Source organism: Neopsephotus bourkii, unplaced genomic scaffold (assembly GCF_033783945.1).
Source record: "Neopsephotus bourkii isolate Nb327-2 ecotype Australia unplaced genomic scaffold, CSIRO-AGI_Nbou_v1 NB_595, whole genome shotgun sequence".
Taxonomy (NCBI): domain Eukaryota; kingdom Metazoa; phylum Chordata; class Aves; order Psittaciformes; family Psittacidae; genus Neopsephotus; species Neopsephotus bourkii.
This window is the reverse complement of record NW_026901096.1, coordinates 2,279,935-2,340,882: the sequence shown is the minus strand read 5'-3', so window position 1 is coordinate 2,340,882 and position 60,948 is coordinate 2,279,935. Positions and strand designations below refer to the sequence as shown.

General features: G+C 48.5%; 2 protein-coding genes across 2 annotated transcripts; one reads left to right on the top strand and one right to left on the bottom strand.

Annotated features, from left to right (window-relative positions):
• Positions 1 to 3,222: 3,222 nt before the first annotated feature.
• Positions 3,223 to 16,808, top strand: KLF11 (KLF transcription factor 11). Its single transcript, XM_061351744.1, has 4 exons — positions 3,223 to 3,423; positions 5,784 to 6,038; positions 12,295 to 13,285; positions 15,272 to 16,808. The coding sequence occupies exons 1-4, from the start codon at positions 3,382 to 3,384 to the stop codon at positions 15,574 to 15,576; spliced, it is 1,593 nt and encodes a 530-aa protein (XP_061207728.1). The 5' UTR covers positions 3,223 to 3,381; the 3' UTR covers positions 15,577 to 16,808.
• A 6,640-nt stretch (positions 16,809 to 23,448) lies between these two features.
• On the bottom strand, positions 23,449 to 37,046 carry CYS1 (cystin 1). Its single transcript, XM_061351771.1, has 3 exons — positions 36,816 to 37,046; positions 29,578 to 29,630; positions 23,449 to 24,828 (listed from the first exon to the last, which is right to left on the bottom strand). Exons 1-3 carry the CDS (start codon positions 37,044 to 37,046, stop codon positions 24,723 to 24,725), a joined length of 390 nt encoding a protein of 129 aa, XP_061207755.1. The 3' UTR covers positions 23,449 to 24,722.
• Between the last annotated feature and the right edge of the window lie 23,902 nt (positions 37,047 to 60,948).

Below are 60,948 nucleotides of genomic sequence, written 5' to 3'. Positions count from 1 at the left end.
CATCCTACACGAGCATCAGTCTCTCATTTTTTCGGAAGTATCTTCTCATGTCTCCTGTATGGGAGCTCTGAATTCTCTATTCTGTAATTCTCTATATTTATTTAATCCCACCCTGTTTGCTAGGCTCTATGTTTGCTACAGTAGCCTGCTGCTGTATTCAGCCAGACCAGACGTCGCTGCCAAATTGCACTAACTCTAAAGCTGCACCCCAGACAACTGCTTTGGTCTATTTTTAACTGCTGGTAAACATTAGGAAGACTGTCTGAGCCCACAATATTCTTTCTCTGGTCTTTTTTGAATCATTTATTGTATAATTATGTGCAAAAAAGGAATGGGGGAGAGCTGCCTGTGTGCCCTTTTGTTGTTTTCAGTCTACAGTATTAAATATTTTCCCTCCTGCTCACACGCAATGTTTCATTCTTTTCTTCTCTTCCCAGCCAAAAGGATAAGATATCCTGAGCAGAGTCTTTCCAACCCTCTGCTGAAGCAACTTACATCTGCTCCTTCCTACATTGGAACAAAGACATTGTCTATCTTTGACAAAGAAAGCTTTTCTCTGAAGTGTTTGCCAACAGTCTGAGTCAAACAGGCCTCTATAAAACCAAGGCAGATCCGGAGGATACCAGATCCGGAGGATAGTGAAGCACCAGCAGCACTGCAGGGGCAGGGTGGTGGAGGATGACTCTGCTGAGCACTGCCATGGCAAAGCAGCACTGGGCACCAGCATCCTGTAGCTGCCGACATGGGCAGGCTCCTCCAAGCTCTTTGGAAAGGAATACTGGGGTTACTTAGGCCCTGTTCCAGGTTGGTAGCTTCAGGAGGGAACCACAGCCAGCATAGGCTGTCCTGATGAGCATGCTCATTGGGAAGCTGTGCTGCTGGTTGAAACCCACAGGGAAGTTGGTGGGTGTAGGCAGAAGTACAAAGAAGCAAGATAATATTAAATACATTAATATTCCATTTTGTGCAGCCTTGGGAAAGGGAAACGGGGGAAGCAAGAGGGGGGAGAGGAGGAGAAGCACTAGGCTGCTGGGGCTCTGGGCTCAAGCTCCAGGGGGTACAGACATGTGCTCTGCCACTGACATCTGGTGAGAGGAGTAACTCTGTCTCAGCTGGCAGCAGCAGAACAAGGCAGACCAGGTGATCTTGGTAAGAACTCTGAGGATTTATATTAAAAAGCTTAGTTGCCATTTTTAGCTCAGCAAAGGGAGCACAATCACATTTCCCCTATGGTACAAGCTGGAGTACAGACATGTACCATCACTTCTTCTACTTGGCCTTGCATCCATGCACAGCAGCAAGGACCCCCAGACCAGTAACTTCCACCTGGGGACTCAGAACACATAGGCAAAGTCTGTGGTACGTGACATGGGGAAACATCCCACTGGAGTCGGGAGGAGAAGCGATCCACTCTGCTTCCCTGTGACTGCTTCTTCACTGTCGAGGCTGCTGTGCTGCCTTCAGATGCTATTATTCAATTAAAACTGTGCGCTGTAAATGACTAAGGCTGTGTGTGTAAGCGCTTTCAGCAGAAACTGCATGTGTTCCAACAAGCAGCAAAGAGACAAATACAATAGTTTCTCAACTGCGAGAACTGGAGAAAATGCAAAATAGAACAGCGTGGTGTTTTCCTACTTTTACAATTCCCCAAAAATTTCCCTTAAAACACGACCGTGCGAGTGGCTCTGGTCTTACAGGGGACAGCCAGTGATCAATAGAAGAGGCACATAACCTCTGCCCCCCGTGCCACCCCCCCTCCCCGTCATGCTTTTTAGTCACTGTTTCATTCTCTGTCACACAACTGGTTTCCTACCCCGAACATAAGAAGAACATGGACCTGCCTGAGTGAGTCCAGGTGAAGCCATGAAGATGATCAGGGCTGAAGCACCTCTCCTGTGAAGACAGGATGAGAGAGCTGGGGTTGTTCAGCCTGGAGGAGAGAAGGCTCTAGGGAGATTTTAGAGCAGCCTTCCAGTGCCTAAAGGGGGCCTACAAGAAATCTGGAGAGGGGCTTTTTACAAGGGCCTGTAGTGACAGGACACGGGGAATGGCTTTAAACTGATACAGGGGAGATTCAGATGAGACATTAGGAATACATTCTTTATTGTGAGGGTGGTGAGGCGCTGGCACAGGGTGCCCAGAGAAACTGTGGCTGCCCCATGCCTGGCAGTGTTCAAAGGCCAGGTTGGACGGGGCTTGGAGCAACCTTGTCTAGTGGAAGGTGGCCCTGCCCATGGCAGGGTGCTTGGAACTGTGTGAGCTTTAATGTCCTTTCCAACCTAAGCCATCCTGTGATTCTACAGTTCTATGAATTTGGTGTTTGATGGGCTGCAAGTAGCACTGGGGAAGCTGGGGCACATGAATGTGTGGTAATGGAGACCAGAGGTGAGCACAGTACAGTGAAGCTTTAGAAACTACACGGACAGCAGAGAAGGACTAGGGTTCGGAGCTGTTAACGTAAAACATGAGCCCCAGTGCTAACAGCAAAAGGAGATGAAACATTGAAGCTGATCCCTCCCCTGCCCTCCGCGTGGACAGGGAGGATGTCACGTCTTGAGAAACGGAGGAAGGAACAAATAGAGATAATCCAGCGGGAAAAAGTGCTTATTACTGTCCGCGTTTTGTTCCAGCGGCAGGAAGGCCGCCAGAGAAGCCGAGCTGGGAAAGCGCTGGCGTGGCCAGGGGCCGTCTGAGGCGCTGGGGGGCAGGGGCTGCCCCTTCCCATGCTCCCGGGGCAGCGGCGCCCCGCCAATACCGGGACTCGGCGCTGTCCCGCAAACCCACCACGACAAGGGACGTCCCCGGATTCCCGCCGCTGCCCTGAGGTGGCACGAGGAACGGGGCGGGCGGAGGGGGAGGGGGGCAGCGCCTGCTGCGTGCCGCGCCGCACGCACCGCGCGGGGGGGGCAGAGAGGGGTGACCGCGCCCCCGCGCCGCGCCCCGCCACACCCCCGCGCGCACGGGCATTCCCGCCCGACCTTTCCCCTAGTTTCCAGCGCGCGCTCCCCCGCCCTCTCCCTGCCTTCCCTTCCCGCCCAGCGTGCCCACGCGCCGCCCTTCCCGCCGGCACGCTGCGATCACGTCGGCCGCAGCCCCTCATTGGCTCGGAACGGGGCAGCGGCGGGCGGTGATTGGCGGAGGAGCCGGCCTCCCCTCTTTGCCTCCCCCCTCCCCTCCTCGCCCCGCCCGCCCTGTCTGGTGCAGGGAGCGCTCTGGAGCGCTTCCCCCAGCGCGCGGGCCCTCAGTGGGCGGGTGAAGGGGGGGAGGCGGTGCCGGCTGCTGCTGCGTGCGTTGTTCCTCCTCCTCCTTCTCCTCTCGCTGCTGCTGTTCCTGCTGCTGCTGCCCGGTCACACCGCTGCCGCCGCCCGCCGGAGCCGCGCTATGCACGGCTCGCCCTGCTCGGAGATGGGAGATGCGTCCGCGGTAGGCAGCGGGCGGAGGGAGGAAGGGGTGGTGGTGGTGGTGGTGGTGGTGGTGGTGGTGGGCGAGGTGGGCGACTCTGAGCCGGAGGCAGTCGGTGCCGGTTCAGCTCGGGCACGTGGTGGCGGGCAGGGACCGTTACCGGTTGCCTCAGTGGCGGACCTTGGGGACCGTTGCTCACGCTGGGAGTGGTCGGTTGGGACCGTTGCTTACCCCTTGGGCGGGGGGATGCTGGTCGGTTGGGACTGTTACCCGCCGTGGGGGGGGTGTTGGGGTGTCGGTCGGTGCCGTTGCCACCGGTTGTGCCTGGCAGAGCTCTCGGGGCGGGTGTTGCCCAGTCACCTGGGGGGGACTGCCTGCCCTCAGCAGCCATGTGGGGGCGGCGGAGGCAGGGCGGGAGTTGCTTCCCTTCTTCCCCCTTCCCGCCATCCGCCCTCCGGCGGCGCCGCCCGCCCCGGGGCAGCCGCCCGTGATGCGGGGAGCGGGCATCGTGGGCGCGGCCCCTGCGGGTAGGAGGAGGCACTGCCTGGGGCGAGGGCCCGCGCTGCCGCTGCTGCCCGCGCATCTCCGGCCCCAACAGCCGGCGGGGTGAGGTGAGGACAGGCGGCCAGGCGCGGTTAGCCATTCCCCTGGCAGCCGCAAAGCCTGGGCTGCAGCGCTCGCCTTCAGAAAGGGCTTTTTTAGGTTTGTTGTTTTTTGAAGCGGGGTGTGTTTTTTCATGTTTCTTTAGGGAATACTGCTCTTCTGAAACGTAGGGTTGGAAAAAAGTCAGTCTGCTGCTTGGTTGTCTGCAGTCACACTTCGAGAAGGACTCGCAGGTTTCCTGGCTGTTTAGTGCAGAGCCTTGTCTGGTGTGGCTCCTGTGGGACAGGCAGTCTAGGTCCAGGCTTGCAGGCACATGGGGTTTTGAGCTCCTTCCCATACTCATTGCTTTCAGTGGAAATTCTTAGAAATCTCTCGCAGAGCAGTTAATCTCTTGAGTGCTTTTAACCCCTTCCTGCCTCACAGTCTTGACATCTCCATGTCTGGTATCTTATGTGTTAGGCAAAAGTCCTCTGAGCGAAGTACTGACATTTGGGATTCATTATGTTTTAACATGATTGCCGTTTGTATCGCTGTGTTTTCACTACAGGGCTCTGCATCTTTGTGATAGCACTGAGCCAGGATCATTCTACGTTGCTTAACTCAGTAACAAAACTCCTTGACGTAGGTGTGCAAGTGATGTCACCACAGCCTAGTTTCCTCTAGGGCTTTAGGCTGTGCTGACGGTATGGTGGTGCTTTTCTATTTAAAGCCTTTTTGCTGCAGTATATAAATATACTATATAAAAGCAATAGGCTCAAGAATCTTGGTGTATGCTGCTGAATCCCAGCCTTCACACTAAGTTGCTGAGGCTAAAGACTGGAAGAGTTTGGATGCCTAGTTGAGACTTGAGTGGGCACGTGAGCAGTAAACCATCAGCGCAGCACCACTGTGAGAGGTCTGTGAAGTTTGGGTATCTTTGCACAGGAAGTGTTTTGCATGCATGTACACACACACACACATTTTCTGTGATACTTGCAATTGGAAGCAAATCAATAGTCATTTGTCTTCATGTCACTTGTAGTGTGTTTTGAGATACCTAGCATCCATGTAGTGTCATACCGTTTAAAAGACAATGCAGCCAATTCCCACTGCGCTTTGGAAGCTGTTTGCCTGTATAGGAGCACCTAGGTTGAAAAAGACCTTTAAGATCATGAAGTCCAACTGTTACCCCAGAGCTGCCAAGTCCACCACTAAATCCTGTCACTAAGGGTGTCTGTACATGGTTTTTTAACACTCTCCTATCCTGGCTTCTCTACTGGTAATAAGAGTAAAATGCTTTTCGCAAGGTATGATACTGCAAATCTGTGACCATACCTTATAGCACCTTGCTATCAGCAGAAATTTATTGTCTAAATGTTACCAGAATGAGATCAGTCCTGAATAGCAGTTGTAGCATGGGTCCAGGGCTCAAACAGCCTTGTCTAAGCAAGGTTGGAAGCCAGTTGTGTTGTTTTTTTTCTTCCCCTATTTTTGCTTGTTTACAAACATGGGATGTGTTTATTCGGAGCAGCATAATCCAGGAAAGTAACTCTAGAAATGTGAGCTACACACGTATTTGTTCCTTTGCTGCAAATCACACTTTTAATTATTTTTTTAGAGTACCAGGCATAGGGAGATGAGCTGGCGGGGGAGGGCAGGAGTTGAGCTGGTTGGTAGAAGTCTTGCTGCAGGCATGGGATCTGTTTCAGATGACCTTCATCCTGAGCAGACAGAATGTGGGTGGTGTCAGCTTTGTATTCTGACTTGTCCTAACAGGCCACTAATCTGATTACATTTAGGCTGACATCGTGGACATCTATGAGTCTATCCGTGAAAGGCAGCGTCATGACAGTGAAAGGTCTACCTGCAGCACCTTGGAGCAGAATGACATTGAAGCTGTTGAAGCGCTTGTTTGTATGAGCTCCTGGGGTCAAAGATCACAGAAAGGTGACATATTAAAGATAAGGCCCCTTACGCCCTTCTCGGATTCTGGTGATTTCACAATGCACACCGAGGCGACATCTGAATTGCCAAAGGACTATTTATCTACACTGGTAAGAAAAACATGGATGTGCAATAACTATGCCTGACATCTGGGTGTTGCATCTCTGCAATGTCTTAGCTTGGCTGGCCCATGTGTCCTTGTGTAGAATAGCTACAGAGCAGCCAGGGCTCTGTGTGTGCCAGAATGGTGAGGTGGCCATGCTGAGGTAGGACTTTTCTGCTGTCTCTGGAATGGCAAATGTAGGGCTTGATCCCTTGTTAAAGCTGGATGTGAAAACCCTTGCTGACCACTGATTTGTCAGGCATGCTGAGGATGCTGCATGCTGGTTGTTGTAGGCTTCTTGGAGTGTTTTGAGGAAGAGTGGCAGAGTGATCCTCAGTGGCTCAGCACCAGCTTATCTGCAAGCACTGTATGAAAAAGGCTTTTGATGACGTTTGTCTTCACTCTGGTCGTTACAAAGGAAAGTACAGATTACCATTATGAAATAGACAATTTAATTAGTTTCTATGCTATGTGTTTGTACATGTAATCTGTTATTTCTCCAGAACACTGGTCTGCTCCAGCTGACTAATGTTGGTTGAATCACAATATTTTTGTTGCCATTTATGTTGCAACAAAAGTACGTATTAAAAAAGGGCTTGGTGGTGTTCAGGTTCCAGATGGTTAAGGCTCATTTCAGCCAGCAGGCTTCTAGTATGCAGTTACATCAGGAAAAAGGGGGAATAACAGTGGAAAGAGATTGAGAGAGTATAGCAGTCTGCCTGACAGACTTGTCTCATACTACTGCTGTTCAGTGTTGGCACTGTCTGTTGAGCAGCGCTTGGAGATAGGCATGAGTTTTCAGTGGTAAAAGAATGAGAGGACAGCAAGAAAGAAATGGGTGAATAAGAAGGGTAAGAGCAGTTCCATTTGTCTTTATCTCAGAAGTAGCCACCAGCTAATGGTGCAGTCATTGATAAAAGATCAAAGGCTTGCTGGAAGCTTGAAATTGTAAGGGTATGATATTGCTCCCTATTTCTAGTCTGTTTTCTGTGAACAGCAGAGTGCTCATAGCCTCTTAGAGCTGCACCCAAAGGCTGAGGAGAAAAGAATTAGGTGGGTTTTTTTTGTAGTACAGTGCATTTTCTTCCTACTGGCTGGTGTAGTGCTGTGTTTTGGAATTAGTCTGGGAATAATGTTGATAACACCAATGTTTCAGTTGTCACTCAGTAGCATTTACCCTAAGTCAAGGACTTTTCAGTCTCATTTCAGTCTGCAAATAAGGAGAGGCACAGAAAGCTGGAGGAGAGCAGAGACAGGACACCTGACCCAAACTAGCCAAAGGGGTATTCCATACCACAGCATGTCATGCCCAGTATATAAACTTGGCTGGGAGTAGCTGATTGCTGCTTAGGGGTGGGCTGAGCATCGGTCAGTGGGTGGTGAACAATTGTATTGTGCATCACTTGCCTGTCTTTGGGGCTATTCCTCTCTGTTTTTGTTTCCTCTCCTTTTTTTACAAATATTATAATTCATTTTAATTAAACTGTTGTTATCTTAACCCATGGGCTTTACCTTTTTAAGATTCTCCTGCCCATCCCATTGTGGGTTACGTAAGTTTGATGTAAGCATTCATTGTTTTGGTTTAATAGTTGCTGGCCACAATTTGCTCTCATTTTTTGGTATTTGCTCTCAGGGTTGTTGCGCTTGTTCTCAGCATTGCATCATGTAGCTCCTCACCTGCTGTATGTGTTCCCTGTGGTGATGTTCATCTCCTTTGGGGGCTGGGCTGAGTTTATCGTTCTGATGTACTTTGTAACTCTCACTTATGATATGATAGCTTTGCTGGCCATGAAACTAATCTGGTATTTATACTCAGCACTGCCACCACCTCTGTACTTTGGGAACCATCTATTGGAAGCTATTAATAATTACACCTTCTACCTCTTCTCCTTGGAGAGCCAACCTATGGAGGAGTCACCTTCCCACATCTTTCCCTTCTCTTGCAGGCTCATTAGTATCTGAGAACTTTGAAAATTTGAATATTCTTGGGATGCTGAAACCATGGTCCCATATCTGGGAAACATGAATGTGGTTCTGGTGTTGTTTAGGGTTAAGCAACTATTTGCAGCTACTTGGGCTCCAGTGACAGGCACTGCAGCTTTCTAGGCATCAATGAAGGGTGGTACAATTGAAGTAGAGGACCAGCCCATGCTGGTATCAGTTACCCTAATCCTGTACACAAGAAGAAATTGATATGAAAGTCAGCTTGTTTGGTAAAGAAGGACAAAACAGCGATATCACAATAACAGGAGGAAGAGGCAGAACCAGAGGCATCTGCTTGTTTGCCATCCCTGAGTGAGCTGTGGGATATACAAAAGATTTCAGCCATCACTCGGGTGAGCACATTGTCACCTGGCTGCTGTGAGGCTGGGATAATGGGGCCAGTAGCCTCAATTAGAGGGTAGGGAAGCCAAACAGTTGGGATCACTCTAGGGAAGGGAGCATTAACAAAGTGATTGGGAAAAGGGCACAAGCCATCAGCCTCTGGAGGTGACTCATGTCAGCACTGCAGGAAGGGTCTTCTTTCAAGGAAGATGTTATATGTCACCCAAGCAAGTGAGCCACTTGTGAAGAGAGAGATGTCCAGTACCTGAGGTAATTAGCCGTACTGGAGGTGATTTATTATGACCTGAACAATGCACAGTCACCCACAGATCCAGGCAAAGGCCAGTGCACACAATTTGTGTGGTGGAAATTTGTATGGAGTGCACCATTGTTGTATGCTAACGCATTGGCAGTAATGACCTGGAGAGGTGAAGAGGATGGTGAATGAAGTGGTTTGTCAGTACAATGCCCTATTGTGGGGGATGGAAGGCAGTTGTATGGAGTTTCCTACAAGAAGTTGAAGGAACTGCTGATGGATAAGGTGGATAGAGTCAATTTGCAGAGGTGAAAGCCATCGAGCTGGCCTTGGATGTTGCTGAAGGAGAAAAGTGGTCAATGCTTTATACTTCCTCATAGATGGTGTCAAATGCCTGTGCGGGTGGTTGCAGCAACAGAAGGAGAGCAATTGGCAACCTAGAGGTAAACCCATCTGGGGTGCTGCACTGTGGCAAGATACCACTGCCAGGGTGCAAAATCTGGTGGTGAAGGTACACCATGTAGATGCTTATGTACTCAAGAGTAGGGCCACTGAAGAACATCAGAACAACCAGCAAATGGATCAGGCTGCTACAGTTGAAGTGGCTGAGATGAATTTAGATTGGCAACATAAGGGTGAGTTATTTTTAGCTCAGTGGGCCCATGACACCTCAGGCCATCAAGGCAGAGATGCAACATACAGATAGGCTCATGATTGAGGGGTGAACATAACAATGGACACAATCGTCCAGGTTATTCGTGAATGTGAAACCTGTGCTGCAGTCAAGCATGCCAAGCGGTCAAAGCCTCTCTGGTATGGAGGACCATGGTTGAAGTACAAGCATGGGGAGGCCTGGCAGATTGACTATATCACACCCCACCAACCTGCCAAGGCAAGCACCATGTGCTTACCGTGGTGAAAGCAACCACTGGATGGCTGGAAACATACGCTGTGCCCCACGCCACTGCCCGGAGCACTATCCTGGGCCTTGAGAAACTCATTTTGTGGTGACAAGGCACCCCAGAGAGAATTGAGTCAGACAACGGGACTCATTTCCGGAACAACCTCATAGACACTTGGCCAACGAGCACAGCATTGAGTGGGTATATCACATCCCCTCCCATGCACCAGCCTCTGGGAAAATGCGACAGTACTGACCTGGGTTCAGCAGTAGCAGTCATTTTTCTCCTTAGTAGCTGGTGCAGTGCTGTGTTTTTGACATTCAGCCTGAGAACAACGCTGGTAACACCAATGTTTTTAGTTGTTGCTAAGTCATGCTTAGTCTGACCAAGGACTTTCTGAGTCTCATGCTCTGCCAGGGAGGAGGGGAAGCTGGGAGGAAGCAGAGACAGGACACCTGACCCAAACTAACCAAAGAGGTATTCCATACCACAGCACATCATGCCCAGTATATAAACTGGAAGCAGTTACCTGGAAGGGCTAGATCACTGCTCAGGTCAGTCTGGGTATCGGTCAGCAGGTGGTGAGTGGTTGTATTCTCTTCCCTTGTTATTTCCCTTATCATTGTTATTATTGGTGGTAGCAGCAGTGGTTTGTGTTACACCTTAGTTACTGGGCTGTTCTTATCTCAAACCCTGGGAGTTACATTCTTTCCATTCTCCTCCCCATCCCTCCAGGAGCAGAAAGGAGGGGGGAGTGAGCATCTTTTGGGGTGATACAGTGGAAGTTGTTTTTTGAGAAAGGGAAGAAAATAATACAAATCCTGCTGAAAGCTGGTTTTGCCATAAAATGGAGTCAGGTGAAGGGACCTGCACAGGAGGTTCAATTTTTGGGAATAAATTGGCAAGATGAACATCGCCAGATCCCTACAGATGTGATCAACAGGATAATAGCAATGTCTCCGCCAACTAATGAGAAAGGAGCACAAGCCTTCTTGGGTGCTGTGGGGCTCTGGAGACTGCACATCCCAAATTACAGTTTGATTGTAAGCCCTCTCTATTACGTGACCCGTAAGAAGAATGATTTTAAATGGGGCCCTGAGCAACAACAAGCCTTTGAGCAAATTAAATGCAGGATAGTTCATGCAGTAGCCCTTGGACCACACCAGACCAGGCCAGATGTAAAAAATGTGCTCTACACTGCAGCTGGGGAGAATGGTCCTACCTGGAGCCTCTGGCAGAAAGCTCCAGGGGAGACTTGAGGATCGACCCCTTGGCTTTTGGAGTCAGGGATACAGAGGATCTGAGGCCAGCTATACCCCAACTGAGAAAGAGATACTGGCACCCTATGAAGGGGTTTGAGCTGCTTTGGAAGTGATTGGCACTGAAGGATTGGCACAGCTCCTCCTGGCACCCTGGTTGACTGTGCTGGGAAAGTAGAATGGCCTGTTAAAAACTACACTGAGAGAAGTGGATGGTAGGACTTTCAAACATTGGGATACACATTTAGCAAAAGCCACCTGGTTGGTCAACATGAGGGGATCTGCCAACAGGGCTGGCCCAGCCCAGTCAGAACTTCTACATACTGTAGAGAGGGATAAAGTACCTGTGGTGCACATAATAAAACAGTCTGGGTTATTCCCACTTAAGGCAAAGGTGAACCCATTTACGGACCTGGGTGTACTTGGTGGGTAATGCAGAAGGATGGGGAATTCTGGCATGTATCTTGAGGGGATTTGATCTGGTGAAAATAGCCAATGAACTAAACTGTATGATGCTAATTGCTATATAATACTGTATATTATCACTTCTGTGGTGGCTGTGTGCCATATCAAGGCTATTGCAGTAAAAATCACCTAGATTAATGAATGATTTGATGAAATGGGACAAGTGCAGTGGTGGTGGAATCAGAACTGGCTTCAGCATGCAGCAGTCCAACACCACACAGCATCTGTCCTGCCCTGAAGGGCTGTTGTGACAGATGGAGCCAAAGTCATGGGCTAAATGAACTCAGCAGATATTTTAGCGGGATGGTCCATAGACTAAGTCTGTTTGTCTATATCAAAAGATAAGATGCATTGAAGTGTGGGACCTGGCGTGACTTAAATGGGATGGAATAAGGGGTGGATACTATCCTGGCTTTGGCCGGATAGAGTTAATTTTCTTCCTAGTAGCTGGTGCAGTGCTGTGTTTTGGATTTAGTCTGAGAACAAAGCTGGTAACACATGGATGGTTTTGTTGCTCAGTAGTGTTTACCCTAATTCGAGGACTTTTCAGTTTCCCATGCTCTGCCAGTGAGGAGAGGTAACCAGGAGGGAGCACAGCAAGGATACCTTACCCAAACTAGCCAAAGGGGTATTCCATACCACAGTGTGTCATGCCCATTTCCAGTGTATAAACTGGGGGAGTTACCTGGAAGAGGCTGATCACTGCTCAGGTCGGGCTGGGTATCAGTCAGTGGTGAGCAATTGTCTTGTGCATCACTTGTTGTTTGTGGGGTTTTATTACTTTATTTCTTTTTGTTATTTCCATTATATTATTTTTATTATTATTATTATTTGTGGGGTTTTTTTAATTCAATTATTAAACTGTTCTTATTTCAACCCGTGGGTTTTACCTTCTTCCAGTTTTCCCTGTCCCACCGAGGAGGTAAGGGGAAGCCACAGTGACCAAGTGGTGTGTGGTACTCAGTTGCCGGCTAGGTTAAATCATGACAGTATGCTTTAAGCAGTTTGTCCTGGAGATATATAATTTAATGTATAATGGTGTTTTCTTTCTTGCAGTGCATGACCCCTCCACACAGCCCTGACTTTGTTGAGATATCGGCTGCTACACTCCTCTCCTCACAAGTCACTTACTCCAAACCAAGGACTGTCATGGCAAATACAGCTGCCTGCTCAGTAACATCAGTGACCAGTGCCTCTCCCATAACCAAGCCATCTGTTACCAACATGTCTCCATGCAGCCAGAAGCCAGTGATAGCTGAATCCTTTTCTCCTCAGCCCTGCAGGGCCATGGCAACAAGTGTCATACGTCACACAGGAGATAGCTCTGCTTACCATCACATTCCTGCTGTGCAAGAAAAAACAAAGCTAACTTCAGGCTACAGTACTTCCAGAGACTGGTGTGGAGTGGATGACCAAAAACATTCCAGACTGCCACAGGACCCATGTGCTGCCGATGATCTAGTTAACAAAACCTCTCCAGTACATCAGCCTTATGCACAGGACTCCAGTGATATTGTGACCAATAAAGGACAACTACCAGTTCGGCCTCTTTCGCCACAGACCCACTTGCCAAAGAATTGTGAGAATGACTTGCAAAAAAGAGCTACCCCAGTGACACCTGCCCCTGTTTCAAGCCCCCAAGTTCTCTGCCAAATGATCCCTTTAAATGGACAAAGCAGTATGATCAATGCCTATGTCAAACCTTCAACTCCAACAGTCTCAACTCCCATGAAACCTATTTTACCGCAGACAGCCCCTCTCTCTCAGCCTGTACTCATGGGACCTTCTGTGCCTCAGGGGACCGTCATGTTGGTTCTCCCGCAGACTGCTGTCACACCGACACCACAGTGCCCGCAAACAGTAATGACTGTTGGGAACACCAAGTTACTGCCCCTTGCACCTGCTCCTGTATTCATTGCTTCTGGTCAAAGCTGCACTCCCCAGGTGGACTTTTCTAGGCGGAGGAATTATGTTTGCAACTTCCCTGGCTGCAAGAAAACCTATTTCAAAAGTTCCCACCTCAAAGCCCACCTTCGCACCCACACTGGTGTGTACAACAGGGCAAGGCTTTTGTCATTCTGGCACTGGCTTGCATTGGGGTGCTGAAATGCACGGGTTTTTAGGGGAGGGGGTGGGAAAGGGGTGAGGCAGGTGATGGTGAAACTTAGAGAAGGGAGGAATGTTCATTCTTCATGGGCAAGCAAAACAAGACAGACTTTGTTCTGAGACCTCAGCTGACCCCATACTTCTAGTTGAATTTCACATGCTTCAGTTGGAGCAAAGCTTTGCTGTCTGCGTGTGTGTTTAGAGTGGAATCCTGTCATCTGGACTAGATGGAAATGAATTGTGCAGTCCTTTTTTTGGGGGGGGGGCATGGAGAAGTCTGGTGTAAGAAAACCATAGTACAGATGCTTAGTCTTAATTCTTGCATGAGGAGAATAAGAGAAATTCGGAAACTACTCATTTTTCCAGAGCTTTGTTTAGGCTAAATGGGAAAACACTGAGATTTTGGGCTGCTGTGTTAGGAAGTAGAGTTGCTACAGGAATGTAGCAGTTTATTCATTACAGAAAGGGAATTTCAAAGGTTAATGAAAATTAGTTGTAATTAATATGAGCTGATTTGCTCCATAAAATCTGATCAGTGTGGAGACAGTATACATGTGGTTTACTTATCATTTTTCTGGCTTCAAGATCCTGTTAAGTTCAAACTAACTTTGAGTTCTCAGGGACTATTTCTGATGTTGAGGGATAGGCATAGTGAGAAATTGGTGCAGAATAGCTCATTCAAAAGTCTGTTTAATTTTGGTTTTCCTTGTTTTCTTTTTCCCCCTACCCTCCCTTGCCCCACAGACACTGTGGTTTATGGGATGTCAGCTTCTGTGGCAGGATTTGCATTAGGTTGGCAGCTTGTCTTTACAGTTCCTTTGGGGAAAGTGCTTAAGCCTTATATGAAGCTGATAATCCTTGTAAACCAGAGCTCAGAGGTGGAATGATGTTTCTGCTTCTAGCTTGAAAGTAAGTGCTGCAGGCTGCTGAATTAACCTGGCACTACAGGGTAAACACAGACTAGCAAAAGTGTCTCACGTGCTGCTGATGATCCATGGGGAAGGTGTGTGTATCCTTGTATTGTGATTAGGAATAGGACATCTGTGGGAAGTGAAGCATGCTGAGCCCTTACTAGCTAGTCCATGTTACGGGAACAGGAGGCAGAGTAGTTCGTCTTTCTTTTCTTTGCACACTGAGAAGCTAGGTGATACCAAATACGACAAACACAGAACTTTCAATATCTGAAATACGAGCAACACTTCTGTGGGGCTTCCTTTCTGCTGGACACTTGTGTCCTGCTCCAGAGTGTTATCATAAATTTGCGTCATGTGGTAGATGCTTATCTTGAGCCTTTTGAGGGTTGTAGTCAGTAGATTGTGTTGGTTTGGGTAGGTCAGTTGCCCAGGATGAGCAGAAGCTGATGTGAACAGCCTTTCTGCTTGCTGTCATTCCTGGGTGTGCGAAATTCCCTAGCTGGCTGTTGGGAATTGCAGGACAGGCTTTTCCTCAGTAGTACTTGCTGGGGCAGTATATTTGTGTGTAGGACTGGATCACTGGAGCAGCAGGACTCAGGAGGCTTGACTCCAGGCTTCCCATTTGCCTGCAGTATTTGCTGGTGGCATACACCAGCTGTAGAGCTGTGGTCACATAGGAATTGGGTAGAAGGTTGCTTCCATTTCAGTCATCAGGTAAGGTACCTTTATGAAGAATCCCCTTCTTTAAACTGGGACAACTGAAAAAAAAAAAAAAAAGAAAAAGAAAAAAAGGCTTCATTAAAGAACATTTAAAGTGATTTGAGGGAGTACATAGAAGTGATACCTACAATTTTTGTCCAAAACACAACTTGAGCTTAAACTAATATCGACTACGCACATGAACAGCTCTGTGGAATTCGTTGGGTTTTGCAAGGCAGGATTTAAGTTAGTTCTTTGATAAAACTGTAACACAGCTTTTCAAATGTAAATTATGTTTCTGTTATGCCCTGCAGGAGAAAAGCCTTTCAACTGCAGCTGGGAAGGCTGTGACAAGAAGTTTGCTCGCTCAGATGAACTGTCACGCCACCGCAGAACTCACACAGGAGAGAAGAAGTTTGCTTGTCCCGTGTGTGAGCGTCGCTTCATGCGCAGCGACCACTTGACAAAGCATACCCGCCGCCATGTGACCACCAAGAAGATCCCCAGCTGGCAGACAGAGGTTGGCAAACTCAGCAGGATTGCCACAGCAGAGAAACCAAAAAGCAGCAGTGCTCTGAGTATGCTCGTCCCCATGCCATCATCTGTGTGTCAGGGCTAGTGTGAAGGGAGCACCACCTCTACACTGAAGATCAGGAAGAGCTCTGATGGATAGAGCAGAACTGACAATAGCTTTTTTCCGCTGTGTTTGTGCATACTTTAGTTTCCTTCAGTTTAGGTCCTCTGTTAATAATGCTATGTGAGAAATCTTATATTTTCTCCTTCCTTCCCTATTTGTTTTTCTGTTTGTTGGGGTTTTTTTTCCAATACTTGGGCAAATGCAATCACCAGCACTTCAGGAAAGCAGAACTCTTTGGAAATGATTTTGGCAATAGGTTAAAGAAGTCACTTGTAATGCTTGCTGTTAATATTTTGATGGACAGTAAAACAGGGTGATTTTTAATTTTTATACTAGTATTTTCTATACCAAATATATTTTGTATTTATTCATTTTGGTCTTGATATACAGGCAAATTTCTTGACCTGCATTAGTAGGGGTGTGCAGGATGAGACCCAGAGTTTTGGAAACTCTTTTTCAGTAAATCAAAAGAATTGCATTCAGAACATTTTGTAAACAATATTTGATAACTCACAGTGACTGGGATTTTCACACTTGCAGATCCTTATCCTGTGATGGGCTGGTGCTGTTACACCCTCCTGTCGCAGGTGATATTGGAGGTCTGAAATTGAAGTGTGTCATCATTTTAAAACAAGCCAAACCAGAATGATTTCCAGAGGACAAGTGGTGAAATCCTCAACATTTTATAAATTCATACCCTTTGCAAGTGGATGCTGTTGCGATGTTTGGTAGAAGCTTGACATACTGGGCATTCCTGAGTCCACACTCCAGTGGAGCAAAGTTTGGAGGAGCCGTGCTGCTCTGATGGAGCTAGAAGCACAAACACTGTTTAGAAAACTTTGACACTAAGAATTATGCTTTACTTTCAGTCCTACTAAACCAGCATGTATTAAAGTCTACTGGAAAGTGCAAAAATGGCAAGATAACACGGGGATAATTGGCTGGGTCTCTGTTTATATATATATTTTTTTTTGGCATACAAAAGAAATAGAAAATTGAGAATTTTTATGTATTGTGGATGCTTGTGCACCTTATAGGAAATTGTTCAAGGCTTTCATTTACTTGTATCAAAGCACCAGAGGAAGTACTAACCACGTCTTAAGAAACAGCCACCATGTCAACTTGATGACACTTTGCATGTGGCCTTCTACTTCTCCACAGTACTTTGTATGAAGTCACCCTTTTCTATTAAATGATATATTTTCCCTGTTGAATGCATTTTCTTTACACCCAGTGTAAATATGGCTAAGAAGTGGAATTGCTGGCTGCAGGAATGCTGTGTTTTAGTGGCATGGTATGAGTAATAAAACAAAATGCCTATAGCACAACTGGACTTCTGGGTTTCCATGGTGTGGAAGAACGTGCACGTGTAGTGTTGTAGCAGAGCTGATGGTAGAGCTGTTGTGCTCTGAAGCACCAGGGTGGTGTTTTGCTGGGAGACGGCTCACCCACTGAATGAAGTATTTCTGTAGTGCCTTCTGGACTCTTCTCCCTCCAGCCACACTGAAGCTTAGTTGAGTGCTGAGGACTTTTTTCCTGGATGTGTAAAATGTGAATAACTAGGAGTGCACTATCTCTTGCTTTGCTTTGTTGTTCTGAAATCCCAGTCTTATTTCCTAATGTGAGCAAAGCACAGTTCTCATCTGTGTAAGTGCAGACTTGCTGATCTCAGCTAGCACTCCCCTGAAATGGGTAGAGACCTGTTTCAGTTGAAAACAGAATATATCATTATTTTTTATGGTTATATCTATAGTTTATAGGATCATAGGCTGGTTTGGGTTAGAAGCAACATTAAAGCTCATACAGTTCCAATCCCCTGCCGTAAGCAGGGACACCTTCCACTAGCCCAGGTTGCTCCAAGCCCTGTCCAACCTTGCCTTGAACACTGACAGGGATGGGGCAGCCAAAACTTCTCTGGGCACCCTGTGCCAGTGTCTCACCACCCTCATAGTGAAGAATGATAACAGTAGTAAGTGTTTGCACTGCACCATATTGGAGTATTGTGCTAAACACGCTGAAAGATTTTGGCTGACCTTTAAAATGCCCACACCTCTTCACTCAACACGTGCTGTATTCCCACTCACTGCAGCGTTGCATGCTGGTGAGGGTGAGTGTGAGCACGTTGTGCCTGAAACTTCCCTGCTCGTAACCTGGGTGCTTCTAGTGTTGCTGCTCTGTTGATTCCCAGTTTTCCAAATTCATGTGGTGAAGAAAGAGACATTGCTGCTCTTTTTTTCTTCAGAAGACCCTTAGAACAAGAACTTTGACTTTTGGGTGCCATTTTAGCATGCTCATAACCAAGGGAAGAGTGTCCTGTCTCAATCCAGTGGCCAATGTTCTTAATTTCATTTTACAGACTAACCACTTAAGGTGCTCCCCTGAGCAAAACAGTTTGGAAGCTTGTGTCATAATTCAGTAATGTTATCTTGTAGCATCCAGATGATGGGCTGGAGAATACAGAATATAAACCAGTGTGTCATGGACGTGTGTCATGGACGTGTGTCATGGGTGTGTGTCACGGGTGTGTGTCACGATGTAGAAGAGCAATGGTTCCCTCTTCGTTAGTATTTTGCATGCTCCTGTAACGTGTTTGTGCCTGGGACATCTCATGGATGTGCATGAATAGCTGAGCCGTGGTGTGGCTGTGTCTGTGCTGCTCGCCCTTCTTGTTCCTTCCTGCTGCATAAGGGTTGTTTATGGATAAAGCATGGCTGGGATAGCTGCTCCTGTTGCACTTTACTGCCTGAACTCTATTGTTCAGACTTATTTAAGAAATGGAATCATGGTTTTGTACTTATTTTTCACTTTTATTAAATAAAAAGTATGCAATGAGACTGGGTTTAAATTATCAAAAAATTGCAGATTTTTTAGGTTTCATACACATTCATTGCAGAACTATGTAAATCCTTCTGGATTAGGTTATATATCTAAGCCAGTGGAAGATTTTGGGGCTTGCCAGTTCACTTACCTGTAAATGCAGGATGGTTTGGATTTTGTTGTAAATTGATTAATGGGCTTATCCATTTATGCTTCTTGTGTATTTGGTGGAATGTCTGCACCACTGTCAGGGCTGGGGCTTTTGCATGCTCTCTGAGAACAAGACCCTTGGGGTCCGTAGCTCTGTTCTAGTATGGCCTCCAGGAGCTATCAGCAAAAGGTGCTGCTCTGTTGGTGTTGCAGGCTGTGCATGGCATGACACTGGAAATGAGGAAGAGATGAGAACTTGATTCAAGAGACGGCTGCATCAGCTCTGGTTCTCTGGTGGGGAAGAGGCTCTGGCAGGCTGGGTATCACCTCCAGGTCTTGTCTGGCAAAGAGGTGTCCAGCTGTGGTGGCAGCAGCAGCTACTACTTTACATTTTTTAAGCACCTCTGCTGTTTCTTTCCCTCAGACCAGTTCCCAGGCTGCAGCAGTGTGTATTTCTGGTGAGGTCATGTTTTAATGGAAGAGAAGGGAAGGAGGCGGTGTAATGAATGACACCAGCTTTCTGTCGCAGCCTTTCGCTTCAAGGCGATGGTCTCTAGTCAAAGCCCTCAGAGCACAAACTGGGAGCAGTGGCTCAAGGCTTTGTCCGCAGAAGAAGAAAGACAACATTCTTCAAGGGTGTGGAAGATGAGAAGATCCCATGGACTGTCCTCAGGAGAAAGGAGGGCATTCCTGTGGGATTGATACTCTGCAGAGTAGCACAAACTCTTCAGCCCCTGGGCTCTGTGGGTTTCCATCATGCTTTTGTGTCCCGGGGGAAGTTGTCCTACTTGTCTGTTCCAACTGTTTTCCCAGGAAGATTTTTCTGAGCCTCGAGTGTACCCTGAACAATATCTGTATTTTTTTTTCCAAGTTTTATATTATCTGCTTATGGGAGACATGACAACGGATTTCACAGTTCTGTGCTCATGTTTCTGCTTTTCCTTAGAACCATACTGTGGTCTCAGCTCTTACACACAGCTGCACTTAGGACACGTCCTGATGAGGCTGGAGACTGGAACAGCTTCATCCTGTGAGAGAAAACAGTTCACATGCAAGGAAGCTTTCCCATGTGCTGACACAGGTATTGTGTGGGCAAGTCCTGTCTTGAAGGACTGTCCATGAAAACTAATACTTTTATAATGGAAAAATGGATGTGCATTCAGACGTGTCCATTGGGTTTAGCGCTATGGTTTGCATAGCGCTAGGCCAGCACTGCTTTCCTGTGTGTGGTTACACAGCCAAACCTTCAGCTAGGTGGCAGCTTGCCTTGTTTTGCTCACAAACTGATGAGCACTGATCCACTTGCGCTTTGGATACTGGCAGCATGAAACCATCCTGAAGCTGCAGCGCTCGCTGGGCAGAGGTGACCCATGCTGCTGGGTGGCTGCACAACCTGTGTACTCCTATGGCTTAGGCTGCAGCTCTGGCTAACTCCCCATTTCCAGGTGTGAAAGCTGTGCTCAGTATCCTGTGAATGATGAAGGCAGCACTTCATCCGTCATCTCTTGTGAGCTGAATCCTGCCCCAGGGTTGCATCTGACTTGAGTTCATCTTCAGTCCTCTAACCAGTTTTGAAGTTGATCTGTGAGCCCATCTGCCTGTTTACCTTCTATTCGTGTCTGACAAGGCAGCTTGAGGCAGGCATTTTATGGCGATGAGAAGGCAGACTTCTTCCATGCGTGCAGGAAGAGTAAATCGTGACTCAAAGCCTGGCATCCTACAGGCTAAGGAAAAAAGCAAGACGGTTCAAGAGGAAGCTGCAAAGCCTCAGCCATGTCTGCTCCCAGTCCATGCAGTCTGTGGAATTGCCTTCCCTGCAGCAAATATGTTGGCACTGAGGCATTTTCTCTCCAGATTGTTTTCATCATGTAAAATGCAACCTTCCTTGTTTTCTGCTTCAGTTCTTCAGTGCAGGAGCAACAGTGACTTTTACATCCTGATGTGTGCAAAAGGTCATGGGCACATCTTACATATGCAAAAAACCTGAGGAAGCTGTAGTATATCCTTTCCTGAGAGAGTTTCCTAGATAGAAAGAGTACCTTGGGTTTAATTTTCTCAATTATAATGTGTCTTGAGTTCAGAGTGATTTCCATTGGTTATCATTGTCCAGATAAACCCACTTCACCCTGTGCAAATAATTGCCATGTTCTGTGTTCAGAGTGGGGCAAAAAAAAGCTTGTAGTGGCTGTGGTCTGTGCCAGGCAGCTGGTGTTCCACCTCCCCTGCCAAGTGCAGTGGGAGCTCCCCCATGCTGCTCATGTGGCACAGCTCCAGGACTGCACCGCATCCAGGGTGCTGGCTCCATTTCAGCTTCTGTGTGTGTGAGTAGTTTGGCTGAAGGCTTGCTGGGGTTTGATCCTGCAGGAAGAGCATCCCTGGGATGGTGGGGGGGCCACCCTCCTTTCCACTCTGTTGTGAAGAGGAGTTCTTTGTTCTCCTCTATTCTCCTAATATCGTGGAGGTGAGCAGATGACAGCAGTGCTGGACATGATGCATCAGGGAACTGGTTGCTCAGCATTTGGAGGTTTGGGCAATGGGATGCTGGTAGAGACGCTTAATGGGGGCATCTTCACTTCCACTGGGCAAAAGCACTGGCATTCAGGGACCCAAAAACAGAGATGGGCTATACAGACCATCTATCCTGAGGATGTGTGGTTATCTGACCAGCTGCTCTTCATCTTACTCTCCAGTCATCCCACCCAAGCACAGATCGAGTCACAGCTTTGTTTTCCCCACTTAAGTCTACCTACAGCTCCAGGTAAAAGACAACTCACTCTCTAAAACAGGTCTGTCACTGATCTGTTTCCTTAGATGCTCTCTGGGAAAGAGTTCTGCCCATTTACCGGGCTACTGAAAAGGCAGAGCTCTGCAAAAAGCAGCAGTGCTGCCAGAAAGGGATCTACAAACAAATGGAAAAAAAGGATTCAAAGCACTTGTTAGCACCTGAAACCCCTGAACTGAGTGGAACTGAGAGTCTGAGTAAGTGTGCAAACTGGTTCTGTAGCTCAGGTTCGTTGGTTTTGTTTTAAGATCACCTAATGTAAGAGATACATCTTCAGTGCTTTCACCACCAGAACCTTTCAGCTGGCATCTTGTTGCATGGCCAGGTAAGAAACCTCTTGAGCTTGTGGGAAGTCACTAAGCTCAAGTGGCAGTGTCTCTTACGCACAAGAGTCATTTCTCATGATTAGCTGAAAAAATCACCCTCTTCAGTCTTCTCAGCAACTGCAGTTTTGTCTCACTTAAAAAATGATAGCGTGTAGCATTTGTCTTTGTTAGATGAATAATGTAGTGATTTGCTTAATATGCATTGTCTTTTGCTGTTTTATTAATAGGGATTAATAGCATTAGCTCAAAACCCATAGGTCAGCTACCTCGTCTTATGATGCATGTACTGGACAGGAGAGTAAAAACAGACAGTTTCTAAAATGATGAATGGGAAACTCCAGAACCTCACTTAATTCCAGCAAAACTGTTTTAGAAGCAGCAAGTACTGGCAAGGCAAGTAAGTCTTTTGTCTTGCAAGTGGCTGTGAATTGATGATGGTTATAGAGGAATACAATTAAAAGAAAACAAACTTTCCAATAATTCATTGCTTGAGATGTGGCAAAGTGATCTCCATAGTGCAAATGAAGTTCATGAAGTTCCTGTTGAAATTAGTTGTGGGCTCAAGTACTGCTTTGATATGATTATTTACCTGTAAATGATCTAGTATCTTACCTCCACTGAGCAAAGGATGGGTCAGAAGTAGGGTTACACTGATATCAGGTAGTTAAATGGTGTGATGGTGCCTTCCTAGGCATCATTTCATGGCACAGAGAAAGCCTCCAAGGTCATGGCACAGTTTGAGGCCCCTCCTTGCATCCCAAAACTTCTGCCTTTTCCCTGGTGCAGTGACTGTTCCAGCTGCATCGCTCCCTTGTGGACCTTCCTATACTCCTGCAGCTCTTCCTGTTTTCTTGGTGATACTGAAAAAGTTACCGGTGGAACCCACTGCACCTTTATTCCAGGTGCAGAAATGTGCTCATCCCTTGGCTATTTGATAAGCTAATTTTGAGAAGCAGCATAGTGGTTTGCTGTGTTCCATCCAGAAAGATTTCTTGCAACCTAATGATATGTTCAGTTTAGATAGATATTTTCTTTTTTTTTACTTGTCACTGCCAAAAGCTAATGTGCTATCATTCAAAACTGGATTTTCTTCAGGAGGGTTGGAGAAACCTTGCTCCAGAGGACCCACCTGACTTCCCCAAGTTATTCAAGGACATCTGCTCTCTACTCTGGCTACTTCAGAATCATAGAAAGGTTTGGTTTGGAAGGGACTTTAAGGATTATCTGGTTCTAATCCCCCTGACATGGGCAGTGACACCTTCCACTAGACCAGGTTGCTAAAAGACCCATCCAACCTGACCTTGAACGCTGACAGGGATGGGGCAGCCACAGCTTCTCTGGACAACCCGTGCTAATGTCTCACTACCCGCACAGCAAAGAATCTTTTCCTCATGTCCAGCCTAAGCCTATCATCTTCCAGTTTAAAACCATTACCCCTTGTCCTACTTTGGCTGGCACGCTGGGAGCTCTTGTCTCCAAGCCTGCGTAGTTTTGTGGGAGGTTGGCTCCCTGTCTGCTGCCCACCTGCACTGGCTGCCTGGCAGCTCCTGAGCAATCAGGCAGAGTGCAGTGGCCAGACTCACTGAAGGCTGCTGCAGGAAAGACACCAGGAGCATAAATACATGTGCCAGGGGTGTGAGCCAGTGTCTGCCTCACGCCGTCCCTCCTGCCAACCTCCAAGAGCGTGTTCTGCTCGGCCTCTGCAGGTACCATAAGATGAGTCATCACATAAGCTAGAAAGCCTTTTTCAAAACAACATTTGATGCCTTCATTGAGGACTACATGAGCACAGATGCATTTATTTCTGTTTCACAGATACCAGGAATTACAAAGAAATTAAAATACATCATCTTAAGATGTGTCTTGCTGTTTCCTCTTGTATTTACATGGGCTATGTGAAGATTTCATCTGATGTCTTTTATACTTCAGCTAAAGACAGAAATAAAGTATTTTTCTACTTCTGATAATAGGCAGCTACTCATAATATGTTAAGACGCAGGTAAAATAAGAGCAGAAGCCCTAAAATGCCAGGTTTCGCTGTCTGGGAGCACTGAAAATACGTTTTCTGTTGTAGAGCTGACTTTTGGTTTACTTTGCAGTCAGCTAATGGTAAAATGTAGTGATTATAATTCTAGGCTACCTCCCAAGGACAAGAAATACACAGAATGGCTGGGAGTGGTAATTCTGAGAACGGATCACAAATAGCTTCTCTGCTATAGCATGCGAGTCCCTCTCGAAATGGGTGATCACTCGCTGCAGCAGGGCAGCACTGGTGATGTACCTCCTGCTTTGTCTGGAGGATCCACACCAAGGAACCCAAGGTGGACACTGATGCTGAGATCTCACCCCAAAGGGATTGTATAGATCCTATGCTACCAGATAGCTCCCAGGAGCCTCGTTTGCCCATATGGTGGGATTTGAACTCTGGGATTACACTGCCTATGTACTCGATGGTGGGCTCACTCCCCTTTTCATCTTGCATCTCATTCTGGGGACCACATTCAAAGAGACAGCGCCAAATTCAGACCTGGACTTGAAGCTTGCACAGTGCAAGGAGTATATTTGGCCCTTTGTAAGTGGTAGGAACATGAACTTCATGCAACACCCCCTTAAGTGAGACCTGAATCATATTGCTGCATTTATTATGCAGGAATTCTATTGCTACATTTCATTTCTGCTAAGACAAGATTTTCCTTCAAAGCACCATGTCTCAACACTTACAGTATGACACTTCAGTTCTAGTACATCTTCATTTGGAAATACAGTTTAGAAATGAGCATCTAAATACTGATTCACGGATGAATTGGTTCCTCTTCCAGGAGCACTGCTCAGCAGCTGGTGAGGAACCTGATGCTCTCAGGCCGAGTTGGTCAGGAGGACTTCCTTCCCCCATGCTTCCCAAGCAGTAACACTGCCTCTCACGCTCCATCTCTCCTCACCACCCTCCTCTCCCGGGCCATCCCACTGTGCGAGGGGCTGTTTTGTCAGTAGCAGTTTTGCTCCAGCTGGGCTTCCAGGAACAAGCTTGAAGTTCTCATGGCAAGGGGCCGGGTTCAGCGGCAGTACTCCCGCTCGATGCTCGCCATGAGCTCCTCCTCCGAGTAATCATAGGATATTGTGGACTGTCCTGCTGGCTTCTTGCTGTTCCCCTGTGGGCACCTGCCAGGGGAGGGAATGAGTTATTTGTGTTAGGAGAGAGGAGCAAGCTCTAAACATACAAGATGACCCTTACTTCATTTTTTATTTGTGAATGGAAAGATCAAGCTGCACGTGGCCTGCTGAGACATGGATACTCTGTCACGTCTAGTTCCCATACCCCCCCCCAGGCATGCTGCTCACTGACATTTGCTATTGCTTGGCATCTATTTCAGTCTGAGCTCATTGCAGTACAGTGCTTACAAGGCTCCAGATCAAACCCCCAGAACCTTTTGGAGGGTTAGATCAGAGGCCTAGCTAAAGGACTGTATAACCTTTGTGGTAGTTACTAATTTAAGGTTTTGTGCAGAAAGGGCTGGGGTTTTCTTTGTATCTGTAAGGGATTTGAGGTTCAACCAAAATATGAATGCAGCCACCTCAAAGCGCTTGTATGGCTTTTATTTTCACATTAGCACAACTCTCCCATGGTTGGGAAATGATGTACGATTCAAAGGGAATTGGTATGGGTTTTATTGGTGTCATCAGAGGTGGGCTATGTTGGGTACAAGGGAAATCTGTCCCCACCTGCATGAGGGAGAACAGTGCAAAGTCCTCTGCAAACTCTGACCACTGTATCTCATGCTGCCAAGTCTGCTTGATCTTGCCCTCCAGGATTCAAGAGAGGAGACAGAGCTGACAGGTGAGTGCTCCTCCTTGACCTTGTAGGGAACTGGGACGTGAGCAAGCCGTGCTGTCGGGCCAGGCATCTCTGGAAGCTGGGGCACGTGGCTCCATGAAATGGGGGTCATGCTGAGGTGCAGAGCTAAAGGGAGACTTGGACTGGTAAACCCAAACAGTAAAATACTCTGCCATGCCACGTCAACTGAGAATCGTGGGCTTACTTTGTGACCATCCACTGGTGGAGGACAAATAAGCAAGAAAGAAGTGGTTTTGCACGGAAGCTGTTTGCTAAAGAGGAGAGATTTCCATATCTCTGATGCACCAAGCAGGCAAGTGAACATAGAACTGAAGAAAAGAACTCTGGGATGCTTTTCAGAGGAAACTCATTTACAGGAGGAGCTCTCATAAACTGCTCTCCTTGGGTGAGGAGCACCCACAGTGTTCCTCGAAGAGACAGCAGCCAGTCTCCTACAGCTATCACTATGGAGCAAGCAGCAGCAATGCAGCCCTTCCTCTGCTCTTATCTGTCGGGGACAGAAAGGCTTCTGCCCAGCCCTGCTGCTCTGACCTAGCTGTGCTAATGCTATCCCCTGGCGTGACAGAAATAGTTGGATGTTTTCCTGGAGCCACCTGATGACCAGCTGGCGTGGGAGCTGGGTCATGTGGCTGTCCTACTCCCCTGCACCGTGCCCCTGATGGCAAGTTCAACTGGCAGCGAGTAGGGTTTATCAAGTGGGCTCTTCTGCTTATTGCTTTTATCCATTTTCCTTCTTCTCATGGCTGCAGACAATCTGGTTTCCACTGCAGCAAAAAAGAACTGGGAAGAAAGCCACAGGTCCAAGAGCCTGAACCGAACGCCAGCAGATACAAAGCAAGAATTAGGGAAAGGAAATGCAGAACTCTGACTTCAACATGTGATTTATTGATTTAAACTCCACACTCTGACAGTCCCTGAACTACTTTTATGTTACGTGATGAATTAGAGACAGAGCTCTTGGCAGCTTGCTTGCAGGCCCACAGAAGGGTCATTGTTTCTCTCAGCAGTTACATATTTTCCCACTGTTAATTATTCTTGATGCTTTGGCTTGCATGGTGACCTCCAAGCATGGGAGAAAATCTCCAGGTAAAACTGGAAATCATTGAAACATATATGCACTTCTAAAAAGCCCACCTACCACGCACATCCCACAACTGAAAGTAATAGAGAAGGCTGTGAGCAAAGCAAAAGCAAGTTGTTGTTCATGTTCTTTCTACTTTTATGGCAAAGTTCTGTATCATTTAATATGGAAAAACTGATAAAAAATAAAGAATGGGAGGTTCCGTCTGGATAAAAGGAGGAACTTCTGTAGCCTGAGGACAGCCAGCAGAGGAACAGGCTGTGGCTGCACAGGCTGCATCCTTGGAGTCTTTCAAGACCTGATGGACAAAGCCTGGAGCGTTCTGCTTTGACCTCACAGCTGATCCAGCCTGGAGCAGGAGATTGGACTGGAGACCGCGTGATGCCCTCATGACCTGACCCCTGATCTCAAAGGTACGTTGGTGCAGCTGGTTCTGGGATTAAGTGAGAGGCTGTGGCAGGGAAATCCTGAGCACAGGATGTGGTCAGGACAGGAGCGGATGCAATACAACCCTGCTCCTGCCTTCCTCTGGCTGCTCTGGCAGGAGGGGAGGCCCCTTGCTGCTCCCATCAACACAGAGCCAGGGCTGCAGGTCACGGATGAGGATGGGAAGGTCCAGGGTTAATAATTAAAATGCCTTGTGCAATATCTTGCAGATGGAAAATGGGTCAAAACAACGCCCCGGTAACACTGTCAGTGACATGAGCCTTGGCAGCAATTATAGGGTCATTACAGCGTTCCTGGGCTCTGCCATCCCACCCGTGGACTACCGGATGATAGAGAATTCCCAAAATAACTGTGGGGGGAAGGAGAGGTAACACAGCACAATTAGGAATATACCAGTGTGCTCCCATGCACATCAAAGGTATTTGCTAGCCTGGTTTAGGTGCTTATGTGGTGTCATGCTGGCGTGTTTACAGTACAGGAGGTGCACACCTACAGCATCTACCTCGCGTGACTGCTTCCTTGGCAGCCAGCATTAGGTCTCCATGTCTAGTTTTGATTCTCCTTGACTGACATTTATTTCTTCTTTAATTGGCTTCACGGGAATGTCTCCAGTCAGCAGCTCCACCAAGACGAGGTTGATTTTTGCTGCTTGTAACGTGAGTGCTTACCTAGAATAATTTCAGCGGCAGAAATGTGAAGGGTGAGACTCCTGCACCCATTAACTGCTGTTTCTGGGCTTCACTCGATCTGATTTCTTCAAAATATGGTTTTGGACCATTCCCAATAAAGTGTTTGTGTGCAGTTCTTGCCAGCAGAAATTGCAGCCCTGGTTATCACGGGCAGTACGGGCACTTCACACATGGGGCTTCGCAGTGGGTATAAAGTGAATGTTATCTAAATGAAAATCAGCTCCTGCTCTGTCATCCCGGGTTATAAACCTGCTTCTGCTGTCTCAAGTCCTCCCTTTTGCTTCTCAGAGAGGGAGGGAGAAGGAAAGCCTTGTCAGGTGTGAGGGGCCAGCGGGAGCCTGGGACTAGGAAGCACGATGGGAACTGTTGCAGGGCTTGTTGTGCACCCCCAGAGGGGGCCGTTCAGTTGCCATCACAGTCCAAAGCCCATTGAAGATGCTGGAAAGCCCAAGAGAGTCCCCACGAGCCCTGCTGCTGGGAAAGCTGAGGGGAGAGGTGTTTTCCAAGTGCTCCTGAATCCAGCAGCCTTGCCAGTGAGCTCCCTGCCAGCTGGGAGGGAGAGGACAGGGGAACAGGGTGCCCGGGCTCTCCTGTCACATCCACCAGCACTGCTCAGCATTAGCAGGTCGCACAGCCCGGCAGCCAGGATCTGCAGGTTGGTCTGCTCTCGAGTGCTGCGAGAGCAGAGAGCTGGTCACAGTCAGAGCTTAACCTTGCGAGGGTCGCTCTCCACCATGAGGAGATGGTATTTTAGGATGTTTTTTCAAGCCTTTTTGTTTCATTTAGGTTCCTTCAACATGTGTGGCAAACTGCTCCCATTGCTCTTGGTGCAGGCAGACTCAGAGGAACAGCTTTCGCTTGTGAAAGAGCTCAGGTTTCTTTTGTCACCTAGTGCAGCAGGTCCCCACCATTCCCCTGTCCCTGAGGGACACTCATGTCTCTAACTGATGTGCTACAGGAGTGCCCCATGAGTTTTCTTTATGATTCCTGGGTAGGAAAGAGATGTTATTCTCCTTTTCTACATGCTGCAGAGCCCACACATGGCCTGTGGGTGAACCAGGGCCTGAGCTACTCCTTGAAGCAATTCTCCCTAGCTTTCCTCCCTAGTTTTGTCAAGTTCCATCAAGGTGCCTCTCTGGCATGCAGACATCCTAGATTCTGCATTGCTCATGACAAGAAATCATAGAATCATAGAATAGTTAGGGTTGGAAAGGACCTTAAGATCATCAAGTTCCAACCCCCCTGCCATGGACAGGGACACCTCACACTAAACCATCTCACCCAAAGCCTTGTCCAACCTGGCCTTGAACACTGCCAGGGATGGAGCATTCACAACCTCTCTGGGCAACCCATTCCAGTGCCTGACCACCCTAACAGGAAAGAATTTCCTCCTTATATCCAATCTAAACTTCCCCTGTTTCAGTTTTAACCCATTACCCCTTGTCCTATCACTACAGTCCCTAATGAAGAGTCCATCCCCAGCATCCCTACAGGCCCCGTTTCAGATACTGGAAGGCTGCTATGAGGTCTCCAAGCAGCCTTCTCTTCTCCATGCTGAACAGCCCCAACTTTCTCAGCCTGTCTTCACACAGGAGGTGCTCCAGTCCCTGAATCTCTACACTGTACTTGAGCTGGAGCTGGATCTTTTCAGGCAGCATACCTCCTGGATTTTCTTTTTAATTAGGGAATAGGTAGAAGACAGGCTATGTAGGCCTATAACCCATTCCCACCTCTCTCTTGCACAGTAGCAGGCATGCAGGAATAGCTTTCCCCTTTATGCTCCCTTTGTTCCAGCTGCTTTCCTCCCCAAAGTTATAATGAAATCACAGGGTACTCACTGATGGTCAGCATTGTTGTTCCCTGGGCTCACAGGGCTTCTGGTTGACAAAGCCTGTGAAAGAAGAAAAGTCATGTATTTCAGTTACAACACTGTGAAGTTGAGGAAGGTGATCCTGCCCCTTTACTCTGCTCTGGTGAGACCCCACCTTCAGTACTGCATCCAGTTCTGGGACCCTCAGGACAGGAAAGACCTGGACCTGTAGGAGAGGGTCCAGAGGAAGCTACAAAGACGATCAGAGGGATGGAGCACCTCTCTTTGAGGAAAGGCTGAGAGCGTTGGGGTTGTTGACAGGCGGGTTGGACCGAATGATCTTCAAAGGTCCCTTCCAACCCAAACTATTATTTACTTCTATGAAAACCGTCTATACTGGGTTATATCTGCCCTGGTTTAAACCCCCAAACAGCCTCTGTGGAGAAAATACAGGTGCAAGAGAGTGTCCTCTACTAACTACCACTCTGCTAGCTCTCATTCACCATTCAGGGCAGCTGGGTGGCTGCAGGCTAAGGAACCAAATCACTGAACGTTAACTCATTAAACTTCCCAGTTTTCACTGCTCACCCTCCCCCCCCAGCTGACAGGGAGCACTATGGAAATACCTGCTAAGGAAGGAAGTTAAAGCAATAAGGACCCCGTTCTTCTCACCTGACAAAGCCATTTCCCTGAAATGATCCATGTGGAATGAAACATCCACCTTACCTATGCTGGAATCCCACAGGTTTCCAGTAGGACAGCAGGGGGGCAAACCTAACAGCACATAAAATGGGAAAATGATGGGACATTGTGTCTGCCTGAGCCCCCAGCTGGACCAGGAATAAAATGATCCCCTGCAGCCAGATGCTACTGAGGAGAATATCACTTTGTTTTCAACTTCCTCTTTGTACTATGGGAGACTTGTAACATCTTTCGGTACCTGTCAAAGGTCCCTGCTCTTTGGCAATGCTTTGCTTTCTCTGGAAGAGCCTGAAGTGCTTAAGAAACAGTTCCTGGGTCCAAGAAGAGATGAGGCTATGTGAGAAAACTGATGGCAAGGGAACAGAGCTCCTGCCTGGTTACTTAGCATCATTTACTGGCTATCTCCCACAAGCAGCAAGAGCAAGCAGTGGTGCCAGGAGGACGCCACGCTGTGTTCCAAGGGCTGACGTCTCCTGGGTGTGTGCTCTGTAACGCTGTCCCTCATCCTCATGATCACCATCACCCACTGGGCTCCTGCTGCCACCCCGGTTTCTTTCCACCAGGTGAAGAACATTATTCATCCTCAGCACCAAGGGGAATACAGCTCTCCAGGAGTGCTTTGATGATGCTCTTCCCACAGCGAGAACCCAGCTTCCAACACCTCTGGCAATGGATGGGTTTGGATCATTTTAGGGAGGGGTCTGAACTGTACAGTAGGTTGCCTTTGCTTTCTTCCCTTGTGGCTGAATCCTCCATATTATGAGCTGTACGTGTGGTGTGGGTGGAACACAGAATTAATTAGTCATCAGGACAGAGCAGCTCTGGGTAGCCGAATCTGCTTCTCTGTGCAAAATCAGCTCCCACCTTCTCCAACGGATCTGTCAGCAGCAACACTTATTTCCCAAGAGAACCTGGCACTGGCAGAGGTGGCTCTCTACTGACACAGAACCCGGTGCATGACATACAACTGGTGACAAGTGAAACCAGAAGGCACCTCCAGCCTCTGCCCCTCCTTCACCGTCAGAGCCTCCACACTTTGGGAGCTGCTCCCAGCTCACCCGGGCACAGGACGCGTGGCTCCGCGGTGCTGCATGGTGCCGGGCAGCAGGCAGGACTTGGAGCTGTCACGAGCACTGAGGCACAATGAGGCTGACCCCACCCAGCCTGGCCGGCACTGCTGTGATGTGCGTGGTGCAAGGTCAGCACGTAATTAGTACCAGCCCTTCATGTCTGTTAATATGATGCACACGTCACGACACTTAATATTATGGGTTCCTATCCTACAGCTAAATAAGTAATTGCAGGCCTGCTTGGCCTGTGCCCTGCTAAGAGATAAATGAAGTCAGCTTCTCCTTTCTGCAGCTTGCAGTCATCTTTTTATTACGCATTCAGACCACAGCGTGTCTCCTTGTTTTCCACCCTGTTCCCAGTGTAGGCATCTTGTGCTGGGGTCTGTTGTGCTACAATGCCCCACACTGCCACCTCCTCCAAGTTGGAAGGCTTGGATATTAAGCTCACCCAGCACTTACTTGGGTTTAATTTGAGGTAATAAGATGTGAGGGGGAAAGGTTTGTCAGCCATTGCACACAGAGTTCAGCCATTCTTCATGTTAGGGCAGCGGCTCCTGGGAGCAAGGCAGAGCAGAGAGCTGGAACCATGGGCTATTTCTCTCTATTGCATGCATGAGCCAGCACTCCCAGGGTGCAGTTTTGTGTTCCCCACAACCCAGGGCAAGCTGTGGCTGGTGTTCCTTATAGTCCAACCCTTCCCTATCAACTCCTTCCCCTCTCCTTCTGTCAGCTCTAGCATCTGCAGGTGAGCTGGGTGAGAAAACATGGCCCTGGCACCCATAGGGCAATGTGGAGCAAATGCACCATCACAGGCCCTGAACTGCCCCCCTTCTGTGTTGAAACCAGACAACTATAATCTCAACTGTTAAAATCACATTGTCTCCAAAACTAGGTGGCCAAATTCAAATGCCTTTTGGGGATGGTCCCTGAGCCATGCCCAGGTGCTGTTTAGGAGCCTGCATGTTGATCTTGGCCAAAACCATGCCAGCTTAGCGGGGCAGACCATTGTGATCCAATGCCAGGCAGCTGCTATGGTACAGTTTACCAGTACAGATACAGCTCTGAGACACAGACGTAGACCCTGAGTGGGTCCATCATGTACAGGAGAGCCTAGAGAGTGACAGAGCCACCTAAAACATCCTCATGGGAGCTGTGTGGTCCCCAAAAGTGCTGGTCCCCTGGGCTGTGATTTCATAGCACAGATGTAAGCCACTGCCTCCTTCCCTGCCTCCGCTCTCCCTTCAGAAACACCCCGTGAACTGGAGCAGGGGACTGGCCTCAGCTGAAATGAAGGCGATGTCAGCCGGAGCATGGGGCAGCGGCAGCCTGCACAGAGCCTCAGCAGGCTGAGCTGATACAGCAGAAGGGCAGCACCCCCCAGCGACGCCAGCCAACGGTGTGGCTGGCTAAGACAGCCATCGCTGCCCAAACCAGGCTCTCACGGACCCGGACCCGCAGCCGCGAGTACCAATGCCAAAACAATCCAGTTTATCTAACGCGTCAGTAGGTACCAAACGGGATGTATAGCTCCAGCCTTGCTCTGGTCTGCAGCAACATCCTCTGGCCAGTGAAGGAATTAGGAACATGCGATGGACGGGAAGTGGGCAGGGACATGGGGAGTTCCCACGCTTCTCCTCTCCTGCCAACTAAAACACCAGCTCCCAGCTATGCTGCGCATGCCCTGTGCTTAGTTTCTGGATCAGGAATGGTTTCAGGGCAAAAGAGACCCGTGCTCTGCCAAGTGATGAGGAAAAAATACCTAGTCATCAGGTTTCTGGATCCAGCTGCAGCCCAGCTGTGCTGGGAGGGTAACGGTGGCTGAGGGGACAGCACAGCTCACTGCTTGCTGGGCGCTGACATTCCAGGTGCTTTTAAGAAGGCAAGGATCATAATATGAGAGAGAAGGAGATCTGCTCAGCAACCACCTGGACATTAACTGCAGAACCAGAAATAACCTGACTTGGGGCTTTTGATGTAGCTGCTTCCCTAGTCCGGAGTTGGAGTCCTGGCTGTTCAGCTGGGAAAGCCCTGAAGCACCCTGGCCAGTGGAAGTTGTGTTCCCTACACAAACTGTAGGAGAACTACTTGCCTCGGGGGCATTTCTGACCATTAACGCAAGTGGGAAGAAAATGTTGAAATAACTTGCTAAGGGCACTGAATCAGAAACAATCAAATTTCTGCTAGAGGGAAGCACATTTTAACAGGAGCAGAAAAATAAACTTGTGTGAGTTCCTGTAAGAAACTAATGGGCACAACATGAAATGTCCCCACAGGCACCTGCTGTGTGTTCACAGCCATGAGATGATGCTGCACGACATCAATCTGCAGCAAGAACATTCATCTGGCTGAAAATATCACACAAAGCCTTAAAGTCCTAGGTGTTTTGAAAGGATATGATAGTCCTTCTAGAAATCAGTTAATAGACCTGCTACCTGTGTTATTCTTGTGCTGGAGCTGGGGTGACAGGCTTACTGCAATCACATCCCATCTCCAGCCAGGACGATTGGTGGTGCCATGGAAAAAGCTCTTCAAGCAAGGCCCTAACACGTCTGTGTGACTGTTCCATTTCAGGAAACTAGTGGGGAAATACCTGAGGCTGCAGCTTTTCCCCTGCTTCCCACCAGGAGCTGCCATCCCACTCTGTGCTGCGGCAGCACCTATAAAACCACAAATACTTTTTCTGTGTTGAACAAAGAAACAAGGAAGAAGCACATACAGCTGTCTGGAATTGAGGGCTATCTTGAAAACAGACGTCTGAAGCTGACAAGGAGGTATTGGGGTCTGCTCTGAGCTGGGATTTGGTTCCCAGCCCACTGTTGCAGCATACTTTCAGGCTTCTCACTTCCAGGCACTATTTAAATGCAAAAGAGGTAGCTCAAGCCTTTAGATGCAGCCACATCCCTCTCCTCCAGCCCCTGCCACCTGGCCTGACTGCCCGTTGCTGCTGCCAGCTTGCTGCTGGATGATGCAGTGCATCAGGGTTTCAGGTGTGAAGCATAGTGCTGATGCACATCACATGCAGGAGAAACCCAACCATCACAGCAGAGAGCTGAGTCCCGCCTGCAGGCAACCGCTCTCTTCTGGCCAGCGCCAAACCTTTCCTCTCCTTCAACTGGCCACAGTCTGCTCCCCCATGGGCTATTTCTCACTGGACTTCTCTACTGCAGTATCTCCTTGTTGCCTTTCCTCCTCCTCCCTCGTCTTTCCCCCATTAGCTTTCTTAACTCAACTCATCCCTTCTCTGAAGTGTCTTTGCTCATGCTCCAGTCTGCACAGCTGAGCAGGGCGAAGCAACGCAGCTCTCACCACAAGACAGAAGTTACAAATGACTGCTTGAGAAGCTGGCAAGACTGAGAGAAACTGCCCTCAAAACTTCTAACAAGGAACTAGTAATTGCAACGAAGCTGGTATCCCTTTCCAGAAACCACCTCCGCCAGCCTCATGGGAAGGGTGGGACTGCAGTTAGCACAACGACCTGAACGACTAAACTGCATCCAGTAAACAACCAAAACTTGGTGCTGCAAACAGTTCCCTCCCTCCTCCTCTCAGGCTAGTGACTTTTTAGGCCTTGAGGAGTCAGAATGGTAAGCCCATGTCTGCTGTCTGTACCAAGGCCATGCCATGCTCAGGTAAAGAAAGTGCTCCCAAGGAGAGCTTTGTTTTCCCTGAAAATATCTCAGATTTTCTTGTATGTCTTTTATATCTCTGAAAAACATTGGCTTTGAAAAACTCTGGTAATTTCTTGCTGTCTTTCAGGCAACCTGTCTTGGTGAAACCAGAGATGTGAACTTCCTTCCCAGAGGTAGCAGCAGCAGCTGGATGAGCAGACACACAAGATGCTTGGTGTCACTGAGGTGTCACAGGCAGCATCGCTGTGTGCTGCAACCAGCTGGCCACACTGAGTGACTGAGCCCCCACATGCCAGCTTCAGGCTGGATTTTGAAGGCCCTCACAGTCATTTCTGTGCTGCAGTGCTTGACAGTATTCCCATCCCGAGTTTGCATCCTGTGTGACCACAGCACGGGGTGGCTGAGGTGATGCTCTGGGTTCCTCACCATCATTTCTGCTGGAGGAGGAGGTCTGTAGCAGGGGCATAGTGACCCCCTCTACCCCACCCCAGGTGCCACATCTTTAATTCTTCAGCCTTTCTGTTTTGCTCCTCGTCATTAGCTCTCTAGAATTCACTGCCATGGAATATGCCTCTCTGACTGAGATGGGGAACAGCTCCACTGCCTTTTTTGATATGTAATTACCCAGAATATACATCACTTCACATAGAGCTAAAATACTGCTTTATGCACAGAAAAAATCACCATTGATGTAATAACTATTTTTAAAGACCCAGCCATGATATTCACATGCAGAAACAGGAGGAAATGGACACCACCAACCTCTATACCCATAAGCAAAGGTAAAAGGGAGAAGTCAGGAGGACTGCTTATAAATGAGAGGCCCACAGACAGAAGGTGGTTCTGGACTGAGCTCCTGTTCACACCGCAGGAGGGTTTGGAGTTAAAACAGCAAGGAAAAACACGACAGTACAAGATGTCTGGTTTTGTTTTCCACTTCCAAATCTGACTTTCTTTGAGGCTTTTCTTTAAAACTCCTCAAAAAAAAATCAAAACCAAAAACCAACAAACCTCCAAAAGGTTCTCATAACTGAACCCTGCCAAGTTTCCTAATGGCAAAATTACTTTGTGTTAAAGTTACCCCATGGACATGCAGTTCGGCAACGGAAATGATACACTTCTACAGAGCAGAGCAAAACCGAGGCAGGCAAGGCAGAAAGTTCCCGGGTTCTCAATATTCATTCTATTTTTAAATCTCTTACTTTAGTCTGACGACTGTTGTGCATTTGCGGAGAGCAGCGTTTATCTAACAAACAACACACGACTTCCACAGCTAAGGAAAGATGACAGAAGCTGGCAAGTTCTGGCCTCGTCACCAGATGATATAGATGCTGCTGTTATTTTCGGATGGGAAAAGAAATAAGAAAAGACAAATCCCGACCCCCTCAGAGGCAAATCCATTATTTGTTAAATCGAAAGAGACTGAAATGCGTCCTTAGGAAGAGCCAGACTGCAGCTGTAGTGGATTGGCAAACATTAAACGGCAGCTTTATGTTCATGTTTTTAAACTCCTGTTTACAAGCCCGACCCAGGGAGAAGCAGGAGCCGGCCTTCATAAAGCCGAGCTCTTTCCACAAGGGAGGAAAAGAAACTTTCAGTAGCACAGGGCAACTGGCGACCGAACGGAATCGCCCTTTTCGGGACCATGTTTCCCTTGCACCATGGGAATGATGCAAGGGAGAGAGAGAATGCGAAGGGAGCAGCCAGCGTGACCGGGAATACTTCGCTAGTGAAGGTAGAAAGAGTTCAGTGCCACTTCTGCCTGGAGGAACCCGCGGCTGCAGTAGTTACCCTCGGCTGCGTCAGGGCTCCCCTGTCCAGCGGGAACCCGCAGGGGATGGGGGGTCCCGGGTGCGGGCACTTACCGCCTGCAGCAGCAGAGCCCCCCCGCCGCCTCCCGCCGCCGCGTCCCCGCAGCGGCCGCCGTCCCCGATCGGGGGGGTACCGGCGGCGGCCGGGGCTCGGCGGCCGGGGGTGGGCAGCGCCGCCGCCTCCTCCTCGCCCTCTGCCAGCGCCGTCTGCAGCAGCTCCCGGCGCTTCGGCGCCTTGCCCACGGGCACCGCCGCGCCCCGCCGCCGGCTGCTCCCGCTGCCCATGGCCGCCGCCGGTGCCGCAGCCCAGGGGCTGTGCCGGCGGGAAGCGCTGCCGGGCCCCGCCGCCTCTCCCGGCCGGGGCGGGCGCGGTTCTTGGCCGCTCCTCGGTTCCCAAAGCCTTTGGGGGAGGGGGCAGAATCCCACCCAGAAGTGGCCCAGCGGCGGGGAGGGAGCCGGGATGCAGGGGGGGGTGCCCGGGTGTCTCTAACCACGCTCTCTGAACACAGGGCGCCCGCAGGCTGCCTCCCTCCGCTTACCCTGCCAAAACCTTCGACACCCGCCCGTTATGTCAGGCCTCCAGAGCCTCCCGTTCCTTACATACACCTCCCAGCGGTGTCAGCTCCAGGGACCATGCAGCGGGAACAGCAATCCTGAGCTAAATTCCAGGACACCTCACTCAGACAGGTCTTGCAGAGCTTTGGAGGATAATGAACGCAGCCCAGAGGAACTTAAACATGGGAGATTTAGGTTAGATATAAGGAAGAAATTCTTCATTGTGAGCATCAACAGGTTGCCCAGAGAAGCTGTGGATGCCCCATCCTTGTCAGTGTTCAAGGCCAGGTTGGATGGGGCTTTGAGCGACCTGCTCCAGTGGAAGGTGTCCCTGCTCATGGCAGGGGGTTGAAACTGGATGATCTTTAAGGTCCCTTTCAACCCAAACCATTCTGTGATTCTATGATGCCGTTTGGGGCACAAAGTGGCAGTTCTGGCAGTGCTCTTGGGCTGAGGAGGGTTTCTGTCCTTGGACTGATCAGTTAAAGGACTGAAGTTTCAGGAGAGCCTCATGAAAAGGATGAGACATGTGGGCACCTCCTCAGCTTCACCCGTGGATGGAGTCACTCTCTGCTTCCCAGCAGCCTGTTGAGCCTGTGGAGCAGATGCCCTAACCATCATCCACTGCTTTCTTCTGTCTTTGCTTCGGACAATAAAGTGTTTGTGTTGGACACTCTGGAAGGTGTCACTCTTTACAAAGTCCCTGTTAGAGGCCAGGCTGTTGTTTTTCCCCTGCGGAGTAGAGCATCAGGGGTAAGGTGTGGCTATTTGGATTCCAGCCCCGATATGCAGCCCGGGGTTGAGTGGGAAGGAGAGCACATCTCATGTACATGGGTGCAATGGGCTGTTCCAGCTGCAGGAGAGGGGAGTTGAGGAGAGGTCTTTTGACCTTGACCACTCAAACTGCACTGAGGGAGTTCAGTCCCAACCTTGGACTCAAGCTGCTTCCTTGAATTAACCCAACCTACATTATTTCATCCTGGGAAAGCACATTCCTGTAGTCATACTGCTTTTTGGACACGACGTCAGCATCTCTGAAAGAGGAGGCAGTGGGGCCTTTGGGCTGAGTGGAACCAGCGGTGTTGTCAGCCCTCATGGGCTGTTCCTCAGGGCCCTTCGGGACATGGCTCTGCCACCTTTTCCTGTCCTGTTTTCTGAGCTTTCCCCATCATGACTGGTGCGTGTGCTCTTGGGGGACTGTGGGCTGAGGTTCACCATGTATGGCGCATCCTTCCCCAAGGGGAAAGGCTCTGCAGGCATCAGGGACAAACAGCATTACCAATAAGAAGTGAGCAGATTCTTCCTCCTCCTCCTCCTCTATCCCTGCAGGCTGTCTCTGAAGGACTGGAGCCTCCTGGAAAGTTTCCTGGCTGCCCCCATGGAAACAGTTCATTCCAGGGCAGTCCCTCAGATGGGCTTGGAAGTGATGCTGGCTCCATAAACCGGCTGTCAAAGCGAGCCAAACGCCTTGTGTTTTGAACCAGTTCACTTCTGGAGCCAGGGAAGTGTTTGAGCAGTGGTGACCTCAGATGCTGCTGCCGTGGTTTGGCAGTGACACTGAAGGACTCTGAGGCCATTCAGCGATATTTTCCTGCTGTGAAGACTTTAGGACTGCTGAAAATTAGCAGATTTCCCAAAAACTAAAGGCCTGGTAAGCACATGACTTCTCAGGAAAATAAATGATGACTGGCTGTCAAATTCCTCTTTAAGATGGACTGGTGGCTTTTAACACTGTTTCCCATCAGGACCAGTGGATAATATCTTGGCTGATCTTCAAGGGTTGGAAGTGTGTAGTGCAAGTGCCAAGTATGGCATGTGGATCAATTTTGGATGGCGCCCAGCCAGGCCGGCAAGGAGCCAGGAGCTTTCACATCCAAAGCACAGCGTTGAGAGCCAGCGGCGCCGGCTCCTGGCTTCTCCCGAGTCCTGTGGGAGCCCAGGAGCTGTTTGGGAGGACCATGATGCAGTTACATGGCAGGTGGCCTCTTCTGACTCCTGCTGTGCTGGCACCCCTGGCCGCTGCTCTGGGAAAGAAAAGGATGTGTGCTGTGCCTACCTGTTAGACAGCACTTTTCAAACCTGGCAATTGTTTCTTCTAATAAAGGAATTAATTATTTATGTGTATGTATGTATATATATATGCATTCATACACACCCCCACATCTATAAGTATGCATAGTAACAGCCAAGTCTTGCCCAAACCATCACATTTATTTGAGCAACACGGGAGTATTTTAAGACTATTATCCATTGAAGCCACCAGCACCGATTTGTCCTGCTGTAGTATTTGACTCGACTTCTAACAGCAAAGTTAGTGGAGTCAAGACAGTCAATTACCTGGGCAAAATATTACTTTCAGATTGCTCATTCCCTGAGTATGAGAATAAACCAGACGGACTCTGCCTTACCCCATGTCTCATCCCCAGACTACACGTACCATGGTAACTCTCCTCTCTCCTGACAGTCCTTCGTCTGTGAGGGCACGTGGAAAATCACAGCCAGCTCCAGCCAAGTTGCTTGTCCCCAGCCCCTGGTTGCTGTGGGATGGTCTCACAGACCTTATCCCACACCTTATCTCAATCTCAAAGTGAGAACCTATAGTGCCAGGCTTCCTTTCTACTGAAGGCAAGGGCTTGAGGTTCCTCTGTGATACAGAGCCTGAGCTTTTTGCTTCCTCAGGTCTTTGCTCTATGTCTCCCAACCCCTGAAGCAACCCCCTCGCTACAGGACAGATCTTCATGACTTTAGCCAGTGCAAGGACCAGCAGAGCCCATCCCTTGCACTCATGACATTAGTGCAAGGAGGGGATGGGGCAGATGGAAGACAGATACCAACACACCCTCTGCCCCACAGACAGGTTCCTCTGGCAGGAGCAACACCCCAAGAGGGTCCCAGCACCAGCATTTGGAAGTACGGGGTGGGGAGGGGGGGGCTGTAGCTGGGCTGTATTGCTTTTCATCCCAGAGAGGCATGATGGGCAGCTGCAGCACTACTAGTAGTTACTATGGGAGCAGCAGAGAGCAAACATATGAGGAGCTTCCTTGCTGGGTAAAATAACAGGCTCCCTCCGATACAATAATCAAAACAGAACCTGGGGAGCTGTTTTGTCAGGTTTTTGTTCCCACTAGAAATTTTCTAGGCTATTTGCAGTTAGTTCATAGAAGGAGCTGATCTTGTAACAATAAACATCACACCATGTGTTTAGGTTTTGTCTTCTTTCTTAATACTTGCCGTATTTTCAGCAGGTCTTCCGTAAAGATAGATACAGCCTCTTGGTGTGAGAGCTCTGGAAAGCTATGGGATTCTTTGTGGTCACCTATATTAACCACAAAAAGGATTAAAAGTCACAGGTGAAATGCATCATGTCAGAAATAATCTTCCCCTTTTGCTCACTGGCTAAAAGGGTGGTTCCTCCTGTGCTGTCCAGGTATCCTAAGTACCTGCTTCCCTGGGATGCAGCATGGAGAGGTGCTGCATCTTCCCAGCTGTCCCCCACTCTGTCACAGACACTGCCTGATGGTCATAGGGAAGGACATGCTGGCAAGTTTGGGTAAAGCCTGGAGATCTTGGTACAGATTTTTCTGTGGGTTTGTTAGAAGCAGCCCCGTGAAAGCCCATTAGGAGTTTGTGCAGATTTCAAACTCTCTTAGGCAGCTTTTGCCATGCTTTAGGAAGAAAATGATAAGATTTGGTCTCTATGGAGCATGCGGGAGAACCTTTATCTTTCCCTCTGCAAACTGCTGGACTGGCGTTACCCTTCAGTGAACAGGTTTATTTATTAATCTGCCTTTCTATCATTAACTTGTGTGTAGCAAAGGCACATTGCTCAAAGCAGAGCCAGCCTCTATCGCCTGGCTTTCAAACCCTTTCCCAGATGCCATCTTCACTTGGGGTTTTCTGCAATTCTAACCCAAAACCTCCTGCAAAATTTATTACTAATTCTGACAGTTCTCCAGGCCTTTGCTTTGATGCTGAGACTTCATGTCCTGACCTGATGAGCTGTGAAGTGCAGCACACAGAAAAAGCTGGGCTTGAGAACAGAGCACAGCTTGGGTACCCAAATGGGGAGCAGAGGAGGGAATTGGCTTTGCTGCCACAAGAAAAATAGTTGCAAGAGAGCCCAGTGAGACACAGAGAGAAAAGGTCCAAGAGGCTGAGTTGGAAAGTGATGGTTAGGAGTTAATGTTCCCAACCTCCTTTGTCTCTATTGCTGCTCAAGGTGCTGCATTGTACTGAGCGTCCCTTTGGCTGAGATGGGCTGGAAAGGTGGGCTCTTCACAGCAGAGGAGACCAGTTCCCTTGCTGAAGAGCCATCCTACAGCAGAATGGGACCAGGACACAGCTAGAGGAGGGATGGAGGTTGCCCCTATGTAATTAGCAGAGCTGGGCTTTGGCCCAGGACTGGAGTTTGACTCATCTAATTTGCAAAAACCTGCTGAGAGCAGATGTTTAAATATAAAAGCATCTTTTTTAGGAGTGTCCTTTCAACACATCTTGGATTTTACTGCACCCTAAGCATTGTCAGTAAAAACTTATTTTCTCCCTGCTTCCCACATGCTAAGGGGAGGGCTCTGCTCTGTTCAGAAACAGGAGAACAAAGGCCCAGCCCAGTGAAGAGTTACATTTTGTGTGTCTCACCATGCTGTCTTCCTGTGGTCTTTCCTTTGGGACCTCGGAGGACTCATGCCATGGGAGCACTTCCACCAGCAGCAGCTGCAGCTGGCTCAGGCCGAGCATCTCTATGTAGTGGAGAGGCAGCTGTGGCTCAGCTGGAGGATGACGGCATGTCCCGTGTGAGCAGCTTGTGTGCTGACAAGACAAACCCTTTCTGTTGAGTCCCTGTGCGAGGCTCAAACTGCGGCCAGATGAGGAGGAAGGCCAAAAACCCAGTCAGCTGTGACAGAGGAGGGATGCTCTTGGGCATCCTGCAGGTGAGGCACAGAACCATGCAGATGAGCTGGTGTCTGCCTGGTAGTACAGAGCTCCTGGCAGCAGTATACAACTCAAACTTCAGGCTCTATTGGTGTTCACACCTCACTGGTAGCATGAATGCCAACCCTGGCCCCACTTCGATCCTTTAGTTTGGTCCAGCTTCCTTGTTTCAAGCCTGGCTTCTCCTGGCTCATCCCACTGTGTCTCCTGACCCTGCTGTCTCTCCAAGCAGGGATGCACTGTGGACCTCACGCCCCTGTCCCATCCCAGGTGAGTTGCCCTTCTGCAGAGCCCTGCTGGACTTCCTGCTGTGGCTCCCCAGCCATGTCCTTCTCTTCTCTTTGTCCTCATACTGGAGGTAGAACTTTGTGGATTGCCTTTAGAGATGGCTGCTTTTAACTGTGTTGGGTAAACACAAGGGTGCAGGGAAGCAGAAGGGTTCTGCAGAGATCTTGTGCGAGTGTGAAGCTAATCAGCAAGAGATAAACCTCCCCTTCCAAGCTCTGTTCTTGTTCCAGTTTTGTGATACTGGTTCTCATCCTCAGTGTGGACAAGGTTGAAGTTTGTGAAGACTGGCTGATTCCAGAAAGCCTAGCATCCCCATGGAACAACAGGGTATGAGATTTCAGCTAAGCAACGCACTGTGTCTCAGACTTCAGCAGAGTCAAATGTGCAGTAGGGTTGCTGGGCTGGACTTCAGCAGATTGCCTATGCCTGGGGTGACACGAGGCAGAGTGTAGGTGAGCAGGCAGGTGACACTACACACACAGCTTCCTATGGCAGAAGCTGATTTGCTGCCTGGCAGCACCCAGTTCTCCTGCTGCTTTTGCCCTGTCCCAGCCTGGGAGAAGACAACAGTCTGTGGGAGCATATCCTGGCTGCCCACTCAGTGCAGACGTGCTGTAGCCTGGTGATGCTTTGTCCAGAGAGCAAAAGGCAGCAGTGACTTGAGGGATTGCTGTTGCTCCCTTTCACCAAGCTAAGCTATTACATCTGACCAGGCATGTCTCTCTCATACCTTCAGCCTGAAAGCCTGGAGCCCTGCAGATGAGGCGATGAGGGTTCAAAGACAAAGGCAAACTGCTGTGGGTTGAGACAGTTAGGTTTGTTGGCCTCCAGCCTTGGGCCTTTATCACCACCAAACTTGGATTCCTGTAATTAAACAAATATTCTGATACTCAGCTTTATGGAGCCAGGGCCAAGCCCTGCTTATTCAGAGAAGCCTGACGGAGAGAGACCACTACATATAGATGCAGTTGAACTGGAGGAGGAAGAAAATCGCCGAGGTTAATGCCTTACCAGCAGGCAATAAAAGTGACCTGGTATTCAGACACACATCTGAGTTACGGGTGCTGACAGGCTGTGCTTAACTCTCCCTCTGTGCTGACTTCAGGCTTGAGTTGAGGCCATGTCTCTCAGATGACGTTGGTTGAGAGCACACACTTGGGTAATGTCAGGTTTAATGGCTCATGCCATGAAATAACTCACTGAGTGGCTGTAATGGGATCCTGCCTGGTCACTTCATAGTATGTGTGACCTATCCTGGTGCTAGCAAACCTGTGTCTCCCAGCAAGCCACAGGGAAGTGGCAGGTTTGGAACAAAGATCTCTGAAGCTGGCCTGTGATAGAGCATATCCATCTTTCAGGTGGGGTGGAGGGGGGACCACAGCCAGGTGGCCCTGGGGGAGAGGCAGGGCAAGATATTCCAGGGCTTTATCTACAAAGGGCAGGGTGAACAGGATCAGATTTCTTGGGCTGGGAGTAAGGACTGTGAAGAGACCTTCCTTTCATCTACCCTGGCTTTAATGTGCAGAATCATGTGCTTTTACCTCGAGGGGAAGCCTTTGCATTATTCTAGCTGAAAGAACCTTTGCAATTGTTGGTGTTTCACGTTTGTAGAGGCTAATGGCAGGGAAGTTTTTAAAAGCATTTCTTATATAAAAAAGTCGACCTGTACAGCAGGTAGCTAATGTACAATATACCTTTCAGTGTGTAGTTAACAACGTTGATCTGTGCTATTTCTGAAGGCAAGCCTAAGGCTTGGGAGCGCAGGGATTGGCATTGCTTTCACCTCTGTGCTGCTGGGAGGTTACAAAAGGGAAGGAGAGCCAGTATTGCTCCCTTGATCTCCCTAGAAGTATGAGTCACAGATCCAAGGGCTGGCTCTTGTAAACTCAGTGACTGCATTTTCTCTGAGAGGCAGATCTGGAGGCACAGAGGTGCTTGACTGGGAACAGAGACAGGCAAATAGGTACTGCTGGCAAGGAAGGTTTTCACTTTTCCAGCTCATGGAGGAACAGGGACTATGGCAACCTACTGAATCTCCAGTTCAGCTGAATCTCCACATGGGAACATAGAATTATTTTAGATGCCATAGCGATATCCCACCCGGAAGGGTCTCTAGTCCAACCCTCTGCTCAGTGCAGGGTCAGATAGATCAGGCTGCTCAGGGTCTTGTCCAGTTTTGAGTATCTCCAGGGGTGAAGACTCTACATCGTCTCTGGGAAACTTGCTCATTTCCCTTGTTCCAGTGTGTGGCTGTTGCCTCTTGTCCTGTTGCTGAGCAGCTCTGAGAAGAGTCATGGGTGTTGTGACTGAGCACTGACACCAGCCTGTGTTTGGGCAATCAAATTCCACCTCAGGGGAAATGCGTATTTTTGCTAGTGTGCATGCGGCCTGTGTGCCCAGGGGAGGAAGCTCACACGTGTCCCAGCTTCTGACCCATGGAAACCACTGAACTAAATGGTAATGCTTGCTTTTAACCTCTCCCACAAGTGGGCTACTGAAACCCCCAGATTCTTTGCTCAGCATCATTCCCAGTAGTCATTCACATGACCCCCGGTTATTAGTTCTTTCACAGTATCCATGTGACATGTTCGTGGGCACACTGAAGCCATGACCTAGCAGTGTTGCTGAAGAAGGGTGAGGGGAAGGTTGTGACCCCCAGTCCTGAAGCTGGACAGACCAGTATGTGCATGAGGGGCACAGGATCCTGTTCCCAGGCTGCCTGCTGGGATGTCTGAGCTGCATCAAAGGCTGGGCAAGTCAGGGTGGCAAATAAATGGCTGGAGTGGGAGCGAGAGGCACTATAAGGAGACCACAAAAGCGTGGTTTCCTGCACAGTGATAGCCATGGGCCTGGAGCAGACAACAGCCACAAGGCTCTTTCCACCTAAGGGAGATGGGGTACTGTGGGGTAGTGTGCTCTGCAAGGAAAAGTGATTTCAAACAAAACTAAGGGATCTGTCATGTTATGTACTCATTACCTTTAATCTCATGTATGATTTTATTTGACCGTTACTCAGCTTTTCTGTAGGCCTGAGCTGTTTATTACCATGATGCCAGGCATGGCCTTAAATGACCCTCGATGTCCTTGAGTTTAAAAATCTGTGTACAGTACTACCTGGGCATAATCCCTGCAAAAAGCCTTCCTTTTATGCCTCTGGGGCACTTGTCAATGTTTGGCTAGCTCCAGGATGGTCTGAAATCTCAGCAACACTTCAGCTGTGCTTGCAGTCAAGTCTGTGTTTCTGAAACAGAGGAAGAGATTCCCAGAAGAAGGATGTCAAGTGCCTCAGGTGTTTCTAGGGATTAGTACTCAGAACATCTGACAGTGATCCAGAGGAAACATGGGTTTGTCCAGGAGATCTCAAAAGATGTATCTCCTGAAGGCCTTTAGTGACCATCATTAGTAGACCATATGGAAGCTTGTTGTCACATCTGCTCTTTTGGTCAGTTGCCTTGAGCCCAAGAGAAACCAGTCTCTTGACCTGGGGTCAGGGAAGCACTGCACTGAGAGGGGATTGCAGTTATCACTCAGGTCTCACAAAGAACAGCACAGCTTTGGACTTCTCTGTTGACCAGACCTGAAACATTTATTGGTTTTAGCCCAGAAGGCACCAAATCATTTGTCTTTCTTCCACTCCTGTGTTCAGATAGCCACCTGAACCGGGATTGTTTTCAGTGAAGGTAAAATACATTTTTCTTTTTCTTTCTCTTTTTCTTTTCCTTTTTTCTTTTTTTTTTTCGTTCTTTTTCTTTCTCTTTTTAATTTTGTTTTTTTTTTTTTTTTTTTTCCTTTTCCTTTTTCTATTCCTTTTTTAATTATGGGGTGAATAGTGCTCACTGCATCAGAGACAGTTAGTGGAAGCAAATCGTTTTAATGTCACTGAGTCATGAGCAAGTCAAACTTTTGCCTACTACCTGCTTCTTCTGAAACATGTCAGGGCATCTATAACCGCAGGCTTACTTATGTGGGACTAACAGATTGCTTAATAACAAGGGTATTTTTTTGCTGAGCTTTATGAAATGCCCCTCGCACAGTTTGGGTATTAAAGTCTTGGAGACATAGCTGTAGTTTGTGACACTAATTATTACAAAATGAAACTGTAAACACGTGGTTTCCCTGCAGAAGCATTGTGTAACTGTCAGTTAATTACAAGTCCCTGCCCTTGCTGGGGTGGATGTGGTTACCTCTTCTTTGTAAAGGGCAAAACAGAGAGCAGAGGTGGTTTGTGGGCTGGTATAAGCGCTTCCCACATCCCCAGAAGAGCTTAATGCTACATCTCCTGATAGTGTGGGTAGGTTTGGGTTTTGAAGTAAGCAAAGACTTAATTAAAAGTTTGGTGTTACTTTCCTTTAAAATTGCAGTTGCAAAGGCCATGCCTTCACTTCCCTTAGCTGGCAATGTACTGTACACCTTACTGCCTACATAGCAATCTCACTTTAAGGAGCTCTGTAGTGGCGGTGGTTTATGAAGCAGCATTTCTGCAGGATCTCTCAGGTGTAGTTACAGGCAGAGTAGCTGTGTCTCCTCTAAATGCACATGGTTAATGGATTTAACTGCAAAGCTTTCAAAGCCTGTGTATAACACGGCAGTGTCAATATGGGGTTTTTTTGTGCTATCATGGTATGGCTTCCCATAGAGCAAGGCAAGGATTTACTAACCGCTGGATCTCACAAACCAAGTGGTCTCAGTCTACTGGAAGAGTGAAAACATGAGGAAAGTGGGCAGCCAGGGCAGGGCTGCACTATTTCCAGCAACACACTGCTCCGAGCAAGAGATGGAAAGGTGAGGATTTAATTGCAAGGTGCTAACACCAAGGCAGGCTGCTTTCTTTCCAAGTCTGAGTGTTTTGTATGCTGTGGAGTTCAGAGTGCAGGGCTGAAAATGAGTGTAGCTATTAGCATACTAACTGTTGCTGTTTCATCTTCAGGATCTCGTTTGACACCTTGGTGTAATAAGGATGGAAATAATAAATCGTGTGCTATAAAAACCGGTGCGTGGACTCACTTTGTGCTGACAGTGGAGCATTTCCCAGTCTAATGCCATTCTGCTTTTAGCTGAGTCAGTCCATGGCACTGGTAAAAGCCTTTGCTCAACAGTTGGCAGCGATTTGGTTGAATGTAGCAGATCTTCATGCATGCTTTAGATCTGAGGGGTCCCAAAGGATGTTTGTCTTAGAGGTGGGAGCCTCAGCCTGTTGTGGCAGTAGGTTTGATTTTTGAATTGGACTAGTACAGAGGCTCTTGGAGTCTATGCAGTGGAAACCAGTAGTGGTGGGTCTCTGGCCTTGGGGTGAGAAGATTGGGTTTTATTCTTTATTCTGCTGTTGACCTGCTCTGTGACTGAATTTATCTTCCTTTCTTTTAGGTATACAATCTGTTTACAGCACGCGGCAGAGTGGGTCCTGCTGTGCCCACTTGAGTTGTGCAGCTCTTGGTCATGCAGTGCTCTAGGAAACATCCATATCCTGATGCTGGTGCCTGGGGGATGCACGTGTGCCAGACCACATTGCCTGAAGTGCAGGCAGAATATCCCAAGCACCAGGCCCTGCTGTGCATTTGTGTCCATCCCTATGTGTCCAAGTGGTGATGCCTCCTCTACCAGTCTGAGAGTAACTTTCTCATCCCTGGGTTACTCTGTGGTGTGGCATGGCACCTGGATGCTTGAGCTAAGAGATACACTTATAGCCTCAGCCACTGTCTCTGCCTGCTTTTTGCAGTGTTTTGAGCTCTCCATTGAAAGAGCAAACCAAATGAGGCCCTAATCTGAATGATCTGTCACCTCCTGAGAAGTCCTAGACTGGGACTGCATGTCCATGCCGGGGAACACCACTGCATTCCTGCAGTGCTTTGGATGCCTCTGCAGCAGGATTGCTTACAAATCCTGTAATCCATTAATACTGGTGACTTTAATATTGTACCAAAGTTACCTTCATTTTGTTAGCTACAAGAATCATGCGATGACTTTTAGAGTGTGCTGCTGTTAGAGGTGTATCCTTAAACTGTCCTTTTCAGACATCAGGGGAACAAAGCCCTTTTTAAAGTTGGATTCAGTGTATCATCTGGAGAGACATGACAACTTCACAGCACTTCGATTTGTTACTTAACTGCATTGCTTTCTTTAGCTTATTTTGGAGCATGCAGATTTCTATGGGAATTTCAGACATGGCTATTTTATAGCCTCTATTTTAAACACTTGATCACCCTGAAACAACATCATAGGAATCTACATTGTGCTACCAACACAAGCTGGTATCCACAAGCATCTTATTGGAGATTTCTATTGCTTTTCATCCATCTTTATTTAAAAAATGGGAAAACAAAAGGAAAAGTCTGGTCTTTTAAAACAGTTATATGGTGGCTTATTCCTGTTAGTTTTGTATATTGGGTATAGGCATCTGTAAGAAAGCTGTTGCTCTCTTGGAGTCTCATTGTACTTAGTTTTTGTCTTATAAATGGTAAGTCTCTTAACCCTTAGATGATTTGTTTTTACGCTATTTCCAGCTGAACTTCCCTTGAAGAGGTTATTTAAGTTTGAAATTAAGCTTCTGTTAGTTCACAAAAGCTTTCCCCCAGCTCTTTTTTAACGTGGATTAGACTCAAAACCAGACTTCTGAAGACATTTTAAGTAATAATAATAATCTTGAAAGGATGAGTGGAAGACCCTCTGCCCTCCCTCTGGTGAATAAAACACAGCCATTTACTGCTTAATAGAGACCAGAGAGCTTTTCTGGATTAGAAACTTGTTTTTCCTAGCTCATTGCCTAGAGGCTAATTTGGCTTTAGATCAAAACAACCTAAGAAAAACCCACCAACTTCACCATGAATTTTCTGCCTCCTGACCCAGTGTCAGGAGTATTTTTTGTGTTTTACAGTGTTAAATGTAAATCAACCATAACTAGTTGTACAATGCTATAGCAGATTGAACTGGCTGGAGCAAGCAGTGAGAAGCTATTTAAATATGTGCTTGTAGAATGTTGCTTCTGGATGCCTGTGACAAGGAGATAACAGAACAGGGAAATGTTTGTCCTGTTTGATGACAGAAGTCACTGTGTTCTGTATATGGTGATTTTTATAAGCACCTCTCAAACAGTGAACATCTAAAGACCTTTCAGAGTAAGGAGCAGACTCCAGGGGTCAGCCATCAGTGATTTCATCTCCAGCACTATGCAGTTCAAAACACAGATGTACGTGGAAACTGGGTTCTGCTTCAGCCAGTGTCAGGCACTGAGGGAGGGTGAAAACCTGACTGTAACAGTGGCGCATGTCTGGGAAACCCTGTATTCACCACCAGAACATGTCACCAATGGTACCCAGGATGGGCTATGTTCAGCACTATCCCTGACACAGAACCTGGATCAGACCCAGGAGCTCAAAAGAAGGGATGGAGAGGGATGCCCAGCTCAGCAGCGCCTCCTTTTGCATGACTCTGCCCTCCCCACCGGGTCCTGGTCCCCTGGGAGCTAACACCACTGCTGACTGGGTCGGGGCAACCCCAGGCACAGCTACAGGCTGGGCAGAGAAGAGATTCAGAGCAGCCCTGCGGAGAAGGACTTGGGGGTGCTGGTCGATGAGAAAATGAACATGAGCCGGCTTCAGTGTGCGCTTGCAGGCCAGAAAGCCAACTGGAACCTGGGCTGCATCAAAAGGAGTGTGACCAGCAGGTTGAAGGAGGTGATCCTGCCCCTTTATTCTGCTCTCGTGAGACCTCACTTGGAGTACTGTGTGCAGTTCTGGTGTCCTCAACATAAAAAGGACATGGAACTGTTGGAACAAGTCCAGAGGAGGGCCACGAGGATGATCAGGGGACTGGAGCACCTCCCATATGAAGATAGGCTGAGAAAGTTGGGGCTGTTCAGCCTGGAGAAGAGAAGGCTGCGTGGAGACCTCATAGCAGCCTTCCAGTATCTGAAGGGGGCCTACAAGGATACTGGGGATGGACTCTTCATTAGGGACTGTAGTGATAGGACAAGGGGTAATAGGTTAAAACTTAAACAGGGGAAGTTTAGATTGGATATAAGGAGGAAATTCTTTCCTGTTAGGGTGGTGAGGCACTGGAATGGGTTGTCCAGGGAGGTTGTGAATGATCTATCCCTGGCAGTGTTCAAGACCAGGTTGGACGAAGCCTTGGGTGAGATGGTTTAGTGTGAGGTGTCCCTGCCCATGGCAGGGGGGTTGGAGCTTGATGATCTTAAGGTCCTTTCCAACCCTAACTATTCTATGATTCTGTGAATGACTTTGGGTGGGTGGTTTGGCTGTAGCCACCCATTTTTTTAAGGCTGTCCCCCTTAGTAACCCCCCAAGGATGTTGTGGCTGCAGCCTGGGAGGTGGCAGGAGATTGATGATCAGGCTTTCCACTTGCAAGGTTGCTCGCCAGCCCTGGCAAGCAACTTGAGGTCTGTGCCAGAGCTCCCCAGGGGTGCTGGGTACAGGATAACCTGCTCACGGGGCATTCGCTTGAGACTTCAGAAGTAGCTCAGAGGTTTGCATGCCCAACATGGGTTTCATGGTGTGCACACACATACTGCGTGCAAGCAGAGCATCGCTGTACGCCTCATGCAGTGGAGAAGTGCATCTCTCCTCCTGCCTCAACAGCAGGACCCAGGGCTGCTTTTAGCCCCTGCCCTAAATTTAGCTGGCTTAATTAATCGCCAGGGGGGCTGTGTGCCCATGTCTCATGACAGCTATGACAGTTTTCCAGGGGTTTTGAGCAGGTCCTAGCTGAGTCCTGTGGTCCTTGTTCAAACAAAGCCATCTCCATGAAACCAGAGGCAGGAGGCCAGCATTTGGCCAAGCACTTGCACCATAGCTGCCCGGCTTTTGCAGGGACACGATGTCCCTCACAACTCTGCAAGCAGGTAAGGGAACCTGCAGGAGGCCGAATGAGGAGTAAGGGACTGAGATACCTACTAGGAGATACTGGTTCTCCAGACTCCTGCTGGGCTGGGTATAACCTGCTCAAGTAGCAGCAACGGTGGCATCTAAGTCCATAGTGGATTTATGGCACTCCTGCCACTTCACAGAGGGAGAAGGGGACAGAGAGTACAAACCATGTCAGGAGTACCTGGTGGGGGAGGTTTCTTTGCTCTCCTACCCTTGGATGTTGTGCTGTACCAAGTTTCGAGGTATATTTCCTTGTTGGTTTGGGGTTCTGCTGTTGTGGGAGGCTTTTCAAAGAGCCCTGAAAATGCTTTGTAGCATTTTCTAGCAATGACCACATTCACCTCATTGCCTCTGGAAGGTAGTGATGCCTTGTTTCCAGCTCCCACCTCCACCCCTGAGATGTAGCTTGCAGGGGGACTGTTGGTCACCTGCTGAAATCTGGGCTCACCCCATGAAACGAGGATCAAAAGCCCCAGCTGCCTGTGGAGGCTGAGTAAGAGCAATGGCTGTGCTGTACTCCTTCAGGGCTGGACCACGGTCAAGGCAGGCAGCCAAATGCTTGTTTTGGTGGGACAGCAGGGTGGTGGTTACTCCTTACATCGTCAGGTAATTGTGTAACTGCCCGGCTGTTAAATATGTCTGGGTTTGCTGTATTTCTGTTCTGCCTCATTGGAGCAGATGATAGCTGTTCACGTCCCTCTGCAGTAAATGGGAGCAGGGCCAGCTTAGCACCACAGAGAGGTAATAAGCTTCTCCCGAGCCATGGTTGCTCCTCCTGTGCTTGCCAGGCAAGCTCAGTACAGCTTTCCTCCCGGTTTAACAAACTTTGCATGATTTGTGTTGCTGCAGTCAGTTGCGCTGACTTGGAAAATGAAGCAGTTGTGGGTCCTGCGAGGTTATGGAGTATGTTCCTCACGATCCCTGGAGGTAACACACTGGAGAAGATGCTGGCTCAATGCATTTTGGGGTGATGCAAATTGAAGATGTCTTTTTTAATGCTGAGCCAATTGACAAGGAGAGGCTGAGAAGAGACTCAGCAGCAGACTCCTGCCTGCTGACGTGAGCCACCCCCAAAGCCCCCGGCACATGATGCAGTGCAGATGTGCATCGACAGAGCTGCGCCACTGGCACAACCCAGTACACATCTGAACCGACAAAAAGGTGGATGAGAAAAGCTGATTCCCTTCTAGCAACGCAAGAGAGGACACATTGACCGACATCATGTTTTCATTACAGCTTCCATATGCAAGCAGTGTGAGCACATTAGGAAAAGGCACATTTTCCTCCTGGGAATAGTGGGAGCAGGAAGTGCTTTGCCAGCAGCTAATGTGTATTTCCCTAATCACCAGCACTACTGTGGGAGACAACAAGGGCCTGCTCTTTGCTCTCATCTGGTGAAGACGATTCCTCTTGTCATTTAAATGCCTGTGTGAATATGCTTTTGTTTAGTGGTTAACTAATCCCTTCTGATGGAAAAGACCTGGGAAACTGGTGATGGAATGAATTCCTTCTGCTTTCTTCCCAGGGCACATCTTTCTCTGGGCTTTGAGGTTATTGCTATAGATGACCTGCAGGGTACCAAGAGGTGTTTTGTAGAAGCAGTGTGATGGGGCACATGGGGCACGACCAGTGCCTTTTTCTCCCCATGTGCCAAGTGGAAGGCTTTGAATATACAAGATATAACCAGGCTGAGGGTGAGTGGCGATTGATTGTGCTGAGGTACAGCATCATGGCAGCGGTGGGATGGAGGGACCCTCACTCTCAGCAGTCCCATGCCCTGTGTCCGAGCTCCAGGAGCTCCGTGTGTCTCCATGCTTGGTCTCACTGATGCAGGACCCCTCTTCCTGCAGATTCAGCCCCACATAAACCAGCTGAGCTCTGGCTCCCAGGATATTTTATCTGTATGGGCATTTTTTTGCTTTCCTTCACTGTCTTCTTATCTCCCACACAGCAATGAGCATGATAACAGGGATTTGCTTGGGAATGAAGCTACTGATCCCCTGCCCTGCTCCCACATGTCAGCTGTAGAACAGGACCAGTGTCCCAGAACCTGCTGTCATATGCCTTCCTATGTGCCCTAGCAAGCACCTCTCTGCAGTATTGCAGTATTGCATGTTTTTGGTGAGGAAAATAAGGGTTAGGACTGCAGGGATGGACTCAAAATATGATCAGAAGAGCAAAGCCCTAGCAGTAGTGCTCTGTGAAGACACAAGAGACAGGCTGATCTTGCAGGAGCTAGAATAAAGCAGAGATGTCAGCAAAGACTTCTGCTTGGTGTTCTACTGTGATCTGAGATATTTCCTTCTCCCGCAGTTACCTGTGAAGGGACAAGCTGAGAAACCCGAGCCCACCATGTTTTAGTATATATGAGCATCCCAGTGTTCCAGAGGGGAGAGAAGGGCTGCAGCAGGAGTGCCTGTTTGCAGCTGGTGCAGCTGAAGTCAGCTCAGCTTGGCTAGCAAGGCCTTTGGCCCACCAGCTGGGGAAAGGAGAGGAGGTGAATGGAAACCTGAGTGTAGGAGTATAACACAGTGTAGTTAACGAACAGTCATATAATGCCTTGCTGTATCCATCTGTGATTGATGCAGAATGCTTACACAGTGGAAGCTTTCCCAGCTCCTGCTAGGAAGGAAACACTTGTAATAATTCAGTTCCAGAAACGTACCTGTTAACTGAATAAAATAATCCCTCTTCTTCCCCAAGGGCTGGTGTGGAAAAGGAGGGGAGAGTGGATCCGTTCATGGGTTTTAGAAGGAAAGGAGGATGGGAAATGCTGTCCCCTGTAAAGGAATTATTTATGTCTCAGCTTCACTGAAACGCTAGAGGTCACTGAACCCCCAAACGCAACATACGCCAAGATGTGGTATAGCAGGTACAGCGGGTCTCTGCTGGCTAATAAGCAGTTTCCTGGCTTATCTATCTATCTATCTATCTATCTATCATTTATTTTCTGCTGAAGTTACGTGAGACACGCTTGTTCTACTGCAACAAAATGTCAGTGATTGGTTTATTGATGTTTTCACTGTTAAACTCTTATCTTGAAGATTCCCCCCCCCTTCTTCAGTGGGGTATGCCAACAGGCACAGCTGGAGGGAACTAAGCTCCTGGCATGCCCTTGAGCATGCCATGAAATGAAAGAGCATCTTGATTGATGCCAGACAAAAGGACTAAAGGACTAATAAAATAATCTATCCTAATACTTTCACCCTCAGCAAAACTCGCCAGTAACTGCTGAGCAAATCGTAATGTGACTGAATAAAACTGTCACATGAAGCCTTGAAATCATGACCAGGTATTGAGGAATCTGTGGTGTCCCCAGGAAAGCTGGTTCAGTGCACTAAAGAGGACAGCTTTTTCCAAGATGGGTTTCTTGGAAAAACCAGCCTCCATTCTGCCCTGGGACTGTTTTCTGAACTGCTCCACGTTGTCAACACCCTTTCAATCCTTTTTTGCTGGCACTGGGCACAGTGAGTGGGTTTGGTTTGAGAGAATGAGAAGGCATTTAGATATCACAGTTGCCTAAACATGGACATCGGTGCCATATGAAAGGCTCCAAGGGGCTGAGACCTGTGGCTGGCAGGGGTGACATGGCAGGGGTGAAGGATCTTTAGGAAACAGTGAGGGCAAGCAGGATGCTTTAGGATGTCCCAGGTATCCTCAGTGCCTACACATCCCACCCATGGGCAAACACCTGCCTTTGGTTGGGTGAATCTTGAACAGAGCTCCCTGGGGCTGCCACACGGATGCTCTCCCACATGATACAGGTGGGAAGCAGCTGCAATCCCTCTGCTTGCAGAGCAGAGGGCCTGGTTTGCCCCCTGACCATGGGCTAGCCTGGGAGGCTGCTGATGGAGCCGTATCATCCCCCAGGAGTCCCTCTCTGCAGGGGCAGTCCAGCATTACATAAGCATGGTCTTCAGTTTTCTTCCCTGGTGCATGATTTTGCATATAGGCTCATTAATACCAAGGACAGAGTGAGATGGGCCACTTTTATACTTGTTATTCACCACCCACCACACCGGCCCTATGGAAACTTTGCAGACAATCTCAGGACCTGATATGCCCCTACAATGACTTTCTACAGTCTGTAAGTTAACCAGTTTTAATCCTCTCAATATCACAAAGCAGTAAATCAAATGCACCCTTATAAAGCAAGAGATTTTGATCAGCGTGACTGTACTGCCAATCTTTTTATGTCTCTTATATCCCCATACAGGCCTCTATGTCATTTAATATCAGACCTGCATCAATTCATCCACATCTGGTTATCCCTCTGAATGCAAGTGCAATGTAAATCCACTTTTCTGTGTCTTCATGGTCCCCTGAGTGCTGCAGGCACTCACCACTATCTTTCTGATTTCCATTTTACCTCTTTCTATTCCTGATTACAATTCCTAGGGTCAATTTCTGCCTTCATACATAGGTGTATGCATCTCTCATCTTTCACTTACCCGAATGTTATTTGGGATCTTTCCTACTGCTGTCTGTGCACTGGGACTCACCAGGTAAATAGTCCCTTTCACCTTGTCCTATCACCATGGGGTCACTGCTAGACCCCTCACTGAAATTTGCCTTGGCAGAGCAACAGGACTTGCCGTGGAAGGAGCCTGCTTTTCCCAGTCCCATTTTGGACATAATTGCAATTGAACCCTGACAAATACTGAATCTTCTCATGCTCTTCAGGGAAGTGTCCAGCAGATGCCACCAGAAAAATGTGCAATGATAAATGTCCCTGTTTTCTCTGTCCTGCTGGAAAGATGCAGATGTCATGGGCACCAGGAGCAGAACAGGGCCAAAGTGCTGTACTATCCCAAAGACAAGAGGCAGGATCCTTTCAAGACAATGTTGACTAGGTGATGTCTTGGGGTAGGGGTGCCAGCTTACAGCAGAAAGCCTTCACTTTGTTGAAGATAATCTGCATCTTCCAGGGGAAAAAAGAAGCCTCTGCTGGGGAAGAAAAGGTCACTGGGAGAAGACAGAGCAGGAATGAGAGTACCTAAGGTCTGTAAGCCCTGGACTTCCTTGCAGATGAGTAGGTTTGGCTGATAATCAAGCTGCCCACTACTGACCCAGTGTCATGGTTTAAACAAAGTTAGCCATAAATCAAGCAGTCGCTCTCTCACTGCCCCCCTTTTTGCCCTCCCCCTGCTCCTGGAGGGATGGGAAGGAGAATCAAAAGAATACAACTCCCACGGACTGCGATAAGAGCAGTCCAGTAACTAAGGTATAGCACAAACCACTGCTGCTACCACCAATGATAACAATGATAAAGGAAATAACAAGGGAAGAGAATACAACACCTCAGCACCCGCCAATAACTCGCCCCACCCTGCCCGACTGAGCACTGACAGATACCTCCTCCAACCTTGCAGTCCTTAGCCCTTCCGGGTAACTCAATTACACCCTGGGCATGCCGTGCTGTGGTATGGAATACCTCTTCAGTCAGTTTGGATCAGGTGTCCTGTCTCTGCTTCCTCCCAGCTTCCCTCCTCCCTGGCAGAGCGTGAGGCCCACAAAGTTCTTGGCCAGACCAAACATTTGAGCAGTAACTAAAAACATCGGTGTTATCAGCGCTGTTCCCAGGCCGAAAGTCAAAACACAGCACTGCACCAGCTACCAAGAAGGAGAAAAATGACTGCTACTGCTGAACCCAGGACACCCAGTTAAGAAAAATCATTTGCCATTTGTCTCCTCAGTTATTGACTTTCATAGTTTGAGGCTGGTTTCCTTGGAAACCGTTCAGAAGTACGGGGGGGCTGTACATCCTAGCTGCTTTGCTAACATGGCAAGCTTGCTTTCTGGAGCAAGAGGGAAAATATGGCTGAGACTGCTTCTTGTGCAGGGCAGCAATGAGTGAGATGCATCAGAAACACTGCTGTGCAAGAGCCCTGATCCACATAAACAACATGAGCCTGCCCAGAAATGAGGGACCTGGGTGTGCCTTTCTTCAGATGAGTAAGTGCTGGGGAATGTAACCCTGAGGGAAGTTCACTATTCCTCCATGGTGATTGACAGGCTGCTAGAGCAGGAGTGACCTGTAATTTTCCATGTCTGGCAAGAGATCAGCCACAGTCTCCATGATCAGAGCACAGGAGCTGAGACCAAAACCTGCTTCAGCAGGTCAGTGGTGGGCTAGAAGTCTTCTGCTGGTGTCATTGCCACCTTCTGCTGCAGGAAATAAGTAGGTGATGCTACCAGAAAGGGTGACAATCCTTGAGCACACATACAAATGCAGTGCTGGGTCTCACTACTCCAGCTCCACAACATGCTCATAGATCCTAAGGAAGGCACCAGAATTAGTGGTGCTCTTGTGTATTATTGACCACTGATGGCCAGCAAGTGCAGCTGATTGGAATGCTTCATCTTTGCAGCTCTTAGAAGTCTTTTAAGATTGCTTCCACTATCTGGCACTTGTGGGACTGTGTCTGCAGCACTCTGCTTGGCTTCAAAAGCAGCAAGGGAGCAACGTGTGCAGTTGCACCATTATAACCCCATATGTGGTCATATACTACACCTGCAGACTTTGTCCTGAGAGCTGTACATGATGGATAAGGGCCTTGAATAGGCAAGAAATGTGGTTTTAAACAATTGAAGACAGTGGGGATGCTAACCATGTGAGTGCTTTGGTTTTCAACAGCCATTCATTACCTCCATAAAGGGCAGTCATCAGGGAAGCAGGCTACTAATGAGAGTGCTCTCAGACCTATACATTAATAGGCTGCATGAGCACATGTGATATCCAGCTACAATCAAACTAAGACTTGTTTTATTCTGCTCTAGATTTCTCAGTGAAGCAGTCTGTTAAAGTGCCATGGCTCAAGAGGCAGAGCGCTGCCGCTCAGTTTCTGCAGTCTCCCTGCAGTGGGTGGAGGGCAACCATCTCTAATCAGGGAGGCAAGCTATTAGGGCGATATTTCATTCAAACCACTGAAGTTTTCATCCAAGACCTTACAGCTCAAATTGGTTGCAGGGAGATGTGGAGCATCCTTCTCATCAGCACAGCTGGGTGAGCACACGAGGAAATGCTGAGGGCCGCCTGCAAACCTGTTGGTGGGCATTGAGACCACCGCTTGTCATCTTGGCAGTATTGGCTGGTGGCCTCCTCCTGCTCACCTACCCTGCCTCAGCTTAGAGTATTTAGATTTCCATTTGTCGCACTGGAACTCAGGCTCTGTCATTTGCAGGCCTAAGCAGGGACCCTTCAGCATGATGCTCTATACAAATATCAGCCCCGACAGATTGAGCAGTGAGTGAGGATTTCAGGATTTGGCACAGCCATGGAAACAAATCACCCTCCTGAAATCAGGAGAAAACCATCAGAAAACGCTGTGTCCTCAGCTAATGATGAGTCAGCCCATGTCTGCTATGGAGTTATCTTCACCAGCTTTCATCAGTTAGACCAGCAGTGAGAGGCAGTCAACAAGCTGGCAGTCAGCAAAACTGTCTGTCCTGTAGGCAATCTGCATTAAAATGGAAGAAAACCAATCATCTGAGCAAGAAAGACCCAGCCCTGAGTGTTATCTAATGCCATCATGTAGGTCAACTGAAAGCTAAGGCAGTACCCATCATGACTCTGCTCTCGTGAGACCTCACTTGGAGTATTGTGTGCAGTTCTGGTGTCCTCAGCATAAAAAGGACATGGAACTGTTGGAACAAGTCCAGAGGAGGGCCACGAGGATGATCAGGGGACTGGAGCACCTCCTGTATGAAGACAGGCTGAGAAAGTTGGGGCTGCTCAGCCTGGAGAAGAGAAGGCTGCGTGGAGACCTCATAGCAGCCTTCCAGTATCTGAAGGGGGCCTATAGGGATGCGGGGGAGGGACTCATCTTCAGGGACTGTAGTGATAGGACAAGGGGTAATGGGCTAAAACTTAAACAGGGGAAGTTTAGATTGGATATAAGGAGGAAATTCTTTCCTGTTAGGGTGGTGAGGCACTGGAATGGGTTGCCCAGGGAGGTTGTGAATGCTCCATCCCTGGCGGTGTTCAAGACCAGGTTGGACGAAGCCTTGGGTGAGATGGTTTAGTGTGAAATGTCCCTGCCCATGGTGCAGGTTTGGAACTAGATGATCTTAAGGTCCTTTCCAACCCTAACTATTCTATGATTCTATGATGAAGCAGAACTGTGATGTGGATGTGAAGTCTGGGGCTATAAGCTGTGCCTGTGGGAAGGGGCTTTGTCATGCTGGATCCCACTGGATCCCACAGCAGCAGTAGCTGCTGCTGAGCTTCATATGAGGCTGATGAGATGTGCCAGGCCTGAGTGAAGGTGGGTGCTGGGGCCACTCAGGGTGAGCAGTGTTGTAGGGGACCTGTGTGAACAGCACAGTTACACAACACCCCATATAGCCTTGCCCCACCGCCCCAGGCTGTTGTTACTTCCACCTTTCTGAGTACCTGAATTCCTGCAAGCAAGAAGGCATGAAGCTAATTCAACGTTTGGAGTGTTGTGTGTTTTAAACACACAGTACTGCACTCTGGGCCAGAAGTCAGAAGAGCAGAGCATACTTTACACAACCAAAGAGGGCACGAGCCAGCTGACATCCCCCAGTGTGATGCTGAGCACTGGCATTTTGAAGCAAGGACCCAGCACTGGCCATGCAGCTGGTTTGAAAATGCTGGTCCCAAAATGCAGCTGCATAATGGAGGAGGATGTATGTGAAGGGGAGAGGACTCTTCATACTTGCTTTCCTTCACGACACCACTAGTGGGTACACAGCTAAGTAATGTGCACACCGTGTAAACCTTGGGGATGTGCCCTGAGGAGCAAATGTCCTGGGGTTAAACTGCTGTAACAGGAAAATTCAGTGTGGACACTCATTCCTAAATACCATTTTGCTGCAGGTACAGTAGCACAGAGATGCAATGTGCTTCCTCGCAGGCCCTTTCTGTGTTGTCTTGTGTTTCCTCTCTCTGCAGACCCACTGTCCTCAGGGCAGGGCTTTGATTCCCTGCCATAGGCTTCTGAGAAGAGTGGCTGAGCTGCAGTGATAGCACAGCCGTTGCACCACAGCTTGGGGGCTGATGGCTTTGGGGTCCTTTATTGGGGTAGGAGGGTGGATGAGTTTGGCTGAGGTGGGGAGGGTGCTGCCGTAGCTCTCTGTCACACCCCAACCCCCCCCCCCCCCAGCCACTGTAGAGGCAGCAAGAGATAGTAGGGTGCTATGTGGGTGCTGGTGAGCTGCCCCACATGCCTGCCCTTGGGACCTGCTTTCCTGGAACACAGCAAGAGTGTCCATGCCTGTCCAGGCTGCCTGCTAGGATGGGGTTTTGCAGTGCTCGCTCTGCTGGGATGGAGGTGTGTATTAGATTTGTGTAGTGGGCTGCTACAGAATACCCCACAGAACATCTCCTGGGTGGGCGCCTGCATCAGCCTGATGTTCTAAATATGACCAATAAATACCAGAAGCCTGATCTCCCTGCTCACTATTTCTGATGCATCTCATCTGAGGAGAGCTCAGACCCAAATTTCTGCCCATAATACTGACCTGCTGAAACAAATAATGAATGTGAATTCAGAGTGCCAGAGGCCAT

What these genes read in the sequence shown, in the direction of transcription:
- KLF11 (XM_061351744.1), top strand. Translation starts at nt 3,382, where the DNA reads ATGCACGGCTCGCCCTGCTCGGAGATGGGAGATGCGTCCGCG. An exon ending in AGGACTATTTATCTACACTG is followed by an intron (nt 6,039 to 12,294) that starts GTAAGAAAAACA and finishes TCTTTCTTGCAG; the next exon opens with TGCATGACCCCTCCACACAG. An exon ending in CCACCTTCGCACCCACACTG is followed by an intron (nt 13,286 to 15,271) that starts GTGTGTACAACA and finishes TATGCCCTGCAG; the next exon opens with GAGAAAAGCCTTTCAACTGC.
- CYS1 (XM_061351771.1), bottom strand. Translation starts at nt 37,046, where the DNA reads ATGGGCAGCGGGAGCAGCCGGCGGCGGGGCGCGGCGGTGCCCGTGGGC. An exon ending in GGGCTCTGCTGCTGCAGGCG is followed by an intron (nt 29,631 to 36,815) that starts GTAAGTGCCCGC and finishes CTTCTTTCACAG; the next exon opens with GCTTTGTCAACCAGAAGCCC. An exon ending in AACAACAATGCTGACCATCA is followed by an intron (nt 24,829 to 29,577) that starts GTGAGTACCCTG and finishes CTCCCCTGGCAG; the next exon opens with GTGCCCACAGGGGAACAGCA.